This window comes from Rhipicephalus microplus, chromosome 9, assembly GCF_043290135.1.
Source record: "Rhipicephalus microplus isolate Deutch F79 chromosome 9, USDA_Rmic, whole genome shotgun sequence".
NCBI lineage: Eukaryota > Metazoa > Arthropoda > Arachnida > Ixodida > Ixodidae > Rhipicephalus > Rhipicephalus microplus.
This window is the reverse complement of record NC_134708.1, coordinates 36,238,826-36,310,914: the sequence shown is the minus strand read 5'-3', so window position 1 is coordinate 36,310,914 and position 72,089 is coordinate 36,238,826. Positions and strand designations below refer to the sequence as shown.

The 72,089-nt window shown below is 44.1% G+C and overlaps 3 protein-coding genes across 4 annotated transcripts in view; 1 reads left to right on the top strand and 2 right to left on the bottom strand.

The window, feature by feature from the left end:
- The window catches only part of LOC142771300 (uncharacterized), a 34,655-nt gene extending 12,944 nt beyond the window's left edge, over window positions 1-21,711 (bottom strand). The window contains exons 1-6 of one of the 2 annotated variants that reach the window (XM_075872775.1): window positions 21,429-21,711; window positions 18,445-18,674; window positions 16,443-16,540; window positions 13,596-13,616; window positions 10,134-10,187; window positions 9,287-9,494 (exon numbers count right to left, since the gene is read on the bottom strand). In XM_075872775.1, coding sequence (XP_075728890.1) covers window positions 9,287-9,494; window positions 10,134-10,187; window positions 13,596-13,616; window positions 16,443-16,540; window positions 18,445-18,674; window positions 21,429-21,665 — 848 coding nt within the window. In that variant the 5' untranslated portion in view covers window positions 21,666-21,711. Of the gene's footprint in view, window positions 1-9,286; window positions 9,495-10,133; window positions 10,188-13,595; window positions 13,617-16,442; window positions 16,541-16,634; window positions 16,862-18,444; window positions 18,675-21,428 lie in introns of those variants that run through there. The other variant, XM_075872776.1, reaches the window with a different exon arrangement.
- Window positions 21,712-29,142: 7,431 nt separating this feature from the next.
- Window positions 29,143-41,035, bottom strand: LOC142771298 (uncharacterized). Its single transcript, XM_075872773.1, has 7 exons — window positions 40,739-41,035; window positions 40,267-40,520; window positions 37,722-37,816; window positions 36,851-36,871; window positions 34,554-34,607; window positions 32,651-32,879; window positions 29,143-29,489 (listed from the first exon to the last, which is right to left on the bottom strand). Exons 1-7 carry the CDS (start codon window positions 40,970-40,972, stop codon window positions 29,246-29,248), a joined length of 1,131 nt encoding a protein of 376 aa, XP_075728888.1. The 5' UTR covers window positions 40,973-41,035; the 3' UTR covers window positions 29,143-29,245.
- A 1,889-nt stretch (window positions 41,036-42,924) lies between these two features.
- LOC142771297 (sodium-dependent proline transporter-like) lies at window positions 42,925-71,858 on the top strand. Its single transcript, XM_075872772.1, has 14 exons — window positions 42,925-43,064; window positions 44,131-44,262; window positions 45,908-46,077; window positions 46,602-46,783; window positions 48,681-48,813; window positions 52,715-52,849; window positions 55,252-55,355; window positions 58,201-58,325; window positions 59,523-59,668; window positions 61,317-61,445; window positions 65,049-65,148; window positions 66,190-66,290; window positions 67,891-68,046; window positions 71,499-71,858. The coding sequence occupies exons 1-14, from the start codon at window positions 42,938-42,940 to the stop codon at window positions 71,784-71,786; spliced, it is 2,028 nt and encodes a 675-aa protein (XP_075728887.1). The 5' UTR covers window positions 42,925-42,937; the 3' UTR covers window positions 71,787-71,858.
- The last annotated feature ends 231 nt before the right edge of the window (window positions 71,859-72,089 follow it).

Genomic DNA, 72,089 nt, shown 5'->3' with positions numbered 1-72,089 from the left:
ATGAGACATCTGATTCTCTCTTCTCTAAACGCGGTTGTTTAAAAAGAGAAGCGTCAGCATACACTACTGCAGGCCAGTGGTGTAGCTCTTTTATTTAGTTCATGGATAATGTGCTATTTGTAGCGAGGAAAAAGACAAGAAGTGTCCAGTTTTCTGGCTATTTCAAGCTGATAGCTTTGTAACTGAATGAATCTCAATGAGTAATGCCACAGGACGTAGTGAGTTCGAACATCTATGTGGCATGCGTGATAGACATTGTAAATGCTTCGAGGACACAGTGACGCGCAGGAAATGTCGGCCGAAGCGCGCGATATTCCGCCTGTTGGGGTCATTACACACACTGACCATAACGTAAATTATCATAGATGTTGAAGGCGTCGTGACAAGATCACGACGTGTTAGGAACACGACGAAAGTGCTAGAAATGATTTCCACCGTACTGTCGATTTCTCGGCAGTATTCGTGTAATAAATAAAAAGTTCTTGAAATGTTGAGAAATCGGGTACTGTGGCAATGTGGGACGGCAGGTTATTTTGTTCCGGGAATGAAAGAATGAGTATAATGAGTTGAGCGACAGGTTATGTGTTTTATCTTGAACATATGCTCTATGCGTCGAAAGATAGCTGCTAGTGTTCTGAAGATGCGGTAAAGGCATGGGCGATGATAAAGTTTATGGAGATGCGACATATGGGCAGTTCTGTGGCGATAAGTCTTCAAGCGAAGTGTGAGATTTTAGTGCTGAAATTCTGGTGTAGGTTGAATAATCTGAAAACATGAAACGCACGTACTGCACGGTTTTGTAAAGACTCGGTGCCATGGTTGGTGTAGATTTGTGTGGAATCCCATATAGCTGATGCATATTCGATTTTAGGGAGTAATAACGTGATGTAAGATAGCCTACGGGGAATACCTTGAGCATACTTGAAGTTTCGTTGGAGCAGACCTAATGAGTGGTTAGCTGGTGCCACCGTTCGGCGGATGTGATGATGGCATGTAAGGTCAGACTGTAAGTGAACACGAAGATACTTATCTAAAGTCGTATGTTCAATCATTTTGTCATTGATTGCGTAGGATGTTGGAATGTGATGGGTTTGCCGTGTAGGTGACAGTATGTGTGTTTCACCAGTATTAAGTGTCATAAGCAATGTTCAACAACACGTGTTGGTTGCGTTCTTATCAGCTTGAAAAATGTGTTTATCATTGTCACATGAAATTATTCTCTAAACTATGCAGATATGCGCGAAAAGTCTGATGTGAGAACACGCGCAGTTAGGCAAGTCAGTAATATAGATTATGAAAAGTAAAAGGTCAAGGACGCTGCCCTGTATTGCTTTCAGTCCTGATCACAAAATATTGCATTGTTTCAGAGCACTCTATCTTACAACAATTTATCTTCACTGTAAACCGGTGAACAACAAGAGGTCTGTGAATAACAGAGTAACAGCGGCGCCGCATCACAGTAAGATGCTAAACTCTCGTTAAAATTGAGGAATTACGGCTTACGGTTCTCCCATAGTTGAGTACCAAGTACTCAAAGTCGTTAAGCACTTTTTCTAAACGAAAATCGCCGTAGAATAAAATGAGTATTATATCTCCTTGTCTATTACAGACAAAATGTACGAGATTTATCATATGAAATGTCGGGGCATGGATGGATGGATGGATGGATGAAAAACTTTTATTGGGGTCCTGAAGGATTCCACCCCCGTTTTATCGGTGTAGGATCGCGGGCCGCTCCCACGTTGGGACGGGGAGGCCCAGCCTCACCGCCGCATCGTGGGCCTTCTGAACAGCCTTCAGTTGTTGTATGAGAACCGGACTCGTGAGCATTAAATGAAAGGAGTTCTCAAAAAATTCTTCATTTTTTTTTGTAAAGAGGGGCACCTCCAGAGCATGTTGTTAAAATCACTGCGATACTGGCAGTCTGGACAAAGTTCTGAAATATCGGAGTAATGGCTATAGGTTACGAGGCAAGGGTAAGTTCCCGTCTGAAGCATGCGAAGAGAGATTGCGTGTGGCCTAGACAACTTTTCGGGTGGCAATGGAAAGGACCTACGGCCTCAATTGATAATGCTTCGTGATCTTGTTGAAGGTAGTCAAAATGCCCCTAAAATGAAGGCTGGGGGCTGACTCCTCTCTCTGAGCAGCACAAGTCCCGGCGCGGTAAGTGAAGCCGCGCGCTTTGGGGTGGGCTAGCTCGTTGACATTGGGAAGGCCTCCGACCCTCAAGCCAAGGTGAGCAGGGAACCATATAATAGTGTGATGGGTGAGATCCTTGTGAGCGAGTGTTCTCAAAACTTCCTTGCACACGGAATCAGAAGCGAAGGCCCTAGCAGTGGATTTAGAGTCCGTATAAATATCAGTCCTTTGTGGATCAAGGAGTGCTAGTTCAATGGCCATCTGTTCTGCTTTGTAAGAAGAAGTGGTTCGAACCGACGCCGAGGATAAAATCTGACCCTTAGTATCTACGGATACTACCGCAAAGCGAGCGGAAACGCCATACTGGGCGGCATCAACAAAGCATGAAACAGACGAGTGTTTGTGAGCTTGAGCTAAAAGACAGGAGGCTCGAGCGACACGCCTGCCCGCGTTGTACTGTGGATGCATATTATGTGGAAGGGGGGCACACTTTGATGCGAGAGCGTATATAAACATCGAGTGGCGTAATTTGCACTTCGAGCGTCAGGGTGTTGACTCCAGTGTTAACCAGAATCTTTCTCCCCGCTGGTGTGATCGAAAGCCTGGCAACCTGTGCCGTTTGTTGAGCCTCGATAACTTCTTCAAGCGTGTTGTGGAATACAAGTTTAATAAGGTTCTCAGTGCTTGTGCGCATAGGAATGCCAAGAGCTTTCTTGATGCTTTTCCTCATGAGGATGTTCCATTTATTTCTTTCATTAAGCTGTCACCTGCACAGAGATGCGACATAGCTTATGTGGCTCATCAAGAATGCATGGAATAATCTGCGGAGGTTGTGCTCTCGAAGACCACCCTGACTGTTGGAAATGCGTGAGATTAGTCGGATGACCCCTTCCGCCTTAGAAGTCAGACGGTCGATCGTGTGGCCGTTCTGTCCATTAGCCTCGATAATCATGCCCAGAACGCGTATGAAGTCACCCTTGGAATACGCTGCCCCGATGCCGTGTGCAGCTTAATGTCGATGTCGGCCAGCGGTTGCCAGTTTTGGGGTTTGGGTCCCCGTCTCGTGGGTCGATAAAAAAGAAGTTCGGACTTTGCTGGCGAGAGCTTGAGGCCCATTTCATTTATGTAGACTTCAACACAGTCTACGGCCTCTTGAAGAGAGCTCTCCACAAAGCCCTCCGAGCCACCGACACTCCATATGGTGATGTCGTCCGCGTAGATAGCAAACTTGATGCCTTCTTGGTTTGAGAGCTTTGCAGCAAGGCCGCACATGGCAATGTTAAAAAGCAAAGGGGAGACGACTGAGCCCTGCGGGGTGCCGAAGGAACCGAGATCGTAGGACTCAGACTTGAGATCCCCAAGCTGTACAGTGGCTTTTACATTCCTGAGGAACGAGCTGGTGAACTTGTGAACGTTGGCTCCTAAGTTGAGAGAAGAGATGGAGGCAAGTATCTGGGAGTGCGAGACATTGTCAAAGGCCTTTTCAAGATCCAGACCGAGAATAGCTCTAACGTCTTTTGACTCCTGATCTATGATGTGATGCTTCAGCATTTTCATGACGTCCTGAGTAGATAGGTGTGACCTAAAACCTACCATGTTGTACGGGAACAGGTTAGTCTTCTCTATGTGCTTTGATATTCGATCGTTGATGACATGCTCGGCGACCTTGCCTATTATACAGGACGTCAGTGAAATGGGTCGTATGTTGCTAAAACTGCGACTCCGGCCAGGTTTAGATATGAGAATAACCGACGCCCTTTTCCATTGCTCGGGGAAAGTCCCCGTCTACCAAATACGATTAATTTCTTTGGTGAGGTAGGTGACAGAGTCATCGTCTAAATTGCGTAGTGTCTTGTTTGTAATGCCATCCGGGCCCGGGCTGGATTTCCCATTAAGATTGTTTAAGATGGCCTGGATCTCTGCTTCCTGGAAGGGCTTGTTCAATTCTAAGGTTGTGATCCCGTGTATTGCGCATAGCCAGAAGGAGGCCGGGTTGTGTCCAAAGGGGGGTATCTCTGTGCCAGACACTTCGTTATTTCCGTGTTCGATTTAACCTTCCTTTCTGAGTGCAGTATTCGGTCTACCAAGCGCGTCTGGTTGGATTTAGATTTGGTCTCCTGCAGCAGGTGTTTGAGGAGGTTCCATTTTCAGCCAACTTTCATCTGACCATCCACCTTGTTGCAAATCTCGTCCCAATACTGTTTTTGCAGTTTCTGACAGTAAGCCGTTATTTCTTGGTTAAAACTTGCGACGCGTTTTCGCAGTCTTCGATTCATACGGTGTGCTTTCCATATGGCTAAGAGGGCGCTTTTAGCCTCAAGAAGATGAGCAAGCCTGCTATCCATTTTATTGACGTGAAGATCAGTCTCTATCGTTTTGGTGGCCGACTTGACGTCTTCGACCAGCTGAGACAGCCACTTGTTGAAATTCAGTGAGTCATTAATCTCCTCTGCGCTCTCCGCTCTGATCTTACGGAAGAGGTCCCAATCTGTGAATTTGAAAGCTGCTTTGCTTGAATTTGTAATGTCGTACTGAAAATACAATGGTCACTCCCCAAGTTTTCTCCCAAGTTTAACCATGGTACCTCCCCCGTGGTTGCGACAAAGGTGAGGTCTAAGGTAGTATCCCTAGAGCAAGAATTTCCTGTGCGGGTAGGAAACGTGAGGTCAGTGACCAAAGTAAGATTCAGATCCGATACCGCTTACCAGAGCTCAGCTCCCTTGGCAGTGGTGCGAGGGTAGCCCCAAGCTTGATGGGGTGCGTTGAAATCTCCCGCTATAACTATGGCCACGTCCACTTTCCTAGCGATCGTAACGGCTTTTGATAACAATGAGGTGAAGTGATGGTGCCTGCCTTTTGGATAGCTATATATGTGGAGTATGAAAATGCTATTTTTAAGATTGCTGCCACGTATTTTTTCTAAAAGAAAGTATTCAATCTTGCTGTTTGCCATGTGCAAATTGTGCTCAATGTGAGTGAACTTCTTGGACACAAACGTGCAGATACCGCGGCCATCTGGAGGTTTCGTGAGGTGATGGGTGTAGCCTGGCAGGCTTATTGTTTCCGTAAGCGTCTCCTGTAGCATAATAACATGTGGTCGAATTGGCTAGGATTTAATATACTGCTGGAGAGCTGCCTTCTTTGATTGGAAGCCCCAGCAGTTCCACTGCCAAATTACGAAATTGTTAAGGTGTCCCACCATTGTTGGGACCCTCGAAAGCTCTCTCCTGAGAGACGCTACGGGTTGCCACCTTCTGCACGATCCTGACCATAGGTATTACTTGGGCCGGAGTAGCCTCGGCAGATTGTAAAGCTTTAACTTGGTCAGCCTCGATCTTTGTGACTGTGCTGTCCAATACCGCAATCGACTCGACCACCGTCCTGAGAACATTTTTGATATCATTCAAGGTATCCTTGATCTCTGTTTTGAAATCTCTGTCCTCGTTATTGGCCGGTTGTGCTAGCGCTTTCCTTTTTGTAGGCTTTGCCCCTGGATGGACGTCCATAGATAACTCATCGTGACTCGCATCCGACGTGGCCTCTGTACAGAGAACTGTGTTTGAAAGAGACGGAGACTAAACCTGCCGTGATTTCCTTAAGTCGGCTGTTTCAGCCATGAGTTGCTCGACGATGGACATGAGGTTAGCATTTTCCCTTTGCATCTGCGCATATATATATCTCAGTGTTGCTCTGGATTGGTACCCCCCTTTATCTGTGGTTGGAAGCCCTTGATTTTGGATGCCCAGGTCTGGTGCTGATTTACTTGCTGCACACCATTGTGGACGGTAAGCACCCGTGAGTTAGAACGGGCCTTGGATCTAGAATGTCCTCTGGATCTCGAATGGCCCCTTGCTCTGCCTCTGGAACGGGATCGCCCGCGTGGTGGTTGTAGCTGTTGGCTGACGTCACGTGGGCGCCAGCTGCTGCTCGGGCGCTCAGTCGTAGCGCGGCCGCCTGCAGCGGCTGGTAGCGATAGGAAGTATCCTCCACTATCTGTGCAGTTAATGTCGTCGGCGTCTTGTTCCTCAAATTCCATCGTATATTGCATCCGTCACTCTCGTCTTCGTCGACAGACTATGTAGGGCACTTGAAAACGATGCTTACACGTCTTGTCTGCCGTGAGATGTAGAACCCCATACAACCTGCATTCTGGAGTGCAGACGTGATCCTCCGAAGGAGATGACATACCACACCCTCTACAAACGACCTCCTCTGGATGGGGACAAACATCGGCTCGATGACCTAGCTTTCCACAGGCATAACAGACATCCGTCTGTCGACGATACAGGGTGCAACGAACCAAACTATTTCCACATATCACGTAATTTGGCACTTTTAGTCCGTCAAATAGGATGATCACCATGGTGGAATTCTTGATTCTTTTCACTTGGAGTTTAGTCGGGTTTCTTGGGTGTACAATAAGTGAATAAAGTTGTTCTTAACCGATGTCCGCGTCAACACCCCTGATGATACCTTTGCAGGTGTCATCGGGGGCAGCTCGGTGGGCACTAACATCAAAACTGGCGGTACTGAGAGTGATGGCGGTGATCTTGGAATACGCTTTGGCGTTCCTCTCCGCTGGAGTGCTTATAACTGCAATGTCTTCCACGTCTTCCGTGACTTCTTCCTCACTGAGCGCTGCAGCCACTGCAAGTGCCTTCGCGAACTTAAGTTGACTTACAGTTCTCATGTCCAGGCCATTTCTAGGTCTCACGATGACTCGGTGATGATCTCTTGGAACGTAAGGAAGTCTAGAAGCAGCGATAAGACGCTTCTTCACCGCAGCCCGGGAACGCTGATGTGACCACGCGTCGCCGTGTATGGAGACGCTTGCTTGGGTCTCGGTCCTGGGGGTATGCGTCCCACGAAGTTTACGTTTAGTGGTAGCCATCGACTATCCAGAATCTTGATGATCATCGAGAGTGATATCCATCCCATCGATAGAGACTTGCATAGACATTCCGTGCGTAGAGTGCTGAAACACCCTTCCAAGAAGAGACGGCGGCCGCTCCGCCGTAGCCTCAGCCTAGCGCGCTCGGCTGAGCAGATGGGCAACCAGAAGAGCCTCGAAAAAGGGTAAAAAAACTCACCCACAGTGAAATACTTTGTGTCGATGTAGTCCGTGCGGTTTTATGCGTCGACTGGCACCAAAAGACGCTCACAAATGCACGAAGAACTGTCGAAAAATATTTTCGAACTCGGAGCCGATGTTACCACATCCACACGAGACGGCGTCCCCCTAGCATGGATGATGCGAGAATTTAGGTACGCGAGTTGCCTTCATGGGAAGTCCATACGCAGTGCTGAAAACGCGGCTTCAAATCTATGTGCGAAGTTATTTTTTAACAGTGAGCATGTTTTTAGTCGAGAATTGCACGTCCGATGGCGTAGCGCTCATCACTTAGTGCACTTGATGAAGTGCAGAAGGTGATGGTTTTTCGTGAGTTAGCACTTGCATAACGACAAAGACTACTGCTGAAGAAAAAGTCGCCTGCCGTGAGCGTCAGCGAGAGCTGACTCAGTAGCGGGTATGTCGTCGGTGAGCAGACCACGATGTTCCGATGCGAAGACTTGAAAAACATGTAAGTATAGTCGCTACTTTGGACGTTGCCCACCATGTGCCCACCACTTGCCCACCAAATACGGCGAGCGCGAGGCAGCAATACATTGGAATGGAATACGGTGTTCTTATTTGGACTGCCATCTGACCGGTATTGTGTGAGTTTCCACCGGCTCAGTTTTTCATAGTTGAAGACCTTTTGTAGCCATCACCGTATGACAACCTGATGAAGTAATGCCATCAGCATTGCTGCTTCAACAATGTTCGTGGAGTTCTTTCAATTTTATTTGTTTCCGTTGTTTGCTATGGGGAATCCGCATTACAAGCCATCACATGTTATACGTGAGAAAATGCGGTAACCTCTTCTTATTGCTACAAGATATTTGACACCTTCCAAATGTGAATGTCACCTCTTGCGTTCGTGAATTCCACCAAACAAATGGCAAGCAAAGTGCGCAATAGAATGTGTTACTGCGCGGGCCACCACAACGTGTCCTTAAAATTTAGTATAGGAAAGCTTCGGGATAGAAGACTGGCGAATCATGGTATGATTGCCACGTGGCTGCATGGAAGCAGGGATGGTTGGTGAGAAGCTAATGGCTCCTAAAGGGGCTGTTCGAGTAAGCTTGTGTGGGACATTCTTGCAGCAGGTTGGGTTGCTTAAGCTTTCTTGACGTAAGGAAAATCTGGGTAAATATTTTTAGCAACAGGTGACCTACTTGTTGATTACATTATTATAGTTGAAATGCAACTACTAAGTGTAAATATTCCGAGTTATCTTAGATCTGTCACAACGAACAGTGACCGAATTCTCATCCTAGCGACGGTTTCCATTGAATGACACTGCAGCCGCTATACTCTCAACCTTTGCTTAATGCAACCGATGACTGAGCGGCCGGAACCAAGTACATGTCAAGACCACGATGTTTGCTTTGACAGCGTTTGCTTTGACAGCGTGCTTTGACACCATGTTTGCTTATCACGAGACGTGCCCCAGTTGTCAAGTGTTCTTAACGCTCTAACGTTGACTCGAAGGTACCAAAAGTGAATCCCGACAGGGGCAGCAGTAATGCGATAGAGGCGGAAATGCTGGAGGTCTGTATTAGGTTTAACAGCACGCTATAGAGCAACCGCTGCTCAATATTTCGGAGCTGTTGCAAACCAGGTTCTATTGCAGCTTAACCAGGGTCAGCAGGAGCACGGCCTCCTATGATCTCCATTGTCCGAACGGCGGAGATTCCTTCTGCCCTTTAGAGCATATGCTCTGGCGGTGTCCCTCCTTACGGCGCAATGATCGTCTCTCTAAAAAAGCAGACTGTTGAGAGCTCAAAAGCTCGGAACTCGCCGCTCAGCTACGGGCTGTCTGGAGGGCCCACGACGCTGCGGTTAGGCTCGGCCTTCCCGTCCCGACGTGAGAATTGCACGCGTTGGCTCCTCCACCACAATGGCTACTTTCCGAGGCACCCCTCAGGAGTATGATAAAGTTTATTGACTGTCTGTCTGCCTGTCTCTGTTTCTAATAGGTGTTCGTCATAATCATATCACGGTTTTGAGAAGCAAAACTCCAACAATTTTGTTAATGCTTACTGCGAGGTGGTTGTCGCTTTTTCCGAAAGCGACGGCTCCTCCATTTCCGCTGTGATGGTAGGGACACAGGCACCTTCGACGATACGCAAGTCGGGACCCTCGCACCGGCACACACTGTCTATGCAGAGGGCCTCGCCCAGGCAGGAAGAAGACTTTCTACAAAAGCTGCCCAAGTGACCCGCTGCGGGTCTTGTAGGCTTCGGAGGGACTGCGAGGAACAAGACTGTGTGTAGTAATGCCAACACATGGAAGCAGGTTAAACCTTGCAGAACGATTCAACCTTCTCTAATTGGCGATGCAGTATTACTATAACAAAGCAACGAAGCCGCAAGCTCATCGGGTTTGGTAGCATGCTTACACCCCTAAGTAGTTAGAATGCGGAATGTCAATTACAATAATACTGATTGCTAGGGTTAGACGCAGCGATACAGCGTTTAGAGTGAGTGCCGTCGTATTGAAGGGCACCAAAACCAAAATCATGGGCCTCAGGAATTTAACCACCATCGAAATGCGACTGTCGCGTCCGCGATTTCATCCCATGACCTTGGGGCGAAAATGCCTAGTTGAAACAGTAGCAGAATACATGAAAAATGTGAACATCTGGCAGGGGATTGAATTATGTCTCTCTTCTTTTTCTCGCGCAAACTCATCAGCCAGGGTATATAAAACCTCGAAGAGTTGTATTAGAATAACAGATACTCTTTGCCTGGTCCATGTGAAGTTATGCTATCGGACAGTGGAGTTTAACGCACTATTCAGACACCATGTTTCTTTGACCTTTTGGTGACTGTGAAACAAAGTAAGATGGTACGCATTATGAAATATTTCAAAAAGCACGGTGACTTACTGTCGGACAATGTGATGCTTTCCATGACCTCAGTGGTTTGTCTGGTATCCGCGTCTGCAAGCAAACCGAAGACCTAATGGCTAGAGATTAAACTCGTGTAAACATTCATTTCGAACTGAGTAATAAGTTCTTTTTTGAAAAGTATTAGAGCATTTCTTCGATCGCACTGGACGTGAGAATCAAACGTAGCTGCCAATTCTTTCAGAACGATCATTGGAGGTAAAGCAGCGGGAGGATTGCGTCCCAATTATAGAATCAAAGGGTTGAGCTTCGTCGGACAACAAAGGACCTCTCAAGCTATGACAGCATACAATGTGAAGACTCCTCCGAGGAAACGGCGGCAACCACGCAGATGCTCACGTTTTCAGACCCTGTCTATGTTGCAAGAATAAGAGGTTGTCACATTGGCACTGATCGGTTGTTATCCGATGGCAGATTTAGATGACCAGTTCGAGAACTGTGTAATGGTTATTCATCGAACAACAATCATCCTGGCATGCTGTCATCTTTACATGTGACAATCAGCATACGCGCCACCTTGATTAGTGTTTTAATTTAAATGAGTATGCTTCCTTGAGGCGCAGCGTCCACATACGTGAACGCAACAAGGGTTTGCGACATTTTTAAGCTTGCGACCGAGACAGGACGAGGTAGATGGCGCATAATATGATTGGAATCTGCAGAACCACTGCCAACACTTTCTTTTAGGGACGAAGCTCCTTATTTTCTTTTAGGGGCGAAGCGGCACCCATTCGTCCCTCGTTGTAGTACGTAACATGTCTTACGCTTTGACCTGCAAGGTGGTGCCGGTGGGAGATTTCTCCTGTGCGTTGTTGAACAATAAAAAAATGGCAGCGTGCGCGTTCACTAAAAGCCGAATTCTCATGTCTCTCATTCCCCATTAGCAGCCATTGGCATGTACATTTAGCATTATCTGACAAGAAAGGGTTGCTACGTTATACTCGCTTGGCGTAACCTCCTTGGTTTTAGAAATGTTTAGCGAGCGTTGGGCCGCAGTGCCATGAACACAGAGAACTAGTTTATACCATGAACTCGAAGTGGTTAGAGGTGAGAAGTAGACACGAAACGCAAGATGTAAGAAAGTGTGCGTGTGCCACCTCTCGTTTAGTTATTGGAATGTACGCTAGATGGCAGTGCTTCTACATGCGGAATATAACGTAGCAAGTATAACGTAGCAAGCGAGTATAACGTAGCAAGCGAGTATTCAGTGTAACGAAGTGTGGATTGATGGTATTCAATGATCCCTGTGATCAGACGGTGTCCATACAAGGCCAAGAAATACCGAGGGTAAGTGAATACAAGTACCTTGGAGTATGGGTAAATGAGAGTGATAGATACATGGAGGTACAGGAAAAAGCCTCGGCAGCAAAAGGAAAGAGGAATGCGGCAATAATGAAGCACAGAGCGTTGTGGGGATACAATAGGTATGAGGTGCTTCGAGGTCTGTGGAAGGGTGTAATGGTTCCAGGGCTTACTTTTGGGAACTCAGTGGTGTGCATGAGGGCAGAGGTGCAATCGGGAATGGATGTAAATCAAAGGACTGTGGGACGCCTCGCGTTGGGTGCTCACGGGAAGACGACAAACGAGGCTGTAAAGGGCGATATGGGGTGGGCAGGTTTTGAGGCGAGGGAAGCGCAGAGCAAAATAAGGTTCGAAGAAAGGCTAAGAAATATGAAGGAGAGTAGATGGGCAGAGAAGGTGTTCCGTTATTTGTATAGGAAGAGCGTGGACACACAGTGGAGAAAAAGAACTAGAAGACTCACTAGTAAATATACGGCTGGTATTGTGAGCCATATGTCAACAAAGAGCGTTAAGGGAAAAGTCAGGGAGGCGGAGAGGATTTACTGGATGGCAGCTATGGAGAAAAAACCGGCTCTGAGTAACTACCGAAAGGGCAAAAATGAAATAAGGAGGGAGGCATTTTACGATAATTCAAGGGGAAGCGCTTTACTGTTTGAAGCGAGATCGGGTTGCCTTAGAACGCGTAGTTATAAAGCAAGATTCAGTAAAGAAGAAGAACAATGCACATGCTGCGGGAAAGATAAGGAAACGGCGGAGCATGTTCTGATTGAATGTGGAGATATCCACCCAGGTGTACGTTTGGGCACGAGCCTACAGGAAGCCTTGGGTTTTAGGGACAACAATGGAAAGCTGAACACACCCGCGATTGAAATAAGTAAGAGACGGTTAGAGTATTGGTGGCAGAAAATTAGAGAGAAAGGACAAAAATAAATATTGGAAAAATGAAATATGGACAGTGTGCCGTAAATGGCAGAGAACTTAAGCTGAAAACTTACCTTTTTTTCCATTAAGATAGAATTTATCGAAGTAGAGGCATTAGGCCAACATAAAAAAAAAGGGAAAAAAGGTTTTTTTTTTTTGTCGAGCCTGGTGGCATACTTGTCACCACCCCGTTATAAAGGGGACGCTCATAGCATCCATCCATCCAATATATGATGAAAAGATGCGAGATGGTAATACTTGGAGTGTTGAATAGATGGACGAACGGACACAGAGACAGATGCATGGACGGACGCACGGATGGCTGCACGGACGAATGGACGCATGGATGGACACTGGGGCGGATGCATGGACGAACGCAGGGACGGACGGGCGGATGGACGCATGGACGGTCACACAGGCGGACGCATGGACGGACGAAAGCAAGAACGAATGGACAGACGAATGATTCACCCAACTCTCCATCATTCACCCCTTGGATATGCTGCCATTTTTTTTCTTAGTGTTACTTATAACCTTAATGTGCTCCGTATGATAGCAGCCGGCCACTTTGGCGATAAGACTACAACGTTTAAGAAAGAGCTTTGTCGACGTGCCACGTTCCAAGACAAACGTCAAAAGCATCAACTTGCACTGTTTTAAAGAAATAACACGAAAAACAAAAAGCATTCTGACTGTATGATCTCATTTTGTTGTGTGTAAAAGGGAATATTTAGTTACTTGAAACCTTCGGCAGATTACAATCAATAGTAATTATCACACTACAAGACTAAATACAACATCGTATATTCTTGGAATGTCATAACCAGTGCCTTAGGATAGGTTGAGACGTCTGAAGAATCTGGATCATAATTCACGCCTGAAGGGAAGACAGCTCTGGTCACCCTTTTCCACTCCTTATGCTCTCCCATAGTAGAGTACCGTGTACTCTAAATCGTTAACTACTTTTTCTAAACACATTACGCAAGTAGTAATGGGAGTAGAACATATTCAGAAAAGCATCGCAAAAATAGAGAAAAATCGCCATGTGGAACGTGCGGTACGACGCATCTGCGACCACCCAGTATGCCTGCGCTTCTTCTACGCTTTCTTTTTTTCTTGTTATTTTTTTTTGTGGAATGAATGGGACATTGCCGACGTTCAGATTAAGCAATGCTTTCTCGTCAAACTATGAAATCGCTAGCATGAGTGTGTACTTACAGAGGTGCTCGGGAGATCGCGCTGTAAGAAAAGAGGTGAAAACAAAAAAATGACATAAATAACGAGACATTTTTCAAAACAAAAAGAAGAATTTGATACCTAATGTGGTGCACTTGTCATCATCAAATGTTGAATACAGAGATGTGCTATTCATGGTAGCGCATGTTTCTCTGTGATAATATATTTTTTATTATTCGATATGTTTCATTTTCTCACTCGCTGTCTAAGCCATTTTTTCACTCGCTGCGTCACAAGTTCAGATCCTGTCGGTGGCAAGTTATTTTTTCATCCAATTTTTTTCTTCACATTTACATTACAATTACTTCTAAAACCGTTAAATATACTCTTCTGGGCTTTATTGTCTGTTAGTTCCCCCTAATATTCCCATGTTATGTATTAACCTGAGAGGGGTCTTTAATAAAAAAAATATATTATGAAAAAGTAATGATAACGATGGTGATGATGATGATGATGATGAAAACATGCGAGTTAAAAGCAGCATACATCATGATATGCACCTCCTTTCTTCATGCACTCCATGCGGGCATACTTTTTTTTACATTTTTCTAACCGTTATGTCGAAATGGGCACAATCAACTACCCACCCGACGATTTGTACCATTGAGCGGAATAATTAGTTTATTACTCCATATCAACTCCAACAGATGTGTGATGCCACAGCGCCTGGTATGCCAGTTGAGTAGGGATACTCCACTTCCGAAGATAAAAAAGTGGTAGTTAGTGAAAACACTTTCTTGCGGATATTGAAGTAACTACTACTGGGACGCTCGTGTAACAGCAATAATAAAGATAGGGTGAGAAAGTTCTGCGATTTGTTTAAGTGAAGGCCAATATACCACTGTTACCGTGTCCCCTATTTCTCTTCTTGCTCTTTTCTTGATTACCTTTTTGCTCTACTATACCCCAAAAAGCTATGACTTTATCACCTCTTTTCCTTTCTATATTTTTCTTTGTCTCTTTCTTCCTGTATTTTCGTTTGTTTAAGCGCGATAGCGTTAAAGAGCTCGTGTCGCAGAAAACCCGCCGCCGGCATCGACCCCATTGGTTGTGAGCGAAAAATCAAGTTGCCGAGAGCCGCGAGAGGCCACTACTTGCCCACGCGTGCGCACGCGATCACACTCAAAAAGCCGCGCATACGAAGAAAAAAAAGTGTTCAAGGTCACGAGGCGTGGTAGTTTCTTTGCCCTGCCACCCCTCCCTGCTTAGCTTCCCGCGCTTTCGTCGGGATGAGAGAACAGATAATGGAATTGCAGCATACGACAAACCTTTGTAACTTCACTCGCACTGGGTGGATTCTTAAAATTCTTGCGATATTGAAGTTGTGAGGCAATTAGCTCTTTTAGTAAATTGATTCCATGGTTACTTGAAAAAGTGTTTCAGGGCCCTTTAACAAATTTTGTTCGGCAGCCCATTATGTGGTAATAGCGCGCGCTGGTCCAATCTACTGTGTGCGTGTTTGTGTGCGTGCATGTGTATGTAATAAAACAGATGAATAAGGATGCACTTAGCAGTTGAAAGGTGCACTAGGGGCCGGATTTCGCTGTCGCGTTAACTCTTAACGGCGAAACTTAAGGGTCCCCTAATTTTTCTTTCTTTCTGCAGTCGTTATCTTTTCCTCATTTTCTTGTCCTTATAAATGCGGTTACATGCTCAACTTTCTAAGTGAAGCGAAGCACAGCTATGCAGGGTTGCCATTGGCGGGTGCATTGCGCCTAGACTACGTTATTGCCCCGCGGCGGTGGTCTATTGGCTAAGGTACTCGGCTGCTGACCCGCAGGTCATGCATGGGATCGAATCTCAGCTGCGGCAGCTGCCTTTTCGATGGAGGCGAAAATACTGTGGGCCCGTGAGCTCAGATTTGGGTGCACGTTAAAGAACCCCTGGTGGTCGAAATTTTCGGAGCTCTCCACTACGGCGTCCCTCATAATCATATGGTGGTTTTGGGACATTGCACCCCACATATCAAAGCCCGCGAGGCTGCTGAGGAGCTCGGCATCTCAGTCCCCACGAGGGAGCGGCCCGTAACGCAATGATCTATGTTTTGGAGTACTAAATAAAAGTTTATCCAATCCAATGCACCCCAAATATCAATAAATTGATTAGACTACGTAAGCATTCTGTTGGGGTAAACATTTTAAGTTAGTGCCATGGTTATACTCTGGCTACTATCAACGTCTTTTTTGGCGCACCGAGTGGAACTTTTTTATACTATTTGCACAGACAAAACACTACTTCGTGTTATTAGCGGTTGCATCGCAAACACGAAAGTGCTGTGAGAATAGCTTACGGAAGGCGAGAAATGAAAGCCATTGAGAGACAATGCAGCGCTTGTGTGGTCCCTTCTTGCTTACCGTACCTTGTCTTCCCTACGCTTTTCTTCCAGCACTTTCACACTTGTGGTGTAACCTGTATTGACATGTAAATAGGCTAACTAGCCCAAATAGCCGTTCTTCTTCAAAACGCTATTAGTTCAAACACTATTAGTGTTAGTTGTTCTACCGCATCAGTCGATGTGCGCATGCATTCTTACGCCGCCAGGAGGCTGGTGTCTATCGCGGCTCGACAACGCAACGCAGGGTGTGCTTGCGAAGTGGCAAAGTTGCATCGGTGTTGGTAAACATGTCACTGGCACGCCACCCTCGCTGCCCGCCGTCTATGCTGATGCTAAGCACAAGTTTCAAACAATAATGCGCCATACGTGGTCACGTTGAACATCAGAAAAATTAAGTCACGCGTCAAAATGTAGATAGATTGTTCACCTAAACGAGTTTTGACTGTCTGAGGTGCGAAAAAAATTGATCAAGAAGGGTAACGCTTAATGCTCACGGGAGGTAGAGAACACAAGTGGGACGAGCACGGCCATGACGACGAGTGCCAGGATACATACACCCACAGGAAGAATCCTCGAGCTGGCTCCTTGTATCCTAGTAGAAATGAAAAAAAAGAAAGAAAGAAAAGAACAATGTCACGTCAAGTGATTACAGTAATGCATGACAGACACCAAAGAACGGCATTCACCTCTTCATTTTTCAATGTTCCTCTGCCACACAGCATGGCACTTCTTTATTTTTTTTTCCTTTCTGAAGTACGTTCACAGGAGTGCTGCGTCCACCAAATGTGCTCCGAAATGGTCTGTGGATGTAGAGTAGCACAGCATAAACAAAATCGTAAACCTAGCGTGGTTCGAAAAGTATCCACTTGTGCGGTGAACAGGATATGCGTATTTTTTTTAGGGGCGAAGCACCTTAAAGAGGCCCTGCAACGCTTTTTGAGCTTGGTCAAAAAACTCTGCCGATCGGCAGTACAGGCTTCCGACAACACGCGAGCCGAACGTTATAGCGCAGCATGCGCGGCCTGGAATTCGCAATAAATTATCAAATTCTGCTAAAACTTGCTTTTTCTTCCCTCGGCAAATACGACAGACGCTCAAACATTGCTCGTGGAATGCCCATCTATCAGCCGTTGGCTGATTTTTAACGTGGCGTGCTCATTTAATACAGAGATCGCTGTAGGAGGCCGTCACGTGTCCACGCGTGCGGGCGCGATTGCACTGAAAAAGCGCCGTATTAGAAAAAAAAAGTACTCAAGGTCACGAGGCGCACGTGACGTTTTTTGTTTGCTCCTCCCGATCCTCCCTGCTTAGCTTCCAGCGCTTTTTTTTGAGGGGGGGGGGGGGGGGTGAGAGAATAGAAAATGCGATTGTAGCGCATGATAAATCTTTGTAACTCCGCTCGTACTGGATCGATTCTTAAAATTTTTGCGGTGTTGAATTTGTGAGAGAATAAGCTCTTCCAGTGAATTATTTCCATGGTTACCCAAAAAAGGTGTTTCAGGGTCCCTTTAAGCTGTGGGTCATGCATCCCCGATGTATGAGTAGTAGTACTAGTAGTAGTAGTAGTATATAGCCACGTTTCGTCCTTGGAATGTCCGCTGATTGGCAGTACTTTTACATGATGAATATTTGATGAAAAGATGCGAGATGGCGGTACTTGGAGTGTTCAATTGATAGATGGATGGACGCGCGGACATACGGTCGCACGGACGGACGAACGGATGGACGCACGCACGTACACACGGCCACACGGACGAACGGCTGCATGGATGAACTGTCAGACGGATGAATGGACGCATGGACGGACGCACGAATGCACGGATAACCGAAAACACGGAAGAACTGACGGACGCTTCGCCTCACTCATCATCATGTCCTTCTTGGATATGCTGCGATTTTTTTTGCGTTTACTTGTACGCAGACAGTAACTATCCTCCCCAAGGACCCTCTTAAGAGTAGCTGAAGAACTTGTGTATGCAGAAGCATTAGTTTGAATATTTAGTGCCATCTGTGCAGTGACAAAAAAAAAATACATCCGCCAGCATTAGAATAGCAATTTTTATTGGTGCTAGGGTTCGAACTCGAGCTGCAGCTATCTGAAGTCAACTGAACAACTCGACTACAGGCACCAACGCTTGCAAACTGTGAAAATATACGAACCATGTGAGTGGCTCGTATTCGAGTAGGTTATAGTACATAAAGCGAAGGTCATAGAGCCTTCAAATTTTGATGTGATGCCCCTAGAAATAATTAATAATTTCGTGTGGGGAAAACGAGGATATAGGTTAGGAACATAACAGGAGCAGTGCTTGTGCAGTAAGCTTTATTCATCTTTTTCCCCGTCTTTCATGATTAAAGTTATTCTGAAAATGGACATGTTCACCCAAACAAACAAGTTGTTACCATAATGAAAAAAAATCCCTCTAGATATGTGTGTGTGTGTGTGTATGGGGGGGGGGGTGACTTGAATATATTATAAAGTAGGGCTCAACTTACTGGCCCAAGCGTCCTTCGAAATCCGTATCCTTCGATTTGTCCGTCATCTGTTCGGAGTGAGACTTCCGGCCGGTCTCAGAGAAGTTGGAGCCCTGCGTCTCGCCAGACACGGCAGAGACGTTGGACGCCATGTTCGAAGAGGCGTTGGCGCCCGTGCGAGTATCGCTGGTGAACATTGTTCCCGATGTCTGACTCGCTCGACTCTGCCTTTCCAAAGTCCTGCATCCTCGCTGCCCGTTTGCGATTGCGTGCCAATGGAAGTAAATTTGCGTATTAAAGGGGCAGACAACCTTTGTTCAAATGCGAGTCACACAAATTTGAAGCGTGAAGTGCAAATTGCGGGTGTAAAGTTCAGCGATAGCTGAGAAGATGTTTTACTTTCACGTTAAATTGTAATCTTTCATGGCGCATCTACCGACACCGACAATACTTTGTCGTCAGGCTGCAGTGCTAATTCTGGTGATTTCACACAGTAGTCTAGCTGGTTGTGATGAGGCTAGGTAGTAAAACTTCGAAGAACAGTGCTTGTGCGACGCCCAAGCATTAAAATGGCCGCTTGGGCGCCATCAACGGAATCATGATGCGGAGTGCTTGTGGAAACGTTTAATTTTGCGGGTGTACGTGACGAAAAGCCCATACCGTGTTTTGACGTCAGGGTACAATAACAACTGAAACTATGTTTTAATAAAAACATACTTTACTAGCATTTTCGCAGTGTACTCGCCCTTAGCACTACGTTTTTAGGCTCTTAAGCGTATCGCCTTTCATTTGAGGCAAAGATTTAACTGATTTTTTTCGTGTCAGTACTCTTTTGAAACAATAAGTACTTCTTTTATTAAAACAGCTGAACAGGTAAAAGTAACACTGAGCGAATATGGCGTTCGTTCATTGCGAATACTACAGTGGGCCTGTTAAGTTTTTGTCAAGCTGGTGCGCGCCGCCAGAACACTGTCATCAGAAACGAGTATGAGCCAAAGAAAGTGGGTAATCAAAGTCGCATACTCGGGACGCTAGTGAAGCCAAGCTCAGAAAGATACTGAATACTACTGACCAAGTTGAATAAAATTCAAAAACTGATATTTTGTTAAGGCTTCGTAATTAAAATAAATTATATTGTTGTATGGTTGCGGGGTAAGCGTAATAAAGACAAATATTTTGTGTGTGATCGACGCATACCCACCTGCGAAACTTGTCTCATGTGATCTAAACTTGAGAATTAGACTTTATTATGCTCCTTTATTATGAAATCTACAGGGGATCAACTGCTACCATAGTGCTTCATAAAGAAAGCAACAGAATCTCTAAAACACATGGCAGCCGCTACATGGCGTCTGCCAAAACACATGGCATCTGCTAAAACACATGGCAGTCGTCTTTTGAAAGTAAACGTTTATCTGTCAATTCCGACACCACTTCAAAAGCTTAATATTGAAGCGTTTAGGAGTTGTACACACCAAAACCACGATATGTCTGTCAGAGACGCCGTAGTGATGGGCTTATGAAGTATTAACATTCTCATGTTTCTCAACGTGCATGGATGTCACCCAGTACACAGGACCTCTACCATTGCACCTCCGCTGAAGTGCGATCACAACGAGAGATAAGAGGATGCACTCAAACTAAGCAACAGCTTTTTTCTCACGGCTCGTGTACACAATAGAAACATTTTTTTCGGTGATAGATTGATGAGGTAATAAGCTCTGATACTGAAGTCATCGATGGTTAGCTGAAAAGTGGCTGAGGATTGTTGTTCAAGGTGCACCAATAAGATACGTGACGCGTGTTTGTGCGAAGAATGTTGATCAACTGGGAGATTTTATGATGACGTTAGCGTGTATTAAGTTCGTTTCAAAGTCAGTTAGGACTGACAGTTAATGAACAAGTCTTATACCAATACTTTTTATGATGACAACAGAAAATGTAATGCCAGAAAAACAAGCACTTAGTTTCCTGATTGGCACATTCATAATGATTATTCGTAGTTATCTTGAAAGTGATGTTTTAGAGTTCCGAAGTCTGCCATGTTGCGAGCAATGAATAAAACTAATGCAATGCCAGGCTAAAAGCACCAGCGCAAATTCCTGAGTTGTCCACATTCACTGCAAATAAAGTATATGGTGATACTTTAAACAAATATGTCGGAACGCGTTAAGATTGTAATCCGCTGCAGCAGGAGGTTCATGTAGAAATTGAAGAAGACATATACAGGATGCAACATATTCTATTCTTCCAAAGCTAAATGCAATTTTTTAACGTGTTTCTTTTTATCATCAGCCGTCAAAAATGGCAAGAGAAAGTCGATTTCCAGTCCAACGCCGTGGCGTAATGGTTGAGGTGCTCGGCTTCTGACTCGAGGGCTACGAGTTCTATCACTGCTGCAGCGGTCACCTTTCAGTGGAGGAGGCAGTGGTCACCTTTCAGTGGAGGCGGCAGCGGTCACCTTTCGGTGAAGGCGACAGTGGTCACCTTTCGGCAGAGGCAAAACGCTACTGGCCGGTGTGCGGCGCGATGTCAGTGCCATTAGCAGAGCCAGGAAGTGGCACACCACACCTCGCCCCCCCCTCCCCCGAATTTGCCTTTCGCCATGACATTCAGAGCGAAAAATGACGTTTAATGGTGGTGCTCCCTTCCCCTCGCCTTGTTAAAATCTCTGCTACGCCTCAGATAGGCACGGATAAAAGAAAACACCATATCATCAATATTTCCGCAGCTCTCCACTATGGCGTCTCTTATAATCATATTGTGGTTTCGGGATGAAAAAGCCCACATATTATTACTGTAAGTTTAGTTAGAAATTACACTAAACCTGGCAACGCGTGTGAAGCGGACAAAATTAGTTCCTGCAATCACGTTCCACGTGAAAGGTGAATGCGTAACTGAGCCCAAAGCAATGCGCATGGCGTATTCCAAAGAACTGCGTCTGTTTACCGACACAACAATGCCCATAAAGCATACTGTAGAGCGGCAGCATTCGCAGCCATTACCTGGACGTTGACCTTGTTCAGAGTGGTTGACCTCCGTGGCTCCACAGCGAAAGGACTGAGGTGCTCTCTTGAAGCTGCACCTCTCGATCGTCTGAAGTCGTCCCATGTGTTCGGGAATGGAGCGAATATTGCCGGTGGTGGTGTAGCGATCTCTCTCGTCGTCTCCGAACGTGGGCGTTTCCTTCCCGATTCAGTAATCTTCGCCACGTTGAAAGTGCTCAAGATTGCTCTCTTCATGGCTCAAGATTTCTAAAACGGCTGAACCCTTTCGTTTCGTCTAAGAATAACGAGCTGGCAGAACGTGCTGAAAGGGTGAGCAGTGATGATAATGATGATAACCTCTTCTCGATCGCGCTGGCCCAAAAAAGAGATATGGCCAAGAAATGGGTAGCAGGATGCTTAAAGTGAAGGTTTCCTAACCTATCCGGAAATTTATTTTGGAAATGAAACATCGAAAGAAGTGAAAATTGTTATGATGAAGATGATTACCTTTTTTTTTGTTGGCGTCTTTCTGTGCACAAACAACTGAGCTCGATTGTGATAGACGTTAGCCGTCGTCTTTCTTCTCGTATCTCGGTAAAGGTGTTTCATGTTCACGAAGGAGATTCTCTCCGCGGTTGTTTATTGAAGAAACGCGCAAAGAGGACTGACATTAAGCATCATAAAACGTGAAAAAACAAGAGAAACAATCAATCATGTTCATAATAGCCACTAGGTATCATTTTTATCCAAGAAAAGACAAAGGATTGCAAAAATAAAAACCCACAGAAATCTTCCGGCATGTAGTATTTTATTTTATTTTATTATTCTATGCTTAATCTTTTTATTCATTTCTACTTATTCTGTTCTAAATAAACAAAATTTGAACTTTAATCTCCTAATTGACGTTAAAATTTTGGCGGTTTATTTGAACCTCCTTCAGCTTGTGTATGAGCTGCAGCTTCAAGCGTCTCCTCTACTGTAATCATCTCTACTCTTACAACAAATCAAAAGATGGTGATATAGACGACGATGATCATAATGGCCTGTCTGTGTGGCTCACAGGTACTCTAGAGGATTCGCGATGAAACAAATAAGTTATAGATAAAAGTTATCACATGTGCAGAAACCATCTTCTTGTTTCTTTTCACTTATTGTGTTAATCCTCCCAATAATTTCTGTTTAACTATTTGTTTCTTGGCCGAGCCTCCTGAGAGGGTGTAAGCCATATTTATAGACCGTCATCATCATAATATCATCATCAACTCAGAATGGTCGCTGCCACTGATATAGTTTGCCACTGCCTCCGTCATCGAAGGCGTGACAATCGGCCTGCCCCTCCGTTAGTTTCCCACGGGCTCCGTGAAAGGCCCTCTGACACAAGTGCGATGCTACGGACTACGACAACTGCTGCTTCGTGCGCCTCTCAAATAAAACGGCGTCGACCGGCGAATGTCGCGCAAGTGTGTTCTGTGCGGTGATGAACATGCCAGGTGGAAGCGTGAGGCCTTCGTGCATTCACGTCTCAAGCTGATAACTCTGTCTCTTACCCTTGTGAAGTTGAGCGCATCGCGACTCGACTGGCTACCACACACCCACCGATGCATGACTGAAATAACCCTATATTCACCGAAACGACCTGTCAGCAGGACTCTGCATGCCAAGCACGTATCCACAGAATGGTTACCGACCCGACACCCACACTCCTTTGTTGCAGCTGACCACAAGTTGAAAAACGATTGAGGAAAAACAGCTTTGGTTTTGCTTGCACGGTTTGCGATAGCCTATGGTTCGATGAAAATTTCGCGATGCTCCTGTGGGTGCAGCGTCTCTGGAAAGTGCACACCAGTCACGAGTTTTTGGTTGTCGTGATGGAGAAGGTGCGCCACCAGATGTAAACAAGTGTGCGACGACATCTGAGGGTGCGTTGATCACTAAACACCAATGGACATAATATATTCATGTGCCATACACGTTGAACTACTTCGGTGAAGACAAGTTTAACTTTCTTGTGTTAGGGATTTCTATATCATAGGGATCGACCACATTTTTTTTCCTGAACGTTAGAAACACCAGTGTTGCCTGATGATTGGTTGTGTACGAAAGTAATTTCATTCTATAAATGTGGTAACAAATAATAAACACCTACAGGCTAATATTACTGGCAAACACATGTTGCAAATTAATGAAGATTATAATAAATGAAGCACTTTTGAAATATTTTGAGAACAAATAATATGTTTAACCAGAACCAACGAGGTTTCAGAAGGAAGCTTCCGACAACTACACAACCTTTATAAATTACTCTTGATTTTTTGTTACAGCCGTTTTTTTCTATGCAGCACATGAATGCCATAGTTATTGATTTCTCTAAGGCCTTTGGCCACGTTCTACAGTCGATACTCAAAAAAAAAACCCCTAATCATTTGGTGGTAACGGAGAAATAGTCTTTCGGATTGCTGCTTATCTTTCAGGTTGCACCCAGTATGTTTCTTTTAGTAATACCAAGTTCAGTCGTTCCGGCCTATATTCTGGCCTTTTTCTATGATTCATGCTAATAACAGCACTATTTATCATTTATATCAATGACATCTACACTAATTGGAAACAGACATTACAATGCGTCTCTTTGCAGAAGACTGCATCATATGCTTTCCCACTAGCATGACATAAGGCCTGGCGAAACTCCACAAATCTTTAGAGAATACCGTAAAATGTCAAAAGCACGGTATGGAAGCTAACACAGAAACCATCGGTATTACAAATATCTATAGAAAGACACCGCTACATTTCAAAAACACCCTCTATGGGTCAGACATTGAGCACTTGAATACGGTAAAGTACGTGGGGTTCATAGCAACAGCATCTTTAAAGTGGGATGCCCACATTATGCAGATTTCTTAACGATGATTTACGCAACTGCGTTTTTATGGTGTAACCTGACAGGTACTTTACCTCAAGTTAAACTAATACTGTACAAAACGCTTACTCAAACCGTCCTAGAATACTCAATAATAGTTTGAAACTCACACCAAATGAACGGAAACAATGTATCGAAAAAAATTAACAGACCTTTTAAATTTGTTTATTCCAACTTTCAAGTATGTTAGGCAGGAGAGTGTTTACGCTTATTGTTTGGAAGCACCTCTCGATATTATTGCTAGCTAATGATAGCTAGCTAACTTGAAGTTTAATTTTATTGCGATAGCAATCAAATTAAACTTTAATATAAACTTCGCTTCAATTAAACTTCGCATTTTACTTTTCCTCTTTCTCGGTGTTTTTACTTAATTATTTTTGTGTCTATATTTTTATATAAAGAATGACGCTGGCATTCGAGCAAGTGGTGAACTTCAGGATAGGAGGAGAAGATGGACAAAATAGATTGGTGATAGACGGGAATCCTTCTCAGTCTTATGCAAATTTCTCGTTGACACCAGAAGTATTTTCTGTTAACACTATTCGCTATCACATTCTTTTTACTTTGGAATTCTTTTTACTGGTTCATTGTTATCAGTATTACTGTATTATTCTATTTATACGCGCTATTGTTGAATTTTCATTTATTTCTCTTGCGACTGTTTTTAACCTCATTATTTTTCAAAACTGAAGAGAATATCTTGTATATTGACCATTCGTTTCAAGGACAATCTCCCGAATTGGACTGGAGCCAGATATTCAAGGTAGAAGCAAGGAGGCAAGCGACCATGTCGATTCATTTTGTTTCACTCAGTTACCATCTTCCTGTTTCCTTTGAAATTGTGCCCCATAAAATCTCTTGAAAGACAAGTGAAAATGTTCGTTCATTATAAAAACCTCAAAACGTCCTTCATTTTAATGTTGAGACAGTCTCCAGTGGTAGAAACGAAAACCTTTATATCAAGGTTAGTTCACTTCATTTTTAACTTCCAACACCACGTCTATAATCATTCAGCGTCAAATGACTTGTATGTAAATAAAGTTTACAAAACTGGAATGGTTAGCAAGTTATTACGGCAACATTAGAGCCTACTATTTCACGTGCGAAATAGGAGTTTAATCAAATTACATAGCGATTTCTAGTATAAACTTCGTCGTAGAAGAAATGTTCCAACATCAAGACTCGATAGTTTATACGTCGCAAGAAGTACGGCGATCATTAGATCAGTGTAAATGAATCAGTCAATTAAGCCATCAATATAGTATCAATTAGCTCAAGGACTAGAAAACAGGTTCACAACGTAGCTTTCAAATTCTGTTTCTGCACCGTGGACGACACAAAAATACCAAATCCCCGACTAGATCCGCGATATTATCATAACCAGCAGCAGGGACCGATGGACTAATTGACACAAGCGCCGAGACACTATACCAGCAGTATTGAAATGATTTGCTAGGTCTCATAAGCTATTACATTAAGAAAGGGTAAATACCTATGAAGGGAAGATATGAAGGGAACAATCTCACGTTCAGGCTAAACGCGCGATCATACCCCTTAATAGGGACGAAGGAATGAACCCCGCTGTAGCTCATTTGGTAGGGCAACGGAGGCGTTGTTGGAAGGTCGCAGGTTCAATCACTCTCAGCGGAACGTTATGCCTCGTTCTTTTTTACCTCACCTATTCGTAAACGGATTACGTGCTATATGACACCAGAAGGCAGATGTTCGATTGTTCCCCACTCTCCATCAAGGCTATCAGCGACGCTGATGAACACTTCCACGTCTAAATGTACATACATCCCCGCCATCTCCCCAAAGGAGTTGGGGGGTGACCGCCGCTATATTTCCATTGGAAGTGCATCGGAAATGTTATTCGAAGGTGGCAGGTTCGGCCCTTGTAGCATCTCTTCGCCTGTTTTGCTTTCTTCGCATTTCCGTCATAATTACTACAAATAACATCAACTAAACTTTATTTTGCTCTTCTTGTCTTCAAGTTTTAACTAATGTTTCGCTTAACAAATAAGGCACCAACTCCTTAAAATTATGCTTCTTTCGTTACACTCTAATTCAGCTCTTGCTTACAGGGCTAGATGTAGGTGAGACACCGTACACTTTTTCACTTGTTTCCGGGATATAGCAAGCATTATGCAGTACCAGATTAAAAGTGTAGGCTTAGGTAAACCATACGTATGACAGTACGGACCAGAGATCGGCAACCTTTTGAGGCTGAGGCGAGGTTCCAGGAAGCTGCATCTCAGGAGCCGGACAGTAATTCGGAGGAGAATGGGGAAGGGTGGTGACATTTCCAGAATATAGACAAAAATATTCGGCTAATTGACTATAAGTGTTATCTGTAATCAATTGGCGAGAATAACGTTGACTACTTGACAAACCGGGTCTCCTTAATGAACTCAATAAGGGAATTATGAGTAGTCATATGTCGTTAATTAGCATAGTGTGAAGACGGGGACAATGCCAACTGGAAGCGATCTTTCATGCTTACTCACCAACCCATTTGAGGACAAAACTCTCGCATCGGCCGACACATTCCTACGAAATTATAAGCGCAGAAGACAGTGCTCCAAGGTCATACCAGGGGCCACCTAATACGGTCCTGCTGACCGCAGGTTGCACTATCCGTGCAGAAGTTCTCACGTTAATTAATCTGATATGCAGCCATGGGTACGCTTTGGTATGCTGCTTATAATATAACGTGTGTGACTGAATGTTTCAGTGGAAGAGAGTTTTGTTTTTGTTTTTCAAGTCGGCATTTCCTTTGGCATACACAGAATAACCCGGTGAGTACCTCGGATGTCAGTACTCTCGACACAATTATTGACTACCTTGTAGAGTCCTATCTCTACAAGATGGCCCTAGTCGAGCAGTGAAGTCTTCCGTTTATGCCAAGGATATTTCTGTGTTTGATATAGTCAAAGGCGCTCATTACCTTCACAATATCTTACAATCCTAATTAAAGTGGCCCTACAGCACTTTTAGAGCATGGTCAGAAAACACTGCCGGTCCGTAGCCGAGGCTCACGGACACATGTAAGCCAATGTTGTAGCGCAGCATGCTGCCTGTTTTGAAAATAAATTCTACAGTCATTGGCTAATTTTAGCATAGTGTGCTCGGTCGCTACTGGGGACTCCATGGGAGGGTGCGGCTTGTCCACGCCTGCACGCGCTATCACAGATCTCACGTACAATGGAAATCAATGTCATGCCGAGCACTAGGAGAGAAATGATGACTGACAAAGCAAAAAGCTGAGCAAAAGAGGCGAGAGTGATCTGTGTGAGGAGGAAGTGAGTCTACCATCTCCCCTGTTTCCTCTATCTTCACACCTTTAGCACGCACCTGCCCCAATTTTTTCGATGAGCAGCAATGCGTATGCACGACTGCCATGAAAGAAAACGGCCATTCGGGATATTTGGTTAACGTGCATATTCAAAGGGTTTGCAGGTCAAACAGGGAAGTGCAGCAGGAAAGACGTAACAACGAGAAACCGAAACGTGTCGTCCCTCCTTGCATTACTTTTCTCGCTGTTACGCCTTTCCTTCAGCACTTCCGTACTTTCGCTGCAAATACTTTCAATGTGCAGTAAATTAACTGGCCAGAAAACCTTGCAGCACATGGAGTGATGCTATTGTTCCTGGGCATCATTATGACGTCGAAGAACTCTTTTGAGTTTTCTCGTCATTTCTGTCGCCATATGGTAAAAAAAAACACTTGGAGGATGCTCGAGCTCCGCTTTCAGTAGAGGGCGAAAGCGAAATCTGTACCAGTACACATCGTCTCAAACTGTTAGCCCGTATTCGATTTTCGGTGAAGCCTCGACCATGCCGTAGGGAAACGAATGACTGTGCGTGTAACATTCGCCGTTCAAAACTGTCAAACGAGGAAACATATTGTAACTCCAGTTGTTAAGCGTCCACCACGCCATAATCCTTCCTTTGAGAACCAGCGAAAAGCCCGCTACACCTCTGTAGTGCAACACGCGACACAACACGTTTACTTATGGCTGATGATGAATAAATATAATGGAGCAATGTGCAATTTTTTGGTCTTCACACCACCCACTTATTGCGCAATTTGCGTGTTGTGACACCTGGTGCGATGCTACGCTACTGCAACGCATCGTTATACATGCGTTCAAAAGACTATTCACTACATGACATAAAAGTGCTTTCTTTTGTTTTCTCGAAGCAGCTTTAACGTAAGTTGCGCACTGTCGAAGTAACGCTCGAAATCCTCGTTGTTCCTGTAGCTTGCCTTGGTTTATCCGAATTTGCGCTCTATATAATTTAATAAAACTTCGAACTGCTTTGTCTGGCAAAGTAATAACTAATAATAACAGCACTCCAAAAAAATAGTGCCGTGACTCGCCATAAAAATTTAGTTTTATTTCTCTATACACTCTCCCATACAGTCACATGACTTACATGAATCCTATAGGTGACACTGCTACTACAACTACGGCATGAAATACGCTGCAAAAGATTCACTATATAAAGAATACGCAAGCACCCCGGAGGTACGCATGAATGCACATCTTCTAGCAGCCCCCAGTAGCGGCTTGTTTCAGGCTTGCTTCACTTCCAATGCCAGCTCAGCTGCAAGCAATTGACTAAATCTACGAGCCAGTTCACAAGCCTCAAGTCTTGCATACCTTGCAAGTACATAAGAATGCTCGCTCTTCTCGGTGCCACATTCACTATGAAGCCATAAAAACAAAATCGACTACCATAGATTTTATTAAGAGACATGCGAGTGGAGCTAAACCAGAAATCTTCGACAAAAACAACTCTTCGAATCGAATTTCAAATCGCTTCTCAATAACGTATACAAACACTAACAGCTTGTTTACGAATGAAAATTAGTCGGTGTAAGGTGGCCCAATCAAACTGTTTCGGATAAGCGCTTAAGCCTGTTGCCCACGATGCCTGCGCATTTCCTCCACTTCCTCTTCTTTGGCAGTGGCATATGAGACCACCGCCACACTCCTCTTGCCGTCTGCAGCCACCTCCGTCGTGTCCACGACCGGGTTCTCCCGAGCTGTAACGGACGGGTTCTTGGTGGCGGCGGCTCTCGTGGCAGTTGCCAGGCGGACTGTGCGCACCAATGTGAACCGCTTGGCGGTCGGAACAGTCTCGCCTGTCCGAAGCCTGCAAAATGTTGTATATTTCTGTATCCAGGGCATTCTTTTCAGTTATGAAAGTTATAGTGGTAAGGCACACGCCTTAGATGCCTCCCCCATGGACTGTGCGATGTCCCTTTCACTACGGCATCTCTCATATCATATAATGGGTTTGGGATGTAAAGCCTATAATATATTAATAGTAGCTTCAGGACGCGTCGTCAACCGATCAAGCATCGATGCATCAGGGTTAACGATCGAATATGAAGAGCACATTGAGCACGCACGGCGAAGCGTAGATTACCGCTCCTCAGGCAAGGTACACCCCACGCATAACCAGGTGCCGGGTCGGGGAATGCCTTTCCCATTTATCTGGTGGGTGTCCGGCGGTAGGATTCGAACCAGCTACCTCCCGTGGCCGAGACAGGCACCCTAATCACTAGGCCGTACTTGTGTACCAGCAAGTCGTGCAGGATTGTTGGACTTTTGGCCACCGTGTGGATAAAATAATGGGGAGGGGTCGACCTCAACCTCCCAATATGAACCAGCGTGCCGAAGAGCACCATGCCTGTTCTTTGAGAGTTGAGAACATCCACATGTGAATACTCTGTACAAAGTATTTTCAGTCTTCGAACTCGTCCTCAGGGCTGCTGTGGACATGACGACCACCCGTGTTCGGCACGGCAACCACCCGACTTTGCACCAGTCACGTGACCAGATTTGTAACAGTGGTTGCAGCGGTGGGATACAGAGATTACCCTAACGTAACAACACGTTCATTTCTTGAACCTTGCGGTTAAGTTGCAACTTTTTTGGTCGGTCCTTCGTTGCGCAGTTTAAAATATGGTATTGTGCCCTGAGGACGTGAAAATTCATGGGAGAGTTAAAACGGAAGGGGGGGGGGGGGGTGAGGTAGTCACACAGTGCTTTTATGACACAATGTAATCAAACACACGTGCATACAGCAGTACAAGAGGAACATCAGAGTGCAAAGTCGAGATAACCAGAAGCGTATAAACATGCTGAGAGTTTCCAGAAAAAGTTCAGCAATACAGTTGCAGCACAAAGTGAGCAGTGCATTGAAGCACAAATGATAATAAAACTCCGCGATATAGAGCACAAAATAGAATCAGTTGCACAGTAGAGTGCGAGTTGGAGGTTGGTGCAAGAATCTTTCATCCTACGGTGCACTTATTACAGGTTGATAACGACAATGCAATGAACACTTAACACAGAAGCCATGCGAAAATAAAGAAGTCAATGTAATTTGGAGCGCTGATTTTCCAACCACGATGATATTAGAAGACAAGTCATTATAAAAAAAACTGCGGGTTAAGTTTAATAGCGTGGAGTTCATTCAAAGAGCACCCATGTTCTTAAATTTCACCTCCGCCAAAATGCAGTCTCTGTGCTAATTTGAAGGCAGCGCTATATTCAAAGTATTGAGGTATTCATTTATGTTCTGCACTATTCTACTCTAGTATAACAGTCTTGCTGTTGCTCAAAACAGGAAGCGTAATTCATGGCTCAGCTTCACAAGTTGCTCTCATCCAGGGTTCTGTACAAAAAGCAAAAAATGAAGGTTTGTCTAATTCGTTGAAATTGCTTCATTATGCTTGTAGACCGGAGAAGTACACTGCGCAGTTGAATGCTTTGGGAAGTTGTAATGCTGGCTTATAGAGCTGCCTTGGCAATTCAATTTTTCGTAGAACTGAAGCTGAGTCTCACATTTCACACTTCCTAACTGCAAATATGTTTATATACTGGTGCAGCAGTGGGCGAGATAAACACTATTAATAATCACTGAGCAATCACCTCAAGAAGAGGCGTGATTAGATAATGCGTGAAATAATGCTTCGAACTTTCTTATTTATGTGAAGACAACCCATGGAAGTTGGAAGACATATTTTCCGCCTCATCTACTGACTCAATTTTAACTTAAAATTAATGTTGGGTATCAACACTCTCATTTAAATAGGTGCAGTGCTCCTAATGGAAGGAGCGAAAGGAGTAGAATGGTTATGGTTGAGAAATTGGAAATCATTTGTTTTGCCTACAGCTACAGGCTATAGAGTAGCCGCGTGACGAAGACGTCGAGTCACCCGCAATACGTACGGGTGTCGAAAGTGTATTTGAGACGTTATGAAGCACACGGCAAGTACAATGCTAAACTTTCAATGGGTGTTACATAAGAAACCCTCCTACGCCTTAGAAACTGAAGATCAGAGCACGATGACCTCTAGAAGCGGAATGACTCTAATATTAGGAAAAAAAATAAACTGAAAAATTCAGGTAATGGCAGCTTTACCCGCAACGAAAGCCAGTTTCACAAAATCATGCTTGAGAACAAATTGTGTTCTCGTTCAGAACCTGCCCCATACTTCATCCTGCACCCTACACTGAACCAACACTGTAGGTTATGTTGTTCATGTGACTAAGTTACCCTGCATAATTGCTCATGTGCCATTACATAAATTTTAATTTCATGAAGACTGGTGCATTGGCGAAGGCAGCCGACTATTAGAACAAAGGTATTACTAACCATATCTGTGCATATCAATGCATAAGACACTTATTATGCCTGGAATTTCTTGTGTGCTATGTGCACGTTATGAGTTTTGATTCAGTGTTGCTCAACTTAGCTACATGAGCAGCGAAGGATTCTTTTGTACCTTTCTTACCACAGCTACTGTAATGAAGCAATAACCATCTCTAGCTTTACGTGCCGAATCTTTGATATCATTTAAGAGGCACTCGAGGTTCATTTTGACCACGTAACCTTGACGTTGTCCCAACTATAAGTTTATGGGTGATCTTGCATTCGGCCTCAATCGATGCGATAGCCGTAGCCCAGGAATCAAACTGATAAGCTCGGGTCGTGGAAGCAGGGCAATTGAGCCTGATGAGATGTTTTCATGGAATCGCTCTACCGAGCATGCTTAGTAACACATTTTGTGAGTATTCTGATATTCTGATATGTGCTCTACGGCTGAAGCTTCATCATTCGCTTGGCTCTGCTCTAATGGGCGCCGTTCGAACTCAAGTCACAGTGGCTGTTTCTGTCAAAAAAAGACCCAAATCTCAAAGTATATGCATGTGGGTAGTGCGAGCTACAGATGCATTATCGGAAGCTTGAAATGAGTCGAGGTGACGGTATCCCAAACATCATGGCTACTCATCGTAACTTACACTGATGTTCTCGTCCATGACGTCGTCGGCGTCGCCGTGGTCCTCGTCGAAAACGGCTGCTGCGTCTCCAGTGTGGAGACAGCGACGCAGATTCCTTCGATCACGTCCAAGTCGGACCCTTCGCACCGGCAGACGCCGTCCAAGCAAACGGCCTCGCCCAGGCAAGAGGATGAATTGATGCATGCGGAGCCCACGAGACCTGCCGCTGGTCTCGAAGGTGTGGAGTGAACTGCGACGAACGAGAGTGCCGACAATGGTCACAGCGTTGCAAATTGAAAAGCATTGACTGATTTAGACTATATACGGGAACAACTTCTTTTGCCAGAACTATGGACTTAGAGAACCGAAACACATGCTTATGAGGAGGGGGGGGGGGGTAGCAAAAGATAGTAACGATTTGGAGTACAGAGTACTCTACTATGGGAGAGCTTCGAGCCGTCCCGCGGGCATCATGTAGACGAACAATCACTCATTCGTGGTTAATGAAGCTCTTATTAGAGCTTCAAGTATTAGTAGCTATGTAAATGACAATTTTCTCATTGGCGGGGCTCAAACTACTGTTTTACTAAGTTGGACCCTCACACAGCCACGGGCAGTCGTAAGTAAAGTATAATAATTTTTCACTTAAAAGGGCTGCATTTCTTATCATTGCCTTTCTTGGACAGCACCATATTTTCTGCGCGACATGTTTTCTAATGTAAACATGGTGTCCGTGACATGTGTGGGTCGGTGTACAGTGCAAACTGCTCTTTAGTTGCCCAAGGAAATTTACTGATACTGTAAAACTGAAAGTTACTCTGAACCATTAAAATCTCTCTTTCCCCCTCCAATTTGTTTACACAAAGTAAAATTGTATCACTGCGGCAAGACACGTATGGCGCAGTACACTCGGTGCAAAGAGGATGTCGTCTATGTGTTTCTCCTAAGTAACAACAAAGTATAGCCTATTATAAGACAAACGGGGAGTTGCTAGAATGGCAGGGCAGGAGAGCACAGCTGTGCATAAATAACAATGCGGGTGCACGTATGGTACAGCATCGTAAGCTTTGCCAATCGTGATAAATTTTCAAACAACATTATGGTGCAATTCAGGAATAAGTGAGAGGGAGAGAAATCCTCGAACCCAATAATATTGCGCGCGCCGGAGACACGTGCTTTACCTGCACGTCATTTGCACTAGGGAAAAAAAGGAGGAGGAGGGGGAGTAAACTTTATTATAAGAAACCAGCAAGTTTAGGTGGCCGGGCCTCCCACGAGGGGACGTCAAGGGCTCGCCTCGACGCCGCCTCACGGGCGTGCTGGGTCGCCCAGGTTTGGTCGTCAAGAGCGGGGCTCCGCAGAGCCTCACGGAGCTTCGACGAAAGGGTCGTGGCGTTACTGTGTCTGTACTGTGCCGGGCACTCCCACAGCATGTGCGGAAGCGTAGATTGCAGTTATTTACCGATAGACCCATCAAGACGTCATTATGGTGGTACTTCTTTTTTTAGTGGATTTGTTTCATGTTATTCAACTAAAAATCAGTTGATAATATGAATCCACCTGTTGCGTTTCGTTCCGGTCTTCGTGATTTTCGTGGTGTGATTTTTTTTTCTTTTATTATAAAACCTTTCGGCTAGCTACATCGAGTTTGCATTTTCACACAGTATGGGCGCCGTGAGATGAAGCGTGTGCACATTGAGGTATATTCATGCCTCTTGTGAGAGAATCTTTCTTTTTCGATGGAGACGAAAATGCCGTAGGCACGTGTGCTCAGATTTGGGTGCACGTTAAAAAAACCCAGTTGGTAGAGATTTCCGGAGCACTCCACTACGGCGTCTCTCATAATCATATTGTGGTTTCGGGCCGTTAAACCCAACATATCAATCAAATCAAATGAGAGAAACGTTTTACAGGCATAACTTACTAGTCGATTTCGATGTGCTGCGGGAAACTTCCGTAGATTGGTTCGTTTCGGCTACTGCAAATAAAATCAGAATGTTATTGTGTGTGACCAGCTAAACGGTCCTAAAGGAGTTTAAAATTATGCCCATGTTTTTTTTTCTCGCTGTGAATATTGTGTTCAATCACAGTGCTCGCTTTGCTAAACTGAAAGGCCTTGCCAAAACTGTAGTATTTATGTGAATAGGCTCCACAAACAAGTTTTTTTGAAGCAGCGGTAATGCCATATAATAATTTCTGTGTGTTTTAAGCAGTCTAGACAGGACCAGTAATCTTGGAACTTACGAAAATGTGCATGCTGTGTACAATAACGACTTAAAAGCACAGCGCAGAGGCCACTAATCACAGCCGGCAAAAGGAAAGGAAAACAATTGTGGCGGAATCAATAACTGCCATCGTAACTTAATTGAAGATGGCCACATATCTAGAATGGGATATACGAGCAAACAACACGATCAGCTGACTGGCAATAAAGCATAATCATTTACGATGCGAAAAAAGGACCTAAGACTCTCGCATGAAAGACAACACAATCGCATCACCCAAATACCCCCACTGGAAAAGAAAAGAATTTCGCAAAAGCTGTTGTGAGGGCAAGGAGTGATGGTGATGGCACGCGCGAAATGGTTTGAAATGCAGAAAGAAATTCTTTCTGTACTTAAGCTCAAGACATCTGAAAACAAGTCGCACCATAGATGTACCACTAATGTGAACGACATGCACTTTAAGGAAAACGGAAGCAATAGAAGTGTGAGAAGAGCCGGTTGTTGTAGTCTGTATTGGTGCAAGAAGAAAGAAACTTCTTAGAAAGGTCGGTTGGATTGTTTTGATGATCTTGCTTTAAATCACGTGTTGCGAGGTGTTACCTTAAGTGTCATTGTCTGAAACGGCACGTAACGGCAACTCGCGTTGGCTACGCGGCGCGGCAGCCCGCTTGTTTCAAATCTAATGGCGGATTTACGACACCATGTGATCTCGTCCACCAATGACATACACTCGTGACAATATCAGTGTGATGTCCTGTATTCTGCGCACTGTATGTGCTCTTGCGGATGACAACTCGCTTAAGGGGGCCCCGCAAAACGTTTTCATGTAAGCATTGCATGACTTCAGAAACGAGGTTGATTGCTTCCCAAATCGATTGCCTTAAAGGTATTTGTCTCAAGCTGTGATCGTTTTATCTCTTCTCTTTAAACAGCAACCGCTAAGCAGGCAACAGGCCTGCTAGAAAGTTACGTCACGCATGTGCTGCAACCTCAAGCACTTTTTTTTCTTCAAAAATGCAGCTTACTTTCAGTTTGACCACAGGCAAGCCCGTGGGCACACGGTGGCCTCCCGCGGTGGCCGCAGTATCAATGCAATCCATGATTTTGAAATCAGCCAATGACTATGAATTTGAATATATGGCATGGTCTTCGGGTATATGGTATTTTTATTTAAAAAAATGGACTTCTAGCTAAATTTGGTGAATAATGCTGCTATAATGTCTGGCTGATGTGTTTTGAGAAACCTCGACAACCGATCGGCCGGCTTTTCTGACCAATGATGAAAATAGGGAAGGAACTTCTTGAAGTAAAACGCAAAACAAGTAGAGAACAGTATGACATCTAGGTGACAAACCAAAACCGAAGAAGTTATAGAGCTGCTTCGCTCAGCCTCCAGCCGTTACATTAACAGTCATAATTATTGATAATAAGCTATTCTACATTCCTAAGTAACGCAGACATCTCTTTTTTAAGGAAAATCGTTATAAATATACAACCACGATGTTTTTCCCACAATGACATGACCTTAAGGATAACCACATGTGCAAACGTATACCCATGTCTGATCGCTCGTGAGGACACGTGAGTCATATATTCAGGGAGACGATGATCATGTGGAAGGAATGACAGTGTTGCCATTCGTTGCGTGTGACACACGTTGAATCATACTCAAACAAGTGTGTGTGTTTGAAAGTTAGATATATTTACACTACACGACGTTGCTTTTCTACCGAATGAGAGGATTTTAGACTCGTGAGGCTGTTAGAAGGTACTTCTCATTCTTGAAGCCCCCTATTTATGCATGCGATTACCTAAGATGGCAAATAAAACAATGCATTTTGTTTTCAATGAACGCGAGAATTCACTCGTCGTATGGTGCGACGTAAAGCAAGCCGCCCCTGTACAGCCACGCTGGCAGCTTGTTAAGTACCGCACATCAAATTTACACTCCTTCAAAATGCAGGTGCGACAGTACACGAGTTCGGTTAATACTTACGGGGGTGCTCTCGTGCCACAGCTGCATGGAAGTAAAACAAATGCACATGTTAGTCAACGCTTTGTTGGTGATAGTTAACATAAAAAGATTTCATGTTGCCTGAATTTTAATTAGAGAAAAACAAGCAGTCATTTAAATGTTGACACCTCTTCAAAAGCTCTCGTTGAGCAGCAATTGCGAATTCGAATCATAAGGGCACTGTCGCGAGCGCTCAAACGTGCGCTATCTGAATAACTGTGAGTACACAGCCTATATATGCACTGGGATCTTACCGCTTATTTCTCGTTGCGATGGCAGATAACCCAAAAGCCTCTTCGTTCCTTGGAGTAGCCGTATTCGCTTAAAGGCTGTTTCACATGCAGCGATTTCAGCGACAAAAATCCTTCCGTTCCCTCCATTCGCTTTGTTTACAACCGCTGCTCATGGGGGTTTCGTTTCACAAGGAGTGAAAATGCTCGGCGATTGTCACTCTGCCTCTGCGATAGATTATTCGTAACATATATAGCCCAGTGAAATAGGTCAATCTTAAGACTCCCCATGTATAATCTACCAATTCATTACCACATTCTCTGTTTCTCCCTTTCAATAAAAAGAATTTCTCCACTACGGCGTCTCTCATAATCATATGGTGGCTTTGGGACGTTAAATCCCACATATCAATTGATTATTTGAAGTTAACGTGAATACAACAACACCGGGGCGATGACCCCTTCTAAATGTCACTGCCGTAAACTAACTAAAGCAACAGAGCATTAGCTCCCGTCCTGTGTGTTCTTTACTGTGTCCCGTTTTCCTCGCGCTAAGCTTCCGTAAATGCGTCGCATAATAGGCCACCCTGTACAAATCGTGAAGAAGCGCTCTTCATGCTTACGTCCGTTCGAAAGTATGAACAAGAGGAGGAAGAGCACGACCATAAGGGCCAGGACGCACGCCATGATTGTAAGCAGCCGGCTGGATTTTCTTTTCCTGTGAAAAATAACGCAAGCCAGAAAAGAGTGAGGGAATAAGTTACGAACAATCTCTGCGAAATTCACACACTTAGTGACAATTTCGACAACAGCTGTTACGGTGGAGGTTCCCAGAGTATTGTAGACAAAAAATTTTTATCATCATCAATCTATATGGGCTCTATCGCTGCCCAAGAGCCGAGTACAGATGGCTAACGTGTGACTTCATGTGAAAGAAAACTTGTTGGCGTTTTGACGGTCGCTTTGTCTCATGAATACCTCGAGCATTCGAAAGCGAATCTTGGGCATATTAGGTGGCAACTCGTGAAGCTGCAGGTATACTGAAGCTTCACGATTTGAACATTTTCTTTTTTCTGCTTTAATGAATCCCCTGGCTTCAATAAGTTTTTAAATGCTAAACAACATGGATTTAAACAGGGGTTTTCACGTACAACCCAAATAATTGAATTCTAACATGATGTAGCATCAGATTCAGATAATCGAGGACAAACTGTTTATTTTTGGACTTCAGAAGGGCATTTGATGCGGTATCACACTCGATTTTGATTCACAATCTGTAGAACTTGAACCTTCATAAAACCATTTGCCGATGGATTGCAGGCTATAACTTCAAGAAAACAGAAGGCTAGGTGGATCATGTTCATGTTTAGTTTCGGTGACATCAGTGGTACCTCAGGGTTCCGTACTCAGCCCACTTCTCTTTCTTGTGTTTATTAATGACATTTCGGATACAATTAAGCGTCGTATTAAAATGTTTGATGACGACTGTATGTTGTATACTGAACTGACCGACCAAATGAATTCCACTCAGCTTCAGGATGGTGCAAAATATTGATATAGTACTAAATACTAATAAATGCGTTCACGTCTCTTTCACCAAAATGGTCACTAGGTTTACAAATCAGTACATCTTAAAACAATGGAGTTATTAGGAAAGAACACAAATACAAGTACTTGGGTGTCACGCTTTCTAAGGATGAGAGATGGTCTAAACATATTGCCAGTGTTCTCAGCAGGGCTGGAAAAGCCCTAGGCTTTTTATAAAGAAATCCTAAACATGTAACCAAGGATAATAAATAGGCAGCATATTACGCCTATGTCAGACCAATACTGGAATACGCCACTCCTGTGTGGAATACGTTTCACGAAGTACAAACTCATGCACTAGAGCACATTCAATCGATAGCAGCAAGATTTGTTCTGGGAAAATATGACTGAACTGAAAGCTCTCAATGTATGAAAAGAGAACTTAATTGGCTACACTTACGAGATCGAAGACGTAATATAAGATTGAAACTATTTTATTCAATCTATAACTAGAAAACACGCGTTATTCCTTCAGAATACTTAAAACTAGCGCATTATCATTCCTCTCGTCATGACCACAAATTTAAACTACGGCCATACAACCCCAGAACGGATCTTTTTAAGCATTTTTTTTTTCGCAAGCCATTGTCGAATTGAATATGTTACCAGCAGATTTGGTTGGCCGTAAAACTGTGGAGTCTTTCTATGAGGCACTGTGCCCCCCGCAATAATGCCTAAGATGGCGCTGCGGCCAATCTTCAAAAGAAATAAATGAATAAACATAAGAAAACAGCTCGGATTGTGAAGGTGCGCATGCGCGCCTGTCCGATGGTCAGTGGCACTTTCATGTCCGTTTTCAGTAAGGAGCCGGTAATATCTAGCACCCGTCCTGTGTATGCGTTTCTTACTTGTGTCTACGTTTCGGTTTTTTGCGTTATGAATAGGAACACATATGACGGAAACCAACTGATCCTCATCAAGACCGTGGGAATGGTGTCTCGGCAAAAGACGCGTCTGTAAAGACGTCATGTTTCTCGCTAACAATGTTCCTTGCAGCACTAGAACCCTAGAGGTCAGTTAACATCTGCTACTTGCACTGGTCGCACAAATAAGTTAGTGGACAAGCGATTGAGTGCAAATAGCTGCAAAAATTTGCTTTGGTCTCAAAATGACTGCCTCGACTCAATCACTTGTGTTATTTTTCAGCCATTGAACATCTGTCGCCAACTTCTGAAACAATGATATAATAAGGGTTGGGACGTCCGTTTATATTACGGGGCAATTAAAATGCAAGCCATATGAGAATGAATGTCACTTGTATGCGCAGACATTCGAGTCGTGCGGAAGCGCGAACGTCGATCTTGTTTAGTCACTCTTTGGTGGCCAGTCGCGATTGTTCGTGCGACGCTATTGCAGGTGTGAACAAGCCTCAGGACGGTGAATTAAAATGAACAGCGCAACCACAATACGCACCAAAGAGGAAACAAATGAGACGAGCGAGTGTCGTGGGGCGCATTTTGTGTTTGTGCTGTTAACTTAAAGTTACTAGGACCGAATGAAGTTTCATTTAAGATGGTCGTCGCAACATCATTTTCGAATACAGTGACGACGCTTTAGAACATCAAGTTAATCTGCACTCACGGTTCGGAGAGCTCCTTTGTGTCGGCGTCTTTTGACACGCCCTGGAGGGGCAGACTGTGCGACTGCCGAGCCGTTCCAGATGGTATGGCGCGCCGGCGGTCACCGGACATGGCCATCTTTGCGGACGTGGCACTGACGACGCCGCTGGACGCCATGCTGCTCGTGACGCTGGTCGTGGGGCTGGACCGCGTACTCGTTTGGTCCAGTGCGACTGAATCGGGGCGGCTGGTCTGATTGGGGTGGCCCGTTCCTGCCTGCATGCATGCAAGCAACGGTAAAGGCCGTTTCACGTGACACAGAACGCAGCGATTTTTCAGGCTGCGACTTCCCTCGCAGCAAATAAAACAGCTGTTTTCTCTGGCAGCAGCGGCCAGCGTTGCGTGACCAATATGTTGCAAATCCAATTATGAATTTCTCATACTGAGCTCATAGCTACGGGATTTAAAACTCCGCAAGTTATTATTACTACTACCTGAAAATTGACTCTGCCCATCTTCGGAGATATGCACTGTTCCGCAGCAGTTGAGACGCTGTGCTCCCGTGAAGCTCGACCGGCCATTCGTCCCGAGTCTTCGCGAGTGGTGAGCAATGAAGCGAACAATGGCCCAGGTGGAGGCACGTGGTCCCACATCGATGTCCATAATCGGTCACCTTGAAATCCAGGCGCCCTCGACGCACCGAACGAACTCGACGTCGTCTCTTTCATGGCGGATGATTTCTCAACTGCTGTTCCCTGGTTTCGTCAACGGACAGTGCGGCGGGAACGCGCTGGCAGAACCTGCCGGAAGAACGTGCTGGTAGAGCTCGCGGGCCGATGATGATGGTGTTAGTAATGTACTTCTCAGAGTGTGCGTACCCACTTCGCTCTAATTTAAACCATTGGTCCATCTTTCTACCTTTCAATACGCTTCAAATGATTAACTGCGTAAAAAATATATTGAATAGATTCGTTTTGAGAGGTGCTCTAAGGCTGTTTTCGACAATCATTCTCACGCATGCACGAGAATATAGTCTGGCATTATGTTTTGCTTATTGGTTTGAATAAGTATGCTTATTTTGTCCCCAAATTACTGTGACCTTCAGTATGTTTAAATAATTTAGTTTTTGGTTTAATCATATATTGATATGATTAGCTAGCTTTTTTTTCATTGTTCATATAAAAAGCATCACCGTCTTTCTTTCTCCCCTAGTGGGTATTGTCTAATAATGAGAAAGAAGAAAAAGAAGACGGAAGAATCTAATCTGGTAAGCTTTATAAAGAACGCAAAACCTTCCTCGTATGACCTAGCGAGCTTCTTTCTAACGTTTCAAACAGAAAGTCTGCTATTCGGTCAGCCGGTGCGAAAGAGACGACTAAGTCATTGGTTATATGTAAAGAGGTATTTCGTTACGTATGTTAGCATAAAGGTGAATTGCACAGCAACTGCAATACAACAAAAAGGAAGTGCTGCATTGGTAACTCCGTTTTAAATGCAAAACGTGAGTGCTGTACAGAACAGGTACTCGAGACGACGGCGACACATAAAACGACACCATACTGTCTAGGTAACACATCTTTAGTATGGTTTTTTTTTTTCAGCCGCTGAGTACCGTTGATGTCCTGAAGTCACACAATGACGTTGACTTTCCATCTCAGCATGCCATGATGCAGCAGCCCTTTGGTGGCGCCAGTTTCTTGCTCGTTGCGGTGATTTGATGGTATTTAAGTTGAGAGGAGTCTGCCAGTACAAAACATGTAGATAATAACCCCAACGGCGTGGGATTGCCACACACACTTTTTCAATGTGTGCATGTTGTGTGGAAGTGTTCCAGCTGGAAGTGTTGTGTGAAAGTGTTCTCAATGTTCCCCCATCCAGGCCACATCTCTTGACAGCCCCGATTATAGCCGAGCAAAGCGGCTCTACTACAAGTCAGCTGCATTTTGTTGCAGGCCTGCTGTACACTGCTGCAACAAACCATGCATACGTACACTTCCAAAAGAGTTCAGAAACTCTGGTCACAATGAAGACTCATTTATGTCCTGTAGCTCCTTCTGCACGCCGAAAGTGTGGCTGCCAGCATCCTCTCCTCCGCTCTCCCCGGGAGAAATGCAAGACCTATGTTTGTGAGCAATGTAATTATGAGCGTTAATGGCTGTTGCTATTCAAGAGACTGACAAACGCTGCGAATCATCAAATTGTTTAGAATACATCACCTCTAATGACGGAAACAACAAACACTTGAGGTAAGAAGAAGGTTGTTTAAGTGAACCAACGAGCTCACTTTAACACTCTTTCATGAGAAATTATGTAATGGCAAGCCAATTAGTCAGGCCGTAGTCACACCCTGGGCCAGAGGCGCAACCAGAAAGTGGCACACAAGTGCCTGCCCCCCCCCCCGAATGTTTTTTTGCCACGCATTCATAGCGTGAAATGGCCAGTTGCATGTCCGGTCCCCACTTAAGATCAAGAAGGTGCACCCCACCCCGAACAATTTCTGCATACACCCTTGCTCTGATGCAATGATAGCTTACAAGATACGAATATCACAATGTCTTAGATAGACCTTCGATATTTAGGTGAGTAGAAAGGTCAGTATGAACGCAAGTGACAGCCGGTGAAGTGCCATGGCACGTGTACGTCGTGCTACCAACGTAATATTTTCTATTTTTAGGCCACAGCTCCAGAGAATTATGGAATCTACCGAGCCACGTGACAAGTGGGGTTACAAGATCGAGTTCCTTCTCTCGTGCCTCTCTCTCTCGCTCGGCCTGGGGAATATCTGGAGGTTCCCGTACCTGACTTACCAGAACGGAGGTGGTACGTACACGCTTTTGATTTATTTTACTCGCCAAAGATTCTTTGTTTGCCTGCAATGGTATAGCTGAGTTGCACAAGTTTCCCAAGCATATTCTTACGAATGGGGTCGTACGCTGAGCGCAGCTAACGGGCCGCACTGATGATAAAAAACAAAGGTGAACAAAGAACAGAGAGTGGAAGGGAACTCGAATGCAGGTCAGCTAGCGCTGTCTTTGGGAAACTTTCCCGTATGTCATGTACCGGTCATTTCTGTAGAGGATTAAATGCCAGGATTCGAGAGATGTATTGATAATATTCTCATGAATTCCTGAAGTTTTGACGTCAATTCTGAAATATAGAGTTCATGTTCCACGGTTAGGATTCAATACATATTTGCAGCTTAGTCTGCCTCAAAAGAAAAAAAAAACATGCTAGAGGTCCCTCGCCGTTTCGCTCATGAGCAGTGGCATACCCAGGAAGTGAAACACCAGGCCCTGTCCCCCCCCCCCCCCCTCCTTCAAAATTTAGGTGAAAATGACCATTCCAAGGAACCCCGCCTCCTCCAAAAAAATTCTCTGTACGCCTTTGCTCATGAGAATATTTATCCAGAAGATTAAAGAGTAATACGGGATGAAGAACGTCATCTGCAGCCAAGGTGTAAGATTGAGAGCCCTGTCTTACAATACCAAACATGAACGCATTTGTTCTCGCTATATGGTTATTATGAAGGAGCACATGGAGCGTATGCCGAGTATCGCTTGACGCTAACTGGGCGTTGGAACCAGTGGGAGAGGTCACGTGCTTTGTGGGCGTGGCTTTTCGCAGAGGCCTCTCACGTATGCACTGCCACGAACCAAGCTGAGAAATGCTTCTGCGTTAATAAATTCAGCTTCATAGTAGCCACGAAAGGGTTGAATATTTAAGAACTACCATTACCTGCATCTCACTAAGGTGAAGTTGTACTTGTGATACGCCAATGAAAGTACATTGGTAATTCACTAACATGGGAACAAGCACTAGCATGGCGATTCTGGTACGTTTATCATTTAGCTTTTTATGGCTACGCACGTTCTTCGCGCTTGTGCAGCTGCCTTCCTGGTGCCATATGTGATCCTGCTCTTGGTGCTCGGACGTCCCATGTACTTCTTGGAGCTCATTCTGGGACAGTTCTGCAGCTCCTCTACCATCAAGTCCTTCGCATGCGTGCCGCTTGCTCAGTGTATTTATAATTCTTCTTTTTCGTTATTATTATTATTATTATTATTATTATTATCATTATTATTATTATTATTATTATTATTATTATTATTATTATTATTATTGATAGTGGTAGTGGCAGTTGTAGCAGTAGCAGCAGCAGCTGTAGTGGAAAGAGCACAGTGGAGTGTATTAATAATTCTCGTATTTAAAACACATGCATTATAAAGGACAAAGTGGACAATAAGGAGGCGTGGTGAGACGTATAAATGATTGTAGTCTCGCGTGCATAGTTTCAGTGCCACCAACAACGGGGACACACTTATATCTCTTAAAAGGGCTTCAGGTAGAATAGTTACTTCCACTTTTCCCAAGCCTTGTAAAACACTAAAACTGGCACAAAGTCGATCATTTCAGTTCAAGTAAAGAATTATATTCAATACTTGTGATACTGGACCATAATGTTACTAAGAGTAACGGTCCATTGACTATTAGAAAAGCTAATGCGAATGAATTAAATGGCTTTTTTTTAAACTTTAGGCAGCTTTCGTTTGAGCAGCTTGGACCACTGGGGCACCAGGGGGAGCCATCCCATCTCCGTATTACTTAATAATAATATTATACCTTTTTGACGTGGTTTAAATGGCTTCACCACATTCTTCTACGTGTTATTCGAAGCATCTTGCCCTTCAGGAGTATATATGAGAAACCACGTCGAGGGAAGCGCAGCTGTAAAGACCCAATAAACGGTCAGAAGTGTGTTGAAGTTATGAAAGTTCACGACCGAAATTTAACGTAAAACGTATTCATTCCAACCACAGTTTCGCCAAATTGTATTTGTCACTGCCACTAAAGAAACCTACTTATGTGAATAAAGCAAGAAATAGAAACTTTTAGGGGCTGGTTCACTTCTTTCGACCCAGCATGACTGAAAACTAACACACACTTATGCCAAGGAAAGCAAAGAGGGCGTTATTAGTAGCATTTATAATGTGAATGTGAAGAAAGGCATGATGTGTAAGCTGCCAGCGTGCGACGATATCACGTGCTACGCGACGCCAACAGGCATAAAAAGAGTGTCCCACACTCACCTTCATGTAGCTAGCGGCGCTGGCTGACCCTTCCACGTTCAAATAGACATATATGCCATGTAAAGTGAATAGTGGGATGGCCACCGCTGTAGCTGAATTGGTAAAATATCGGACGTGATATTCGAAGCTTGCAGCTTCGCCCGTCCCCACGGCAAGTTATGTTGCTCGAGATTTTCTTTTGATTTACTTTAAAATTACCACAAATACCATCGTCTATACCTTCCTTCGCATCATTGTAACTTCTCAAAATTATTTAGTCTATCTATATGAAGAGAGAGAGAAAGAGAGAGTGAGAGAGAGAGAGTGTGTGTGTGTGTGTGTGCATGCGTGTGTGCGTGTATGTGTGTGTGTGTGTGTGCGTGTGCGTGTGTGCTTGCGTGCGTGCGTGCGTGTGTGTTTGTGCGTGCGTGTGTGTGTGTGTGTGCGTGCGTGCGTGTGTGCGTGTATGTGTGTGTGTGTGTGAGTGCGTGCGTGCGTGCTATTCTTCCGTCGTTGCTTTCAGAGAATACTCGGTCTCTACAGGTAAATATGAGCGCACTGAGAAGAACGAACAAAAGCACTGTTGAACTTGCGCAGGCGTGCCCATGGTCATGATGTACACTGTCGTCCTCACGAGCATCTACTACAGCGTGATTTCGTCCTACGCGCTCGCCTACCTCTACTACTCCCTGTGGAAAGTGCAGCCCTGGACCACGTGCAACCCGGAATGGACCAACGAGTATTGCTTTGTACAAGGATCCGTATTCGTAAGTAATGAGAACAACTCGTCTGTGCTTCAGTGCGTGCTGGTAGGCTAGTTGGTACATAATTCCAGAACATTAAAAAATGCCGGTGTTCAACGTGTATAAATCAAGCTTGCCAAGCGACAGCTGGAACTACCATGAAAAGCATGAGGCAGCAGTATATGCATTTCCATAGGGGGCATATTTACTCACTCTACAAAGCTGGACAGCCTGGCTTATTCTGTTTGGTAGTTGTTTGAGAAGCTGATATTGGTCACTGTAGGCTTGATCTTAGGTTAAGGTGGAATCTTTGTACTAAAGCATTGCTGATCTCATAATGTGATCTGGCTGCAGTTCACCCGCCGATTACTATTTGATATTGCGTTGTATGTTATTGCACCAACACGGTTCCATGACACGTTCAGCGTGAGTAAGTGCGTAGGAAGGGATAGTTCGGGTAGAATCGATAGGGTAAAAGTCACTTGAGTTTTACAATAATCTTGCGATGATTTCTGTTTTCTTTTTAATGCATTCTCTTTCACATTCAGAAATCATGTAAGGAAGCCAACGAATCTCTGCTAATCCTTTTCGGACGCGTAAACTCTACCGAGAGTGACGCGGTGCCCATCAAAAACGGCTCCGTGGTCGTCATGGTGCCCCGAGACGAGTTCGAGTCCAGGTACCAGGGATGCAAGAACGCGAACGAGACATCGATGGAGCAGTTCTTCTAGTAAGTGCATTACGCCTGTAATATGTCCAGTGCGTTAAGTCTCGTCCAGCCACGTGTTGCGGTAAACCTATTGTTTTAACACGCGTACGTTTTGTCGAGGTAAGGGCCCCCCGGTGAGTGTGGCAAGGTATGCCGTCTTCTGCGTTTCGTAAATGATGATGTGCTCAGAGTTGCATTTCTGTAAAATCAGCAGGGTGGTGTGCAGCATGTTCCTGGGGTAAATTATTGTGGTTGGTTTATTTATTTAGTTAGTTAGTTATTATTTAATATTTACTATTTATTTATGTGTGTGACCCTCAGGGTGCATTTGTGCATTATAGAGGGGAGGGGCGGAAATATAGTTGAACAACAAATAAATACGAGATTATGTAAACACATAACTAAGAAGACAAATATAATGGTAAAATTTTACGTGCAAGGAGTACACTTTATTAAAAGACAACTGAACTCAAACCACAAAGAATACACTAAACAGACAATAACACGAACGCCTGTCAGTACAATTCACGATCGCGAGTTTATTAGTGCATTCTTAAAACGAGTGGGGTCGGTGGTGCTTACTAATGATGCAGGTAGGGTATTCAAATCTGTTGAGTTCTTAGGAGGGAATGATTGTGAACATGCGAAGGTGTTGTGACGAGGTACGCTGACTTTGTGCACGTGATCACGGCGAGTTGAATAGTACGGTGCCGGGTGAATCCAAAGTGATTGAAGGAAAGCATTGTGGTGATAGGTTTTATGAAATTAGGAAGTGCGTGATTTCTTTCTCCGAATTCAGAGTAATGTAATATGGAGCGTACTCTTCAATAATGAAACACTATTCAGTTTTAAACTAAATATATTTAAGAGCGTGTGCTGCTGCTGTAGTGACTGCTGCTGTTGAAATTACTTAGGGGAGATGCAATAATATGAGAAGAAATATAATAATTTATAGATGATTACGAAAGCCAAAAATGCCACACAAGCACTGAAACTAACCATTGGCTTTGACTTCCCATGTTGGCGGTGTTGGCGTCCTGCAGCGTAGGCGACGAGTAACGTAAAACAATGAATTTTGACGTCACCACGTGTCACCAAAGGTCGTCGAAATTTCCGACGTCACTATGATGTCTTAAATTATGATAGTACGACATCATCTTTCATCATGGTGTCATCAAACGAAATCATGCCACGGGCAAAGGTTAGTCGGTTATGCAAGCAGCGCAAACCCAGGTAAGACAGAGAAATATTTCGTAGGGTAGCAAGGTGGTGTCGTTCTATTGATTGGGAGAATAAAGAATATGTCTCCCACCTTCATGTTGTCTTAGTTTATTGCATGTGGGACTCTGTAATATTTTTTCTTAATACATTAGGCATGATTTGATTGATATGTGGGGTTTAACGTCCCAAAACCACTATATGATTATGAGAGACGCCGTAGTGGAGGGCTCCGGAAATTTAGACCACCTGGGGTTCTTTAACGTGCACCCAAATCTGAGCACACGGGCCTACAACATTGCCGCCTCCATCGGAAATGCAGCCGCCGCAGCCGGGATTCGAACCTGCGCCCTGCGGGTCAGCAGCCGAGTACCTTAGCCACTAGACCACCGCGGCGGGGCTAATACATTAGGCAAAAACTCCACTGCGAAGCTGTCAAGAAACGTAATGAGTGTCAAAGTCGGAGCCCAATAGCGGCAGTGAACAGTTTTCGTTGATGTTGCCTAACTATACCCCAATACTGGCTTGTGTAGACTGATATAGAATGGGCTTAAGAACACTTTTCCAGTGCTGCTTGCATGCCATTACAAAGTTGGGCTACTCCTACACGGCACCACCACCTAGACAAGCTCGCTGCAATTCTCACATTTTTCTGTTTTTGTCTTTCTTCTCTTTTTTTTCTTACGTACGTACGTTGCAGCAAGCGATTTCTGGGCCTTAGCTCGGGAATCGCGGAACCGGGCGGTGTCCAAGGAGACGTATTCGTCGCGCTTCTTGTGACATGGTTTATTTTCTTCATCGCCGTGTGCAGAGGAATCCGTTCTTCCGGCAAGGTTTGTTTTCTCCGAGCCAATTTTTTATTAACGTCACAGTGCTGTCTCTTCTAAAGAATCCCATAGCGGCTTCAACCTCGTACATCTGAATTTCGGGAAAGCCTATTATTGTGTAAAGATAATGCTATTGCTGCTTTTAAATGACAAGGAACGCTTTTTTTTTTTCGCGTGCGGGAAATCTTTGAAAGACCGAAAGTAACTAACTAGACCAGTCCTTCTAAATCTTATTGTTTGCCTTCCTTCAACCGCCTTGCGCTGGCGTTAATGTTTTTTTATGTGTGAAATATTAACCATTCATTTCAATCAATCACATTTTCAACCCTTCTGGCTGTTTGATATTCCACCTTTTTATAAATGAATCTGGTGCCCCAAAGGTGCTACTGCTGCTGTTTTAATTGTTACGATCACAGTTGTTACTCTGTTGCAGTTGGTACTGTGTTGAATTTGTTGCAGTGTTGCAGTTCTTGCTTTGTTGCAGTTGTTGCAGTGATGCTTGATTGACAACCTATACTGTTCATTTATTAGCATTTTATTACTTTTGGAGAGAAACGTTAGAGTAGTCTTCTCCTTATTGAATATCTCGAACCTTTCATGTCTTCCTTCATATCATTCGACTATTGAAAGTTTTGTTGCTGATTAATTTCCTGAGACACTGGCTGCGCTAGTTGCCCATCTTGCTTAACAATTTTCGATTCAATGATTTGCTTAAAAGGTGTAAAATCTTGCGGGAAATATTTAACGTGTATAAAAAAGCGAGGCTTCTGCCCACTATGCAGCAAAGTCGCTGCTAAATCTGGAGAAGCAACCTTTCTAGAGCACGCTGTAGACTACCTTAAGGCAAACACTACAGGTACAGTTACAGGGCCCCTACTGCGCTATAAAAAATGACATTGCGACGGAACAATTCGTAGCAGTACCTGTTCGTAGTTGAAAAACAGTGTGTGATGCACTATACGTGCTTTGCTGGTTCTGTGACTGAGCAAGATGACTTCTGCGTCTGGGCAGTATGCAGTGGATTAGATGCTTCAAAGTACTGGCTCATTATCTCATAAAGTTTTCTATATATACACTACATGGAACTTGAAGAACTAAGGGGCGAGTGTCTACGTGAGCTGCAACGCATGAAGCTTCAGTGAGCATGGGAATGATGGGTAGTACATTAATTTGCCTAATTTTCCTACTTTCGGCTCCGTTTGACTTCACATGACTTGAAGCTGCCTTATTAGGAAACAGCAATCTGTCATATTATATCACTTACGTTTCACCGCCTTAATGTTTTAGGTGTACCAATTTAGATTGGGTAACACAGTTCAAAACAGTTTGCTCTCTATTTTGAAACAAAACCTAAACACTTTCATAAACGAAGCCGCAAGTGCATTTGCAGCCCGCAAGCACAAAGACTAGGCAAATGCGTGCACTACCCATCATTGTCTTGGTCGCGGATCGAACGCAGTGCCAGGGTCCCCTCTAGTTGATTTTTGGAAACTCTATGCGTTATGCAACTCGCAATGGGTGACGGCTGATGTTACTTAGGTGCTCTATCACGCAATTTTGCATCTATTAACGAAATTTTTTTGTCAGCATGATGCGTTTGTGCAGTCCCTTTCAGAAGCAGTTTGAAGCACCATCATGGCTTTCTAGCAAAGTACACAACCGCAACACCGAGGGCCCTGGTCCAAATCTCGCTGATTCATACAGTTCTGTTTTAAATGCGAAGCATTTCTTAGCGAACTTCAGCGACTTTGAGCGTATCTATCTATCTATCTATCTATCTATCTATCTATCTATCTATCTATCTATCTATCTATCTATCTATCTATCTATCTATCTATCTATCTATCTATCTATCTATCTATCTATCTATCTATCTATCTGTCTGTCTGTCTGTCTGTCTGTCTGTCTGTCTGTCTGTCTGTCTATCTATCTATCTATCTATCTATCTATCTATCTATCTATCTATCTATCTATCTATCTATCTATCTATCTATCTATCTATCTATCTGTCTATCTATCTATTTATCTATCTATCTATCTATCTATCTATCTATCTATCTATCTATCTATCTATCTATCTATCTATCTATCTATCTATCTATCTATCTATCTATCTATCTATCTATCTATCTATCTATCTATCTATCTGTCTGTCTGTCTGTCTGTCTGTCTGTCTGTCTGTCTGTATATCTATCTATCTATCTATCTATCTATCTATCTATCTATCTATCTATCTATCTATCTATCTATCTATCATCTATCTATCTATCTAGCCAGCCGCCTACGACTTTTAGCTCTGCTGGCCGTTTCGATAATGGTATCGATACCAAACTTGGTATGGCATAGCATGACTGTATGAAGAACAGGTTTGACTAGTTATAACATGAAAATCATTACATATATATCATGAATGTCATGATTTACAATAGATGGTCCTGCAGTTCTTGCGGTGGTTCCGTTCACATGGCTTGTTTCAAAATTGGTATGGTATGACATGACTCCATGGCAAACACAAACGACAGACCCTAACATGAAAATTATGACATGAATGTCATGTAACAACATGACTACAAGCCACGCTCATGCTGCACTCGCGACCGTTTCGCTAGCGTCACATATACGAAATTTGGTATTACGATACGTCAATGAATGACGAAGGTATATGACTGGTGCAAACATGATAATCATCAAATGCGTGTCTTGTAACAACATGACTACATGCCAAGCTCATCATGCACTGGCTGCCGTTTCGCTAGCTTCACTGTTACTAAATTTTGTATTACGGGACGTGATTGGTAGAAGAAGGTATGATACTTGTGCAAACATGATAAAAGTGAGATGCGTGTCATGTAACAACATGACTACATGCTACGCTCATGATGCGCTCGCGCCCGTTTCGCAAGCTTCACATGTGCCGAACTCGGCATTACGCGACGCGAATGAACGACATAGCTAAATGAGATTCTAAACATGATAATCGCAACATGCGTGTCATGTAACAACATGACTACACGCCACTCTTCAAGCGCACGCGGCTGTTTCGCTAGCTTCACATATGCCAAATTCGGTATTACGTGACATCAATGGTTAACAAAGGTATGTGACTGGTGCAAACATGATAACGATCAGATGCGTGTCATGTCAAAACATGACTACATGCCGCAGTCAAGGCGCCAATACGTTTCGACGTGACGTGGTGCGCGTGCTCGCCGGCGTTCATTTCGTCGCGTCACGCCGGCGTTGCCACGCTAGGCACCGGTCCTGCCATATACTTGCAGACGCGTGTCGCGCTGCGTTGCTTTGACGCTGGCGCGTTTCAGCACGTCCAGCGTACCTCGGTCACGAAAAGAGGAAGTCACAGTGTTGTATAGGTAACGCATCGGTGCGAAATGCAGCATGTCACATTTCGCGCCGGTTGCCGTCGGGCCGCGCCTATGGACGCTGGTCGCGCCGGTCGCGCCTGGCGTCAGACTATAGAGTGCTCGCGTTTCGCTAACGTAGCGTCACTGTGTCCAGCGTGCGCGCGGGTCAACACTACATTGGAGTATATTAGGCCTTTCATGATGTACTCGCGGCCCTTTTGCTAGCTCCACATACCGTATAGCAAATTTGGTGTTACGTGACGTCAATGGATGACGAAATATATGACTGGTGCAAACATGATAATCCTGACACGCGTGTCATGTAAGAAAATGACACGCGTGTAAGAACATTACACGCGCGAACTCAAAAACTTTCAAAGCAAAGAAATGCGTTAGCCTGCCGAAGGGAATGCCTACCGCTTCGATGATTCATCAGAGTCCATGAAACCGAGCCAGTTGAGTTTTTATGTCCTTGAGACCAAATATACCAAACTCCTTGCATATTTCCAACGAAAACCCAGACTGTTCTTCCTCGCTCGACGCAGGTAGCGTTCTTGACTGTCCTCCTGCCTGTACTCATGATGGCCGCCCTACTCATACGGGGCACGACTCTCACTGGTATCAGCTTCGGCATTGCCTACTACCTGCTACCGAAGTGGCACCGACTTCTCGAATACGAGGTGAAATGTAAAACAGTTGCACTACAGTTCACGCTTTTTCTATGACACTGGGCCTGAGCTGACATGTAACGCCTGTAGGGCATCCTGAAATCTTAGTGGGTCGGGTGGGCATGGCGGAGAAAAACTTGAAGTTTTTCTCGTTGGTGGGATACTTAATTGTGTTTTTTGTGTTGTACTCAGCAGAGAGGAGAATGAGAATTATTCTTGTAACGAGCAGTGACATTGGCTTGTCTTAATTACTGACAAGGTAGACTAGGGCTAGTCATTTCACTCGAGCTTGCATTTTGTATGGTATATGTATTTGCTGCTTTTTATGAAGTGTACAGCCACTGCCATGTCTCTATAGAACGCTCAAGTGGCCGGTTTTCGCTTTGCAGGCCGAAACCTTCGGGCAATTGCGGACTCTCAAGTGATGTATCAGGAACATGCAAGGCCTAGTTGTCAGCTTGACCCCGTCAGAGCCTCATACTGCCCCAAGGTTTCGCCCCGCAGAGCGAGAAACTGCTGTTCGCGTGCTCTACACAGATATGGCCGCGGCTGTACATGTTCGTCTGTGCTTAATTTTCATTGTGTTCACTAGAAATCTTGTTTTCAGGTACAAACAGTCCCCATTGTAGACACGCGTGTATATTGGGGCATATTATGAATGTCATGAGTAGGCAATTTTAATAAAGGTATGTCTTGTCTGTATGTAGAATTCTTTTGAAAAATAACACTCTCTTAAAAGAAAATGGCACGGCCAAGCATGTCGTCGAGAACGTAGTAGTCGGCGTTTTCCAGTTCGTCTGTTCCTTCCGAGCGCTGGCACGCAGACAGACCTTCTGGAAGGTACCGATATACTTGTGTTAGTTTCTGCAATCACTGTGTCAATTTCGAGAACTTAAATGTCAGCGTCACTTGAACCAGTGATTGACAACATAAAGGGCATTTGAAAGGGCCTTTACGCCCACTTTAGCACTTAAGAGATCTGGCTGTCATGTTGTTATCCTACGCTGTCGTAGCCTCTTGGTGTAATGCAGGCAGAAAAAAATGGTATAAATTGAAAAAGATGTAGAAAGCAAACAACAATTAAACAAAAACAAATTTGTTGGAAATAAGATTTTCATTTCTATGAAGAGGAAAAGACAAAAAACTGTAAAACAAACAAAAAAGATGGGAGGAAATAATTAGAAAACTGAAGAAAAATACAGAAGGCTGCTCAGCTCTGCGCTTCCTGCAGGCTCGACACCATATCGGTGAAGCTGGCTGAATTTTTCTAGGTTACAAAAATCAATGCGTGAATCTTAGCTCCTTTACACTGGAGACTACATTCACCACTGTCACAATGAAGTACAGCACGTGTAATAACTACCGCCAACCTTTGATGATTCCGGTTGATGTTATTTAGAGTCAACAATGTTTTATTATACGCGTGCATAACTAGGAATATAGTTAGGCTTCATGTCTACAGATACTTCTAATGCACTCATGTAAGTGTTATATTCTATACGTGTCTATTGAAGATAGCGCTGCAGTGTAATTATTTTCTTTTAGAAGCTAGTTTTACTGCGACGCACAATTTGTTCGTAATGGCATTGTTGTGTACGTTGGAAGACCGTATTTTGCATTGTGCGCTAAAGTAGTTATGTGTACAATATCTATGCGAAACCTGGTGGTCTTACGTATGTAGTGCCACTTTTAGTATACGCAGTACTAACCTTGTTCAGTATCTACTGGCCTGTCAGTACACCACTGCGTAAACAAGACACTCTTTCTGGTACTGATGGAATCACGCTTGTCTAGAGTGGTGGAGCACGTAGCTGTGGTTGAGTGCAACAGCTTGTAGACGCTGTTGTCTACAGCTGCTACCTTGCATTAGCTACAAGCATCTGTCCATGCTTGAACTAGCCTGCGGCGTGAGTATACGATATAATTTGGAATAGAGGCGCATAGAAGCACATGGACTGCGACAGATCAAACAAGACAGGACGCAGCGTTAATTCAATGTCTTTTGCAAGTGATCTTGCATGTATACACTCTACTCTGCGTAAAGAAAAGTGAGATAGAGAAGGTTAAAAGGTGCATACAAGGCAGTGAACCCGCCAAATCAAACAGGTAGTGGACGTTACAAAAAAGATTTTATGCACTAAACATTGAGTTCTTAGTGATGAGCGCTATGCCTCGTCTTGATATGTCGTCATCCGGGTGATTCTTTTCGCTGCTATGCTGAATGATTTACTATCAACTAGCCTATCAATCTGTCCTCTTGATCGTTACGATATCGTCTTTGCATACACTTGCAGGAAACAGAAGCTGAAGTGGTTGGCTGGCTGCTCTAGACAAGTGCGGTTCCATCTGTACCGTTGATACTAGTCGCAGACTTGAAGGCATTCAGTTCTCCGCTGCACTCTTTCATTCCGCAGGTGTGGCAGAAAGCCGCCGAGCAAGTGCTGATTTCATTAGGGCTGGCTCAGGGCATGGTAATCACGATGGGGAGCTACAACGAGTTCTCGAACAACCCGCACGTGTGAGTAACACGAAAAAAATATTTCCCTAAATTAACCCTTTGCAATAAAGCCTGAGTGTGAAGCATGAAAACTCGGGCAAGTTGGTAGGACATAACTAAATATACGAAGAGTACAACTTAAAAGTAGTTACAGTGTAACTACAGAAGCGAAGAAACAAGGATAGAAAAGAGCGCTCTTTTTCTATCCTTGTTTCTTCACTTCCGTAGTTACACTGTAACTACTTTTAAGTTGCACTGTTGTGTTGTTTCTTCGCTTCCGTAGTTACACTTTAACTACTCATAAGGTGCGCATACGAGACTTCGCCACCAATGCTGCGCCACTTCACCAACTCCTTTCTTCGGTAGCGTCATACGTATGGTCAGACAAATGCCAAATGGCTTTTGACACATCGAAACGTGCCCTCACATCTGAGCTAGTGCTTTGTCATTTTGATAACGCCGCACGAACTCTCCTCCATACTGATGCCAGCGGACACGGACTCGGCGCTATACTCTTGCAACAAACAGAGCGTTATGGCGAACGTGTGATCGCATACGTTAGTCGCATCCTCACAGCAGCAAAGAAAAACTACACCATCACCGAGCAGGAGTGTCTCACTGTTGTCTGGGCCATCCAGAAGTTTCGACCATATCTTCACGGCCGCCACTTCACCGTGGTCACTGACCACCACACTTTGTGCTGGTTGTCGACGTTGAAGAATTTGTCGGGACGTCTCGGTCGCTGGATACTATGTCTCCAAGTATACGAATTCGACGTTACCTACAAATCCGGCAAGAAACACAACAATGCTGATGCCCTTAGCCACTGTCCTTCAATATCCTCATCAGGCACTCCTGGCCTGTCGCCAACTGTGAGTGAACCCATCAAAGCGTCTCCATCAGTTCATTCACTGGCCGCTGTCGACTTTCGTTCTGCCTTCAGCAACGAGATGTCTGCATCCCACCAACGCAGCGACACTTACTGTCACTCCATGATGCAGCGCCTTCGAGGCTCTTCTCGCCCTCCCAACGCCCGCGCCCATCGACAGCTGCGGAACTTGAAGACTGAAAACTCCATCCTTTACCGCATTGTCTTCCACCCCGAAGGACAGCGCTGGGTTCCTGTCGCTCCTGGTTCCCTAAGGGCGCAGATTTTGGAGGCGTTTCACGGTGACCCCAAGGCTGGTCATCTCGGTTTTCAAAAAACCTATGAACGCATCCGCAGTCGTTTTGCCTAACCTGGGCTTTCCACCTGCGTAGCGCGAAATGTTGCGCCATGCTCGCTCTGCCAACGCCGCAAACGACCCACTTTCTCCCCGGTCGGTCTACAACCTCTCCCGTGTCCTGACGCTCCCTTCGATGTCATTGCCATTGACCTCTACCGACCACTACCAATATCACCTAGCGGCAAGCGCTGGATTGTCACAGCAGTTGACCACTTAACACGGTACGCCGAAACAGCTGCACTTCCTTCAGGATCAGCAAAGGACATTGCCACATTTTTTTCTGGAAGCAATCTTTGACATGGTGCACCGCGCATCCTATTGAGCGACCGCGCCAAGGCGTCGAAACTACCCGAACAAGTCTTCCACGCATGTTATACGATTCATAAGACGACGTTTTTCGTGATGATGATATATATACAGATGAAGAAGATGAAGGTCAAACGCTGTGAATATTGTGCTTACAGTATATTCAGTTATAGTCTAAACGTACTTTAAAAGGCGCCATCACCATAACTCTATCTCACGCATGGACGCTCCTAATAGAGAGCGATAAACGAGCTTTTTCTTATAATTGGTATTTCCTTAATTCAGCCACAGTCAATGTTGCTGACAAATGGGTATCGTGATTAGATTAGCAGTGGTTGCAATGTCAGGAAGAGAGCTGGAGAAGTGCGGGGGTATACTTAAAGACAACTGTGACGCGCCTTTATCCAAAGTTGGACAATTTTGCTTCTGATGGTGTCCTTGTTTTTGCTGTCATCTTAATGATGACGCTCCAAATAATATCTGCAAAGTATGTAGACGGGAACCATATTTAGCCAGAATACATACATCACAAAACTTCTTTAGGAACACTATAGTTTTTTTCCTCGACCAGCTTGTTCCGCCGATTAAAACTGACATTTCGTACGCTTTATTACCTACATCAGAACTTTAAATGCTTTATGTCCGAAGCAAAGAAAGCGTAGAATATGTCAGAAAAATGAAGTGTTATCGCAGAATGGAAGGAGAGTTCGTGATGCTGATAGGCAGCATAGATAGATAGATAGATAGATAGATAGATAGATAGATAGATAGATAGATAGATAGATAGATAGATAGATAGATAGATAGATAGATAGATAGATAGATAGATAGATAGATAGATAGATAGATAGATAGACAGACAGACAGACAGACAGACAGACAGACAGACAGACAGACAGACAGACAGACAGACAGACAGACAGACAGACAGACAGACAGACAGACAGACAGACAGACAGATAGATAGATAGATAGATAGATAGATAGATAGATAGATAGATAGATAGATAGATAGATAGATAGATAGATAGATAGATAGATAGATAGATAGGTAGGTAGATAGATAGATAAATAGATAGATAGATAGATAGATAGACAGATAGATAGATAGACAGATAGATAGATAGATAGATAGATAGATAGACAGATAGATAGACAGATAGATAGATAGACAGATAGATAGACAGATAGATAGATAGATAGATAGATAGATAGATAGATAGATAGATAGATAGATAGATAGATAGATAGATAGATAGATAGATAGATAGATAGATAGATAGATAGATAGATTCGAAATAATATATTGATGTTTGTGGCCTGCCTGCTCGCAGGGACGTCTACGTCATCACTGTGGTCAATGTCATCTTCAGTCTGCTGGGCGGCCTCGTGGTATTCATGTTCTTGGGCAGCATGTCGTTCAGAATGCGGGTCTCCATGGTGGACGTCCTAAAAATAGGTGCGCTGTCGGCTGTGCGACATTCTTCACTGGTCAGTGCACCGACTCGGCGAATTACTTTTTCTACACCACTCGCACAGTGAGGGGTGTTGGTAATGACTGTGCTCATTAGGCATATAGTGAGAAGCAGCTACGGTTGAGCGAGTGTTTTACTAAGGCGATAGTATGTTTGCCGAAATCATCTGATGCAATCGAGCTAACAAGCAAATAATTATCGCAAAAGTGCGTAGAATAAGTGGCAACTTATTAGTGTTTTTATTCTTCGACAATCTTTAATACAATATTATATTACATAAATACGAAGGGAAGTACAAGAAGTCACCATTTATTACAAATTTACACTGCCAAAATTCACGCGACTACGAGAGAAAGCACAAATGTACTTCTTAACATGGTCTTCAGGGTTGTGTATACACACCGTTAAAACCAAGTTTGCATGATCAATGTTCCTTGTTCAATCCCCAGCGTACTTTTTTATTTCAACTCCCAACTACTCTAAGTCATCGACAAATGCACAATTGATGAACTTGATGAACACTATAAGCATACTTGCTGGAAAAATTCTAATAAGCCCCATCCCCCTCCCAAAAAACTTGGGAAGTGACTAAAGAACTCTACAAGTGACAGGGTGAAAAAAGTAGCCCGGATCCACTTCTTGTAAGCGGAGCTAGCACCCCTGATGTGTGCACCCACGTCTTCAACATTCGAACGCGACACTGCGATTACCTTGCGAAGCTGGTGAAAGCTCGTAAGATCGGGCCAGGTGATGGAAAGTCCCCGTCTGATCGGCCGTAAGAAGAATTACGTTACGGCGGCTTCTGATGAAAATAAATCAGGCAATACAGTCACTTGATGAGATGTAGCGGCCGTTTTCTGAGGTTGGAAGTGAGAGCACCTCGGAGCACTCTTACTTTGTGCGCACTCGTGTGAGAGACAGCCGAACAGTGCTCGGCTGTGACCGACCGAATGTGACGCACGTCGTCAGAGGGCTCCACAGCGCTCAGAAAGGACAGCATGAATTTGAGAAAACATGAGCAGAAAAGCCTCGTGAGACTTGACTTCTCCGCATAAAACTAGACTAGATATTACTAGACCTTTCTTGGTGATGAGCGAAGAATTTTTCCGAGCGACAGTCGTTTAAAAAACGCACACCTCAATCGCAGTGATGCTGCATCTTATCTTTCGCTATCTTTGCAGGCGACATTAAGGCTGATGGTTTATACACAACGGGACTCGGTTTGGTATTGATGGCTTTCCCTCAAGCGGTGTCAACCGTGTCTAATTCCACCCTTTGGGCGGTTACTTTCTTCGCCATGATCTTCTGCCTCACTGTCGGATCACAAGTGAGCATTACGCTTCTTTTTTTTACATATATTCTCAAGTCTGCGTGTACCCTTCAAGATCTTCGGGCAGAAAAAAAAAAGTGTACATATCTCCCCGTAAAGGGAAGTCTGAGTAGTATGTGAAGCAGCCATGGGTCGAGTTGAAGTTCTCTACAGAGCTGCTCTTTATTCATCACCGTACGCGTTCATGGTTGCGCACACAGTCGCTTTGCGAGCCCTTGCATCTGCCACACTCATGCTCATGTCTTCATTCATACTACTACGCTTAATGTATGATAGAGAGAGGAGTTAGCACTTTAATCATACAGAGCAGTGCAGCCCCGCTAGTTGTCCCCATTCATACTTCATACGAGCCATGATGTAGCGAGTGTTACCGCAGATCCATCTAGTGGGTGCTCGGTGTACTAGCGTGGCTACGACGACGGACAAGGGACAAGTGCCGACCACAAGCTACTTTGCATCTAAAATGTGCTCACTAGGTATGAATGAAAGACGTCAACATCAAGCGCTGCATTGGTTGTACATATTATTGGTATAGATCTTCTTGGTCCTTTGTCTAAGTACAAATCGGGCAACAAGTGGGTCGCCGTTGCTATAGACTACGCGACTAGGTATGCCATTACTGGAGCGCTCTCCACCAACACCGCTACAGACGTTGCGGATTTTTTGCTTTACGATGTCATCCTACACCATGGCACTCCTCGCCAATTACTCACAGATCGCGGCCGCGCATTTTTGTCCCGAGTGATCGACGACCTTCTGCGCTCTTCCTCGAAGCAGCACAAGTTGAACACTACATACCATCCCCAAACAAATGGCCTGACCAAACGCCTAAATCGCGCCATCGTGGACATGCTCGCGATGTATGTGTCCTCCGACCACCATGACTGGGACCTGGCGCTACCTCACGTGACCTTCACGTACAATTCTTCGCGCGACGACACCACTGGCTATTCACCTTTTTATTTGCTCTATGGCCGTGATTCGACGTTACCACTCGACACCCTACTTCCGAGCACTACAATGCCGTCAACCGAATATGCACGCCACGCTATCGCTCGTGCCGACCACACACGTCAGATTTCCCGCTCTAGACTTTTTGCTTCGCAAGCCATCCAGAAAGCCATCTACGACAGCTGGCATGTTGACGTTCGCTTCTCGCCCGGTTTTCTCGTTCTCCTGTAGTGCCCAGTTCATCGAGTTGGCTTATCAGCGAAGCTGTTGTCTCGCTACATGCGTCCTTACTGTATCATCCGCCAGGTATTGACGTCACCTATGATATCTTTCCTGCATCTGAGACCACAAGCCTGCCTGCTACCACACCCAGTGATGTTGTGCACGCCAGCAGGCTAAAACCTTACCAGCTGCCTTCTGAAGACCGTAATTAACGTGCATCGAGACAACGCTTTTACCACCGGAGGGGGGGGATGCTACGTAGCTGACATATCAGCTATCAGAAGACGACAATGAGGAAGTAGTTTGTCGGTTGTGCGTGCTGTCCTCCATCTTAGTCGATGCTATACGGATCAGTATAAATATAGATTCTAAATAGACGCACCTCGTGTCATTTTTACGTAACAATATATTGACAGAAATGCGAAGAAGTGCTTCAAATGAGAACCTGACATTGCTCGTATTTGCCCCGCAGATGGTGTTTCTGGAGACTTTATTGTCTCCACTCAAGGACGGCTACGAGTACCTGCGTCAGCGTCGTACCACTCTCGCCGCAATCGCCTGCTGCGTCGCCTTCCTGCTCGGCATACCACTCACTATGCAGGTGATCGAGATTGGATGTGGGCGCAGGACATGAGTCCGAGCACACTAGTGCCGTCGCTGCCGCGAACTCTCACTCACTCAATCCACGACTGACTCAGTCATTTCATAATTCACTCAATTGCTTAGTCACTCTTTCACTTCATGACTGACTCAATCAGTCCATAATTCATTTTCTCCCTCACTCACTCCCTCCACGACCGACTCAATCATTCCATATATGTATTTACTCACTCATCACCCACTCACTCACTTCATGACTGACTCAATCATTACACAAATCATTATTTGCCTTTCTAACTCAGTCACTTAATCCAGTAATGAAAGATCAATAAGTCACCCAATTACTCACTCATTCAGTTGTTTACACGCTCACTCACTCACTCTGACACCACATGCATAGCGACACATGATGAAAAATGTACCGGCAGTGGTGTTCACGCAGAAATGAACGTCTTCTCTGCATGCGCACGCATGATACGTAAGGTCGGCGACAAACGTTCGGGCCTTGGCGCCACGGCAAATGCGCATACTTTACATTGTGACCATCTATGGGTCGCAGAAAACACTACTGACTGCTGAGTATATGTAGGGAATACATTCTCTAGCTAAGCCAGAATTCAAACAATCTGTTTTTATTTTTTTACGAAATGTCGAGTCCGGTTGGCTTTCGTGACTGGGTGAGTATTTATTGAAGCGTCTGCTTTATGGTCTTATAAGGAAGCTGTTCCGATTTGATCAAAAAGTTTGGCCGTGAATACCACATATTGTAAAATGTGAGTATATAACCAGGAACTGGCGCTCTGTTATTACTATTCTGTGGAACGCAAACCATGAACGATTCCTGGCACATGAGCTAGCCTGAACGGAACACACCTTGAGTGGAGCGCAGCTTGATTGCACAATTTTGGATAAGTTGGGCATGTCAAGCTCAGATTTGGAGTCGTCCTATTCAACCTGCTGTGGTGTACTTTGTGGCATGAGCGGAGCGGTGCTATGTTCAAGGATGCTTCTTCAATCTTAGATGCGTTATGCGTGCCAAATAATGTCTTCTGTTCAGCGTTGAGCTACTTTACGCTGAAGGAAATAATAGAAGCAAATCTCCAGTGGAAAAATTCTGGCATAACTTTATTCCAAACCTTGCTTATTATTTCATTTTAATTGGTTCATAGGTTGCGAGAACGTGCATTTTGTTTGAAAACTGTTGTTGAAAGCAATATAGCCATAGATTTTGCTAAGCCCGGATGCACACGCCACCTGTTTGATGTCATCCTCTTAACACATCGCCTTGCCAAGCACGCTGGAGAGATATACGAGGCCTATGAAATCACTGAAGAAAGTCTAAGTGTGCAATATTTTGGTCATATTAGACAGAGAAATGCGCTACCTGGCGTGACCTCTGTGAATAAAAGTGTTTTCTAATGTTACTTCGGGCCTTTTTTTTATCTTCGCGTATATATACTGGTTCCCCTTTATACATCTTCAGTTTGCTGTCAGCGCTTCTTCTCGCGTCCTTCCTTTGTTTCGTCCCGCGTGAGCGCTGTTTATTCCTTCTTTGAAAACATGTACCCACTAGCCTGCATTTCACTGCTTGTTCTGGACTCCGTGGCTTTTGGGCCTCAAGAACTTTCAGCAGGCATTCCTGTCACTTCCTTTTTCTCACTTGTATAGATAACCATACTCAATCGACGTTCGTATCACACTCATAGGTTACGTTACGCGCCACCGTCATAATGTTATACTATATATATATACTATAAGATTTTATACTATGTACGATATACACCTAGATGCAGCACGTCATTTTAGGCATGTTTACATCCAATGTACACCTACCATCGAAATCCTACCCTAATACTACCATAAACTCATGAGACAACGCTGGCACTACATCATCAGTAATGTTGCTCTGTGGCCACCCATGGCCCTTGCGCAACAAAAGCCTACTGATCATCACAGGCAGCACCGCGACCCAAACGTGTATAACTCTAATGCATGTCACGTAGCTTGAAGCTACAGATGCGTTTCAACACTTCTGACGTCCTAACTTGTCTAATGTCCTCGCTGAGATTTTTTCCTATCTTAACCAGCTTCGTGTCTAATCAAGAAACTGGTCTTCCCTGTAACTGACCAAGCGGAATCTCTTCAGAATGTCGTGCTTACTCAGTCCTGCAGCACTAAAGAGCCACACACTTATCGATCGGTTATATTAAATGCGGGGTGCCACAGGGTTCAGTTTTGGGCCCTATATTGTTCTCTCTTTATATTAATGATGTCCCGCGATCCCTACAAAGGTCAAGGGCACTGATGTACGCGGACGACACTGTTTTAGTTTTCACAGGACACTCCTTAGCAGATTTACAAAATGACGCGATGACCGATTTATCGAACATTTCGGAATGGTTTGCCAGGAATCAGCTGACTGTTAACTGTACTAAAACAAAGTATATGGTGTTTCACTCTCGTAGGAAACATATTGACGCTGAATCTCTTAACCTAACAATAAACAACACTCCTATTCAACAAGTTCCTTGTTTTAAATATTTAGGCGTCACTTTTGATGAACACTTACACTGGCATGAGCAAGTACAAAGTGTGTGCGCAAAGCTAGCCTATGGCTGCTATTCTCTAATAAAAGCTCGCCAATATTTTCCACAAGCTATACTCCGCACACTCTACTTTTCATTGTGTCATTGTCACATAGGTTACTGTCTGGAATCATGGGGTGTGACGTACAACAGTTATCTAAAAACTCTTGAACGACTTCAAAAGCGTACACTGAAAATCATAAGCCAAGGTGAATCAGTAAGTAATATTTTCCAATCACAACGCATTCTCTCGGTTCCGATGTTGCGTGACTACAAAATTGCTGTTTCAGTAAATAACATAATTAATAGAAATTCACCTTTGCCTGCTGATCTTTTTTCAATTCCTAAACGCAATACGCGACATGCTTCGAATGGTAATTTCAATCTGCCCAAATGTTTTAATGTTTACGGAGAAAGACTGATACAGTTTAGTGGAACAAAAATATGGAACACGGTCCCCCTAGAGATTAAAACGGCACGTAATTTCAGCATGGCATGTAAATCATTTTTTCTGTGGAGTCAAGACATGTAAGCATGTGTGTGTGATTCGATTTTCATTGTATTTTTTTAATAAGTGCCTATGTATAGAAACTAGCTGCAAGCTAATAAGTATGCATATCTGCAAGAAAAAATGTATTACTGTGTTATCTGTATCACATGATTGTTTTTTTATGTTGTTATCTCAGAGCTGACCTGTACACTTTTTTATGTTGCACATTGTATTGGACCGTCCACTAGCCACTTTAGGCTATCGGTCCAAATAATCCCTGTAATTGCATATATCTATTTATGAAAATAAAGCTTCATTGATTGATTGATTGATTGATTGATCTCTTTGGTATATTAAAGCGCGCTGAAAAAAAAAAGAATCACTTGCATCGTGCGTCACGAACAGTAGTCACACACTTATCTGAAGATTCAGAAAATTCAACTTCTATACGCAACTAAAAAATAACAAACATATGTGTGCTTGAGCAATCTTACACAGTTATATGGTTATTATGCTCTCGAACATGCAGGGTGGCTTCTACATGCTGACTGCTATCGACACCAAAGTCACCGACAACTTGATTCGGTGGATCGCACTCTTCGAGATCGGCTACATGGCTATTGGCTACGGTATGACTACTCTAGATATACTACAGCCATAACAAGGTGTAACTACAGCGCACAGCATCCAAGCTTTGTATTTCTCTCGTTGAGATGCTCCGAGTTACGCAACACTTAACATAGACAACCGAGGGTCATTGATTGATGAATATCTTAGATTACTCGAGTTGATGGGTCTTTTTTATATTAGGCAGGAAAATAAAACATTTTGTCTTGCCATGTTTTTTTGTTAAAGTGGCGGTGTTGGCACCGCATTCCGAACTTTTTTAGGCATCTCGAGCTAATTTTAAAAAGATTGGGCAAAAGCCTGAATGAAAAGTTGCTACGTGAAGAATGCTTGGAAACTATGTCAACTTGCTTTAAGACTTTTATTGCCACTTTCAATGCTTCTGACCGTAGGTCGAGAGTTTCAGCAAAGGTCTCTCTATTGTTTTCGATATCGCGGAATAAATGCACGTAGGCTACTGAATAATAGCAACATTTGGGGAAGCTAACCACAAAATGGCGTTTTTGTGTCCAATAAGCGCATCTCCTGCTTGCCCTTGCCACTACGTATTCTTTTCCGTGTCTAGAAATAGTATACATCAAGCCATCCTTGTGCTATTTCTTTTAGAAGTAAATTCTGCCTTTTATACCGATAAAACATCCATAGATATAGGTGCACAAAACCACAATTTTAGTGAGTGGTCTAACTTGAGTCTTCACTATGGAGGAACAATTGCATAAGAGTCAATTTCTCGTTAATGTATTTCATCTTTGTCATTGATTATTTACACCTTATTGGTCTGGTTGCTCGGACCTACGCGTAGATTTTTCTTGTCATGGTCTGAACTCCCACCTTTTTATTGTCGACCAAAATATGATCCATAAAGTTTGTTATCTTAAGTAGACGATGCTCACTGATTTATTTTTTGATTGATAGATTGATTAATTGATCTGTCACCGTTCAACTAAGCATTTCTGTCTTGACTTTTTTGCGCAAGCACTTAGTGACCCAAAAAGGAAGACAAACGGCCGCAATTTCTGTTGTTTTTTTCTCTATTTTTTCAGGCATAAAAAAGCTAAGCACAGATGTAGAGTTCATGCTTGGTTCGCCGCCTGGCTTTGCAGTGGAACTTTGTTGGAAGTTCTTGTGCCCGATGCTGCTATTGGTGAGCTTACGGATCAATATTGCAAGAGTTTATTCTATAGCGTATACCAGCAGTTGGTTTAATTGTTCTCTGAGCTGCCGTCTCTAGAAAGAGGAGTAGAGAGATGTACAAAAAAGCGTAACAGCAATAAACATTTTCAAAGCATTGTTGTGGCTGAAACAAAACACGCCATAACTATGACACAAATGCAAGATTTCAATATGAATCGAACAATTTATGACATAAAAAAAGGAAGAAGTAGCTGAAAAAAACGACCCAGCAACGCGGTACAGCGTATCTGGAAAAAGAGTGGTATGTTTTTATACAAATTCTCGCAGAAAATTATCATTGTTTATAATAAAATCAATATCCCTGAAATGTCAGGTCAAAATTTAACACACGAGGAGCCTTAAACACCCCCTTTGAGCAAAAATTGGCAGGCACATGCACTCTTCCAATATGCAGTGCTATTGCGATTATGCTAATATGTGCATGCACAGCTGCGCAAAGTACCGTCAGTGTGCTAACAAATCAGTATATCTGGGTGATCAATATGATTTGATTTACGGTTGTCTAGCGTTCATCTCGCTTTATTAATGACCGGCGCGCTTCAATATGTACTGAGCATTGCTATGTGAACGGGGGGGAAGGGGGGGGGCGGGGCACTATTTATACTATCTTGAGAAGGGGGCGAAAAGTCGGCCCCATACATTGACTAAGTAGGCAGGGAGGTGCTGCGATGAACCCCCCCCCATCCCCCTCTTCTATTGGAATCTTGCGCACGCCTAATGGTACTGTGGACAATAAAACGAGGGATGACGCATATTTAGAGTTGTGCATGTCGGTGGTAAAGTGGATACGAGGGTAAGCTTCTGAAACAAAACAAACACCATATGGTCAATAATTCCGTAGCACTCCGCTATGGCATGCTTCATCACCATATGCTTAATGAAAACAAAGATAATGAAGCCAAGGTAAGGCATAAGAGACCTAATCAGGTTGTCCTTTTCCTCGCTTTGCTTTCTTCGCGTCTATGTCACAAATAGTACAATACACCTAAAAGCTAAAATTCGCCCCCCCCCCCTAAACCTGTCCAGGCTTCATTTTCCGCTGTTTTTCATTAAGGTTTTGTCAGAAAAACTAGCACTCAAGAAATATTATATTTTTTATTGATACTAATATAGCCGTTTTAACACATAAAGCAGATGGGATCACTGCACTTGTACGAAAGAATACAAACTTTAAGGGGTCATTTATTTTACTGGACAAAACAATCATTAGACTTGGCAAAAAATTTAAGGAAAGTATAAGGGACGTTAATTGTAGTAATTACAGTGTAAATGGGAAGAAAGTAAAGTTGACAAAACCACCACTTGCCACATGCGGGGACTGACCCTGCGACCTTCGAATAGCGACCATCCGCCAGTCTAATTTAAGGGGTATACACGTGAATTTCACCTTGGGAGTGTGATTCAGCGCCGCTAGTAGTCATGACGGTGAGTATGGAAAACTCTTTGCTTTGCAGGCTGGAAATTTATATTATTTTAGATTATGAAGATGTGTTAGAAAACCTGTGCAGTGCTCCATCGTCTCAATACGATTTCTCTTTCACGCTTACCAGATTATCTGCATCAGCAGCCTCTTCGAGGGTGGACAGCTGGCCCTGGGGGAGTACGTCTATCCTGACTGGGTACACGTCATCGGTGCGGCTCTTGTCGCAGTGCCCGTCTGTTTTATGCTCATTGGCGGTGTCGTACACTTCGTCAAGTGCCAGGGGGTGAGTTACCAGGTGTCATCAAACAGTACATGTGCAGACACCATTTGAGAGCATGCGTGGCACCAATATTCTGCAGACATCATGTGGAATCGTTTTATTCGAGACGAGCTCAAGCCGACACATGCTGATGATGATACATGCAGATGAGGAATTTGTTCAAATGATGAATACATATCTAGTTGTGAAAGAAGAGCCAGTCACTGCGCTCAAATTATGTATGCCGCATGACGTTGAAGTGGTTCTGGCAAGCCGCGAAACAGACTTTGGAGACATTTAGTTCGCTCGCATACTTTGCACCCTTCCAGCTGTATACCCACGGCAGATGCAATTAGTCAATGAATTATGTAGTAAGTCACCATGTGCCCGCCGTTTCCTCATTTGCGCTTTGGTCCGCGCTGAACGATTCGAGGGGTTCAAGGAGACCCAAATTACAGTTAGGATCCTCAGGGAGCAATCCAGAGCAATCCTTGCAGCAGGAATTCTCCCCTGAAGTTCGTATGCATGCCGGCTATGGAGACATCCTGTTCAGGTCATATGTCACGCGACTGATTCGTTCATGATCATCACCGCCGTATGAACACAGCTTTACGGGTAGGGTTCGTCGGACAAATCTGGGGCATCGTGGCTGGGCTACTCTACTTCTGGCCGAATGTTTCAAAGTCGAATGCCGACCTCGGTGGTGGAACTTCCATGGAAGCGAATTGCTAAAGGCCTGTGTACTTGTATCTATGTACACGCTAAATGATATATGGTCAAAACTTTCGGAACCCTCCACTACGCCTTCTTCCATAGTCATATCGCGGGTTCGGGACGAAGCTTTAATAATAATAATAATAATAATAATAATAATAATAATAATAATAATAATAATAATAATAATAATAATAATAATAATAATAATAATAATAATATTATTAATATTATTATTATTATTATTATTATTATTATTATTAATATTATTATTATTATTATTATTATTATTATTATTATTATTATTATTATTATTATTATTATTATTATTATTATTATATGCCGCAATAGAAAAACATGCAGCGCCTCTGATGATGCAGAGCCTAACCAAAAGTGCATAAACCTAATATTGTGGTAACACAGAAAATCTACTTAAATCTTGTTCTGAAACACTGGAATTGAGATAACTGTTAACTCAGATGCCATTTAGGCTTGGTTGATTACGTATCATTGATAGCTAAATGTGTAGTGGAGCACTTGTAAATTTAAAACACAATTAGGACCAATTAACTAGACCTCATTCGCGAAAGAAATTGCAGGTGGCTGCTACGGCGTACAGCACGCACAAGATGCGCTTCGCATAGGGACGTTTTTTTTTTTTTTTTCAATCGCACTGCAAAAAAATTAGGACATCCTGTGAACTTTTGTTGTAAGGTATTCAGCAGAAAGTTTGTGGACACCGGTCAGTGGCGTACTGTCTATAGGCCCCATGCGGAGGAATGTTCGCCTAGATGATAAACAGACCCTTGAATTCAGATAATCCCATTCAAAGTGATCGAAAAAACAAGCAACTTACGGCCTAATCGAAAACGCAGGAGTGCCCCAATAACGGCATTCTACTGCAGTCACTGCTCCAATGTATTTTTTTTCCGGATCTGGACAGTGCCTCCAATTAGCACTGACGAAATCGGAACTTGTGGATCTTGGCCTGCGAAATTGTCCGCCACGCGCACGGTAGACAGTCTCGGAGGACTGCATTCGCAACTGCTTTAGCGGGTAGAGTGGAACATTAACAAGTTTGCTGCGCCAGGTGTGACTCGGCCTGCACTTGTTTGCATACTTTGGCAACCAAAAAAAAAACATGGCCCGCGTCACCTCGCACGTGCAAGCTACCTAACAGAAAAAAAGTGGTTCAAATATACATGTTACACTGTAAATTTCGTCGAAATACGATAGTCTTGCGTCTGGAGAGAGTGAACAAAACGTTTATCTGATGTTCTGCGAAAGAAAATTGGTGAATGGTATTCTGAAGGCGCTGCGTTTGAGTGCCTCGAGCATGTAGCGGAGGCGAACAAGCGCATCTATGCACGTTAGACAGGAGCGCCATCTGGCAGTTATCTTCGAAAACGACGGTGTGCGCGAACGCGGAGAAAGATGCGCGCCAACCTCGGAAGTAGAATGCAAAGTGACGGGCAGGTGCCACCATCGCGTCGTCGTAGCAAAGCGTTGAAAACACCTTCTTGCGCATCGCGTTGCACTCTCAGCGTCACGCCACAAACGCTACAGTTCTTAGAGCTACTTGTGTGTGCTTCTTCTAGTATAAAGGCAGACATACAAAACATAGACGTGTTGTTATGACGCCTCAGATATGCGCAATATTTGCTTTTTTAATTGGCAAGTGCACAACCATGAACGCTAAACCTTGATCAATATTGGAGGGCGCTGCGGATGAGCTTGGCCATTTGGTGCCGTCTGAGATATCATTAGGGCGAACAAACAGACAAATGTACAGACAGACGGAGAGACAGACAGACCAAAATATTTCTGTCGAAGGTCACCAAGAAAGACTATCGTCTTTTAAAATGTACAATGCGGAAGAGAACAAGAAGCAGCCGCTTATTACACTCACAACCGCGTTTCGTGATCACGTTGCCGCGGCGTTATCGTGAAAGCCTGACTCGCATATGTAGACCGACAAACAGTGAACCTTGATTTGGTGAGCTCCGCGCCATTGCCTAAATGTTACCGCTACCTTCCCCTTACTGCTGCATTTGCAAAGGTGAGCATCCCTAAATCATCCCAAAATCACAGAGATGGACAAACAGTGTACTTAAATACCATCACCATCGAGTCACAGTCGATGATCACATTGATGTAGCATTACGTTACCTACGTATTACCGTCAGTGTCACAATCACTGGTGGGTATACCAAAAGCACTTTCTTACCTCAGTGCCACGTCAGCGACGCCCCATTGCCACCACTTCCACAGTCGCAGAGATGGAAGGTAGTGGCGATTTTTTAGTGTCACCGGCTAAATACTCATGAAGGCCAGCGCCAATGAGACGAAAGAACAAAAAAAACTGAATAAAACACACGGCACAGACTCCGCTATTGACCGAAAGTTTCAACAAAAACGTGTAGTATATAAACGGAGATGTAGGCACTGACAGTAACCAAACATTTCAGAGCCAACATTTAATGGTACATGTGGCAGTTACGACTTGGTATCGTTGAGGGCAATTTATGGTTGACTCAGAAACTATAGGTATGAAGTGATACCATTTTCTCATTGCGTCACTCTCAGTTTAAATATTCTGCGCTTTTCTTTAGGTTTTTTTTAGTTCTCAGAAATTGTTCGCATCATCCATTTTCCCCTGTCTCTTCTCTCATATGTGCTGGCCGTCATGAGTCTCACCCGGCTAGCCCGATTGGCAACGTCGCAATACAGCCATCGTATCACCATCCCTGCGGCATTTGCAGAGTTGGTCCGAGGCTACGCAGCCACTGCCCGACTGGGGACCCAAGGATTCGGAGATCCTTACGCGATATCAACTTCTCGCCCTCGATCGGGCCGTGTTGCCATCAGACAAGGCGCCAGTCGCACACGGTCCCAACAGGAAGATCTTGCCCGTGTCGGAACCTTCAATGTCCGCCGAGTCTGACAAGGAGCCGCCTCCCGTTCCTGCGGGAGTTCTCGCAGCCCAGCCGTTGCAAGACGCGCAGCCATTGCCAAGTCCTGCACAGGCCGGTGGAGCTGTGAAGGAGTAGCCATAACGGCAATAGACCAGGAGGAATGGAGCATGTGTGTTCCTAATAATAATGTATCGTTACTATATTCAATTAACACTACTCAGTCTACTTACATTCTCGTCTGTGATTTACTTTAACACGAAAGCCTTCAGCGCCGCATCAAGCTCGCGTATACATATGGGCCGAAATCAACGTCATGGGCATCAGCGCAAGCGATGGAAATAATTGCGTAAATTACGTCACAATAGGACACCTCATGACGTCACAAGTCACAGCAGAAATGCGTGATGTCACATTATGACGTCATTAGATGAGTATTCA

Bases quoted from the DNA above. Each gene is read 5' to 3' on its own strand.
- LOC142771298 (XM_075872773.1), bottom strand. From the start codon at position 40,972: ATGAAAGAGACGACGTCGAGTTCGTTCGGTGCGTCGAGGGCGCCTGGA. The intron at 40,521-40,738 runs GTAGTAGTAATA...GCATGCATGCAG, and splicing joins TGGGCAGAGTCAATTTTCAG to GCAGGAACGGGCCACCCCAA. The intron at 36,872-37,721 runs GTAAGCATGAAG...ACTTCCATGCAG, and splicing joins GTTCATACTTTCGAACGGAC to CTGTGGCACGAGAGCACCCC.
- LOC142771297 (XM_075872772.1), top strand. From the start codon at position 42,938: ATGGAATCTACCGAGCCACGTGACAAGTGGGGTTACAAGATCGAGTTC. The intron at 55,356-58,200 runs GTGAGTAACACG...GCCTGCTCGCAG, and splicing joins TTCTCGAACAACCCGCACGT to GGACGTCTACGTCATCACTG. The intron at 65,149-66,189 runs GTATGACTACTC...CTATTTTTTCAG, and splicing joins CTACATGGCTATTGGCTACG to GCATAAAAAAGCTAAGCACA.